The sequence below is a fragment of the Myodes glareolus genome, chromosome 23 (genome assembly GCF_982192425.1).
Source record: "Myodes glareolus chromosome 23, mMyoGla1.1, whole genome shotgun sequence".
NCBI lineage: Eukaryota > Metazoa > Chordata > Mammalia > Rodentia > Cricetidae > Myodes > Myodes glareolus.
Window position 1 is genome coordinate 49,985,362 of NC_142048.1, and position 72,089 is coordinate 50,057,450.

Below are 72,089 nucleotides of genomic sequence, written 5' to 3' on the forward strand. Positions count from 1 at the left end.
CTTTTTTATTGATCTGTGGCTTAAAATCAGTAAGTCAAGGTTAAAATTTCCTTCTATTGTTCTCTTAAAGTGCCTGGTGCTTTTCACATCTGTAGATCACTGCCTTTAAATGGCACCTCCAAATGTCAATCACTGTATTTCCAAATGTTTCTTTTTTCCCATCCCCGACTGCTGCATATTTGCTTGAGACTGTCCCATACCATCTTCTTAGTCCTTGCTTCTACTTGATGACATCACCCTTCATATTTTTATTCTTATTTTCAACCTTGCTTCTCTGTGCTACAATCTGAGTGGCTTCTCCAGCCATTCAGCTGTGCTGAGTTTACCTTTAGCTGATAAGCTGAACTCCTGATCCGTAATTGTGACTGTGAGTAACATCTGCTCAAACGTCTTTGGACAGTTTCGTCATGACTTGTGGAGTTTTCATTTTGAAGGCTTGCATTATACAATTGTAAACAGTTGTTGTTAGAAAATTGAGCACCATCTTCTGTGGTGCCCTTCTACAGTGTTGTTGTCTCATGAGGGTTTAAATTAAAATTAGTTGCTCCTATCGCTCCTGGTTTTGTGATTTTCTTTCTCTCGCAATTTTGGGATGGTAAATCATATTTAATTTAATTGGTTTTAATCTGCTCAAATCTGTGTCCTGAAATCGAGAATGTTTTTAAGGGTTATTAACAGTAGGTGACCACCTTGGGTTTTTCCAGATTCACACAGTTTACCCTTACTGATCTTGTTTGGAGCCTTTCCCACATCTCGACAGGCTTAGGACAATAAGGACAGGCACTTCACTTTTCTGTAATGCTAATCATGGATCCCGACTCCCCATAATATCCCGTATCTGGATGTGCACTCTTGACCCCTTTCTCCTGCCTTTGGGACTTTTCCATAGTCCCTTTGGCAGGGTGCTTTGGTGGTGACAGAGTAATTTTTACAGTCAGAGGACCTCTTTGGGTGACCCATTTTAACAGCCCTTCAGTGCTGAAAGCCTTTGTATAAAAGCAAGGTAGAAAATGGAGGATTTCATCCAGTTTATAGATGGATGGCAAAGCCTCAAGAAATATATGGGAGTAAAATTTTATAAGGAAAAGCTACAGTTTTCTATAGAAAATAATCTTTATTTATGCTTAGCACTGAATTTATTCAACATGATCACAGTAGGACTGATTATTTTCACAAAATCTTTATATTTGAACTGCTGATTTATGTAAGTATAAAAATAATAGTATCTAGGCACATTTTAAGTACCATTTTAGTCAAAGTTTTGATATTACCCACATGTATAATATATGCACACATATATATGTGCATTACATATATTATAAATACATATATAATATGCATGCCACAACACTATAAACATATATGATATGCATGTCACATGTACTATATATACATATATAACATACATGCCACATATACTATATACATATATAATATGCACATTGTATATATCATATATACACATATAGTATATATATTACACACACACACACACACACACACACACACACACTTGGTACTACAGAATCTAACACTAGAATCTTAGCAAGATTTCTGTGCCAAGAAACCAAGTCCAGGACTTCCCTGATCATACCTTGCCATTTGGAGACTACCATAAGATATTTGCAAATATCTTATGGCTGTGGCAAGAATTGTTAACAGGACTTTCCAAATTCTAGAACAATCATAAAAGTCCTAAAGATCTCTTCCTTTATGGTTCATTCATTTATTTAACAATACAGTTCTGGTATGCTTGACACCGGGCAAGCAGTTTCATGAACCCAAGATTTTCCATTAGAGGTCTGAAAATTCATATCTAGTCTGGTAATGCGGTCAATAGAACTGTGTCTATGCCAGTGTTTTTCCATGAATTTCTTTCTACTTGCATTTTAGATGCACTTGATGCTCTCAGGAAGGCAACAGGATAAACATATAGGTCTGGAGGAGAGAAGGTATCACAGTCATGGAGAAGGACCCTGTAGGAGTTAAGGAGACACCATCTGCATTTGAAAGGCAATCCAGCATATTAGAGAAGCCTAGTTAATTTCATATTTCTTCTTAAAGAAGATCAAACAATTCTGGATATCCTAGGCAGACTACAGAAAAGGCAAAGCCCCTTCTGTATGATGTCTTAGACAAACAATGCAGGAGAACTATTGTGGAATGTGATTTTAAGATGTGTTACATTCATTTATGCTGTGGAACATTTGTTTACTGATGCAAAGATGTGTTGCATTCTTTTAGGTTGCATTTGTTTAACTCTGTGAGACTGTGTTACTTTGCCTGTCTAAAACACCTGATTGGTCTAATAAAGGGCTGAGTTGTCAGTAACAAGGCAGGAGACAGGATAGGCGGGGCTGGCAGGTAGAGAGAATAAATAGGAAAAATCTGGGAAGAGAAGATGGTGGAGTACGAGAAAGAGGAGGACTCCAGGAGCCAGCTACCCAGCTACACAGCAAGCCACAGGTAAGAAGTAGAGACAGGTACATATGATAAAGATAAAAGACCAGAGGCAAAAGGTAGACTAGATAAGTTAAGAAAAGTTGGCAAGAAATGAGGCAAGCTAAGTAAGTATTGATGTGGGATTCCCCTCTGTATGCTGTGATTGCCATTAATGAATAAAGAACCTGCTTTGGACATACAACAGGGCAGAACTTAGCTAGGCAGGGAAAACTAAACTGAATGTTGGGAGGAAGAAGGCGGAGTCACAGAGAAGCCATGTAGCGATACAGATGGAGACCCACATTGGAGCACCGGACTGAGCCCCCCAAGGTCCAAATGAGGAGCAGAAGGAGGAAGAAAATGAAAAAGGAAATCAGGACTGCGAGAGATGCAATCACCCACTGATACAAGGGGACGGATCTAATCAGCATTCACCAAGGCCAGTTGGACTGGGACTGAACGAAAATGTGATCCAACCAGATTCTCTGAATGTGGCCAGATTCTCTGAAGTGGGTGGCCTGTAGTCTTTCTGAAAAGCCATTGACAATGACACTGGGACTTGTTTCCTCTGCATATACTGGATTTTGGGGATCCAGTCTGTTTGGATACTCACCTTCCTGGACCTGGAGGGAGGGGGGAGGAACTTGAACTTCCCACAGGGCAGGAAACCCTGACTGCTCTTAGGGATGGAGAGGGAGGAGGAGAGGGAGTGGGGAGAGTGGGAGGGTGTTGGGAGGAGGGGCTGAAATGGAAACTTTTATAATTTAATAAAATTACTTTCTCATAAAAAAAAAAAGAGAAGCCATGTAGCCCCCACCGGAGACATATGCTGGATGGAACTTTACCCAGTAAGCCACAGTCACGTGGCAATACACAGATTAATAGAGATGGGTTAGTTTAGGATATGAGTTAGCCAGAAATACGCTTAAGGTATTGGCCAAACCAATACGCTTAAGGTATTGCAAATAATATGATTTCCGTGTGATTATTTCAGGACTGAGAAGCTGGGGACAAACAAGCAGGTTCTTACAACAAAGTATAATCCTCCATGTGGCTTATTTGGGAGCTGTGTGGTGGGGACTCTAAAAAGTCGAAGAGGGAAAACAACTAACTATTCAGGAAATTAAAAGAAAATGAAATTCTCATACCCATCTGTTCAGCATGAGCCTTGCCTACTGAGCAGATCCATCTCATGGTCACAATTTACCCCTCCAAGAAGCTTCTTCACACTGCAGCTTCTATCTCTATTTAGTCTGGATCTCACTTTTCTCTTATTCTTGAATTATTTGCACTTTTATTTATTTTTAAAAAATATTTTTGTTCTCCTTAAAAATGAAAACATATATGATGCCTGATGTGTTTTTCCTTTAAAATATACATACTATTTTATTTATTTTTCATATATAATTGCTTCCTTTCATCTTTTTATTTCCAATGGTTACCATCATGCCTAATATTTAGAGTTTTTAACTTTAGGAACCTTAATTTATAGCGAAAACTAGGAAGTAGATGATTTTGCAACCTTTTAATTTTTGAAAAAGATTTCATAATCTTTAAAAAGCCTATTTTCTCATAATATAATTTATATGTTATACAGGACATTCTTACCAGCAGACTCTAGTTCCTTTTTTTCGTAAGAAACCCAAAATGAACACTGAATTATCCAAAAAGTGTCCTTCACTGTGGGACTCTGGGAAAGGTATGACATCACTGTGTTATAGATTGTCTTATTGTCTTATTGTCAGTATGTTCACCATGATACTATTAATGATTGACAGAACATTTTTGTTTGTTTAGAAGTTGGTGACTATTATTCTAGAACTCATGCACACACACTCACACACACACACACACACACACACACAGGCACAGCACATGCACACACAACATCAGCAAAGGACACATTTTAGGTTTTCATAGGATTCAGGTTCGTTTGTTGTGTAAACACTTCGGGACAATTGCGCCAATTAGGATTGAGCTGTAGAGAGACAACGTCATAGGGAAATGCCAAGAAGAGAATCTACATTCAGTGAGAAAACACACTGGGCAGCAAAAGCTTCAGGAGTCTTTTTGATGTGTTGCCATAAAGGGTATCAGTGTTCCCCAGAAACACCATGGGTGTGGCAGGATTGCCAGATATGATTACTCATTTAGGAGACAGAATTACAGGCCAGCCTGGGCTACAGAAATAGACCTGTCTCAAAATAAATTTTAAAAGCAAAATTTAAACTAGACCATTTTCCTGCAAAACATCAGAAGAAGACAGATTAATCCTTAATTGCCACGTGAAGTTTTTGGATTTGTCAAGCTCTTTCTAGCCCAAGTTTTGAAAAATTACCAAAACTTTTCAGAATTTTATAAGAATCAATCTAACTGGTGTTTTCTACCTCCAGACAGACTGAAAGAGGATGTTTACAGATGCAGAACCACAAGGTGGCTCAATAAGGCAAGTTCCTTCGTGTTTATCTTCTGTACTCTCGGATAGTTCCCTTATAAGAAGCCAGAGTGTACATCACATGTATTTACTTATTTGCTTAAAATGTGCAATGCAATGCATTGGAATGTACCTACTGGAAAATAGAAATATAGATGTCTTAGGATGATTTGCTACTACAAGATACCACATGAAACCCACACAAGTAATCATTGTTTAAAAGAAAAGAAATGACCAGGGTCAGTGAGGATGTGGAAAAATTTAGCTCCTTATGCCTTGCTCACGAGAGTGTGGGATGTCACAAGACTATGGAAAGAGTATGAAGATTCATCAAAGTCATGTGTGTGTGTATGTCGTGTGTGTGTGTTTGGACTGTGTATTGTTTGTGTATTATGTGTGTGTGTGTGTGTGACTACCACATGGCCTACAATTCTACTTGGTTTATAACCAAAAGAAATGAAAGTAAAGACTAGAATGGGTAGATCTACAAACACGTACATGACAACTTTATTCACAATAATTGGGATATGTTCTCTGTCTGCTTATCTGTGAATGCTGTTTTTGGTTGTCAACCTGACTACATCTGAAATTAGCTAAATTCAAGCAGCTTGGTACTTAATTCAAAGTGGAAAGACCCACCCCAAACCCAGATCTTTTGAGGTGGAAAGACCCATCTTAAACTTTCTGGAGGCAACCTATCTAGCAAACATGCAAGAAGGAGAGGACAGATGAGTTGCTATTTTTTAATGAGAAGACTTTCAATTTTTTGCAAAATTAAGCAGCGCTGGTGACAAATTGAGGTGACACTTGGTCAGCAACATGAAGGTACTTAAAATGGAAATTTTAATATTACAATGAAAATTAATTTTTAAAAATCAGTAGAAATATGTATTGAAATATATCCTTCCTTCTACTTTGGGGAGCACAAGCACTGTGGATTGTGCTTCCTTCAGTAAGCAATACTTTTGGTTTCCAGTGCCCCACTTCACAGCCTTGAACTTGCAACACACCTTATATTTAAATTGTACCCTGATCCACAGTGAGAATACAAGTGTTGCAACAGCCATTGGAATTCGAGGAAATCCTGGGGCTGTGGCGGCTTGTTTGTTCAAGTGAATCACTGTGGTCAAATTTCTCTATTCCATAGCACCAACCATCATTCATTACATCCTGTAGCCAAGTCCCTGTTGTCCTTAGCAAACACATCTCATCTACTGCCTCCTCCCGTTCTGGGGCTTCCAACACCTCAGTTTCACAGTTCTGTTTTCTCTGTTATTTATTAACATACGATTTTGGTTATGTTTATTAAAATAGCTGTGTAGTTCGGGATTGTTTGCTTCTTTTCATTGCAATCTCAGAATGGATAAAACACCTTCTATTTTGCCTTTTGCCTCAGGATTTTCCTAGTCCTTGACAAACTACTTTACCTTTTTAGGAACTTATCTCCATCTATGAAATTTGAACTTAAATACAGCTACTTAAACTTGCTTTTCAAGTGAATCCTAAATTTCTTACCATTACAAGAATTCTTCAGTTGTCACAAACATAGATCATGTGTGATATTTGAGCACTCCTCTGTTAGTCCAATTTACCATTTCATAAACCTGATTTAAAGGACCAAATTGCCCAGCGGGTGACAACATCCTGCCTCCCACATCTCTTTCTTTCCTATACTATTTGCACAGGATGTCAGGGGCTGGAGGAGACAGCAAATCTCTGTGCACATTGTGGGGGATTTAACTGAGATTCTTGTGGAAATCTCCAAATTCTTTTATTTTAAGGTGACATGATTACTTTATTTCTTCTCATTAAAGTTGGAGCCGAAGGAGTGGTAGCAATGAGGTAAACACTTGCAGGCCTAGATTCCTGCTATTCTGTGCCCAAACACCAGCCTTCCTAACTCTAGAATGAAAGAGAATGACTTTTCTTTGGTACTATTTAAGCTATAGAATGACAAAAATGCACTTTTCTTTGTTACTATTTAAATTGAGTTCCTGTAGAAGGATTTTCTTTTCTGAGGTCTCCATCTTCCTGGCGTATGTGAGGTGGTTCTAATGTATTCCCTGTCCTGAACCAAGAGGGCAGCTCTGAGTGGGATTTGTTGAGTGGGTTGTCTACAAAACTCACTGATACCTAGAAATTCAGACAAGTTCCATTTCTTTTCCCTCCCCCATTTCTCCAAGCTGTTTCCTGGGATCCAACCATTGCCCTCAGAGAAGAGTTGGGAAACCAATCAACAGCAAGATGCTCAGAGGTGGTGGAGTCTCTCTGGCTACAACTTACAGTGCACAGGGTTTCTAGGCAACACTCAAGGCCTCTTGTAGGTACAGTGAAGCTGGTAAGAATGTCAGCTTTGCCTGGTACCACTACCATCATCTATACCCCTGCTGACTGACTCCATGATACAGTCTTCCTGTCTTTCCTGGAACAGAACTGGAGCACCCTTGTTCTGAGAGGTAGGCCCTCATGGCTTTGCACCCTACCTCTGCTGTTCTCCAGGTAGAGAAAGAAACAATGCATGTGCCCTGGTCCATTGAGTCTATTAATTCTGCCAGTCTGTTTAGCGTAACTAACTAAAAGTAATAGATGATCATGAACTCTCAGACAGATCTTTGGTTCTTATCTTCTTGGAGACTTACCTTAAACTTAGCTTAATCTGAGAGTTCACAGCATGGGCTGCTGGGCCTCTACCTGGAGAAAGAAGAAGTCATGGGTGTCTGCCCCAAAGACTTGGGGGCAGTGGAGGGAGCCCTTGTGTCATCTTTGATGTGTTAAAGAATTTCTCACAGTTCTTTCTGTGTGGCTTGTTCCTGCATGTTCCAGGATGGAGGAAAACAGCAACAGGATCTATTTTTAACCTGACTCCCTCAAGGTAGGACATCAATAAACTATTTTAAGCAATTGGTTCTGAGACTAAAAATACATTCAAGTATTACCAGTAGAGACTGCCTTCACAGCAAGCAGGTTTCACAGACTTCTGTTAATAAATAAATTTATTTGAAAACAGTAAAGAATAAGTGAAAAAATGCATGGTGAAATAGTTTGATTTATCAGTTCCACAATGTGGGCCTGTGGAAACATACCATATTATATAATAAATATATGTAACTTTACTTGCTCACTAATATGAACATATGATTTTCAGCAAATAAATGAATCAAATGAAAGGCATGAGTAACAGTTCTAGCTAACAAAGAATGAATGAAAACATCAGGGTCTCAGATCTGCAAAATGTACTGTCTGGGTCTTGATTTTAGAAGATCTGGTGATTCCCAGAAACACCAGCTTCAGATTCAGAAGAACTAAATAGCCAAACTGTAAACTAGATGTCTTCAGGTACTGGAGAACAACCTGTCTCTTATGTGTTATTCAGTGAGGCCCTTCATGGAGACCCAGCTTCAGAACCTTCAACACTTCATCTCTTTCTCTTGATGTCTTTTGAAATCTTGCATTTGTAGATATATAATATACCGAGTGTTGCTTTTTTTTTATTGTTTTTAAGCTCAACGACAGTTTTAACAGAATTTCAAATAGAAATTATGGGGAATGCTAGCTATAATCTCAGCAGCTGATCAAAGGAGGAAGAGATGGAAGAGTAAAGTAAAAGCCCTGCCACCTCGGTTGGCATGGAAGTCAGACAAATGGCAGGCAGGCAGCCACGTGGTAGAGAAGGGAGCAATAGAGAAAGAATGAAAATGCCCAAATTACCAGAGAAGGCAGGCCTAGGCTCTGGCCAAAACCTGAAAGAAAAATCAGACAAAGGAAATGAAAGGAAAAGTTAAGACACAGAAAGGCCAGCAGATCTAGCAGAACCTTGAAGGAGATCTAGAGCAACTATGTAAAGAGGTGGGGATTCTGGAAAGGAAAAACGCATTAGCTCATTAAAGTATTAATTGCCCCTGCTATCTCCTTATCATGGCTTACAGTAGAACCACCTCCATGGTGATCAGTCCTTTGTCCAGATGACTGGTATATCCAATTGGAATGTTAGATCTCCACCAAGTCATGGGTTCAATTCCCTTGACTCCAAGGAATTTCCCCATCATCAGCCTTTATTGCCACTGCAACATTCCCACCTCTGCAGAGAAGGAGACCTTACAATTGTTTAGGAGATGGGCTGAAATTGGAGAATAGGTATAATTGATTTTTTACTGTAAAAATCTAGAGATTTCAAAGCTGCTAGCCAGAAGGGACTAATGTCTACTTTGGCGTTTTAGTTCCTATTCCCTTGTCCAGCCCCTAGGATTTTGTGTATGTTTATGTTGGTGAGAATATGAACATCAGAAAGACAGGTACTCAAAATCCTGCAGTAATCCCTCCTGGCAGACTGTAGAGGGAGTTGACACTAGTGGCTCAACAGTTTTTGCAAACATTTTACAAACATCTTTACAAATACTGACTTGAAGAGCTGCTGCCAGCATGTACTGTATTTACATTAGCTATTTGTTGATAAGGACGAATTATACAGCTGATCTTGCTTATCACAAGATGTGAGACCAGTTGTGACCTCTTGCTTTCCAGGATACTGAGTCTGGTAAGAAAGAAAAAAAAAAACGTTGGTGTAGCTGGCATTTTCTCCCTGCGTGATTTCTCTGCAGTGTTTCCTGCCTCCATCTCCTGTCTATTCCAGCTTTGCATTGTAAATCCCAGATAGGAACAGGTCCATCTAGGCCAAAGTCCCTCACTGATGCTGAACAAGAAGAATGAGGATACCACAGATAAAGTCCAGAAGCGAACAAGATACGTCATCAAGGAAGGTGTAAAACAGTCATGTCTACTCCAAGACTCCAGCCCTGCAGAGAAAGCCTTCTGGTTGTAGTTTGAGTTCTTCTCTTCCCTTGGGCTTCTAACCACATTTCCACACAGAGCAGGCTCTTATAGACTGTGTAGGGACACTGGGGGCATGGTGGCTAGTTTTATGTCAACGTGGTACAAGCTAGCATCGTTTGGGAAGAGTAACCCTCAAGGAAGAAAATAAACCCCATCAGACTGGCCCACGGAAAAGGCCGTGTACCATTTTCTTGATTGATTGATGCGAGAGGGCCCAGCTCGCTGTTGGCAGTGGTACCTCTTGGTTAGTGGTCCTTGATTCTATAAGAAAGAGGCATAGACAAGCCACGAGGAGCAAGCCAGTAAGCAGCATCCCTCATGGTCTCTGCATCAGTTCCTGCCTTCAGGTCCCTTCCTTGAGTTCCCCCCTGTGATACCCCTGGACGATGACTTAGAAACTGTAAAATGAAATAAAGCTTTCACTCCACAAACTGCTTTCTTGTCATGGTGTTTATTATAGCAACTGAAACCTAACTAAGGAGGCTTCCTCCTCAGGCCAAGCACCATGATGCCCCTGGGCGATGGGCCATCCACCATCCACCTCTTCTGTGGAACACTTTAGCCATTGCTGGGGCTGGTCCCAAGCTAACCATAGTTGGCATCCTCCTCAATTAGTGAACTCTTTTGCATCCTGACATCTCCCGTTAAAGGCAGAGTTATCTTTGAAAAATTGAAAGAAGAATCTTTGACTTTGCATTTCAATTTGTTGTCTGTAGTTATTTTTGGCAAGTTATTCAACCGGTTAAATTTTAGTTTCTATAGCTATAAAATGTGGTGGATAAGTCAGAATGTTTTCAAAGATTTTATGCATGAATAAAACTCTTTATAAATGTTCAAATATAATACAAATTAATTCTTGTAGTTTTTCCCCTCTACCTATATCTTCATTGGCATCATTCCTTTCTTTAATCAATATAATCAATTGATTTAATCAATGATAGAGCAATGCATGATTTAGACTTGAAGATCTTGTTATCACTCAGGCAACAAGAGCACACTTAGATCCCTCACTCAGTACCTTTACCCTTTTATGTCAAATTCTAATTTTGCAGCAAACAGTGAAAGCTCTGCAGAGTCCCTGGAAAGGCTCACCGTTTGGTGTTCCCTGCTTCAGGCAGATGCCTCCTCGGAGGTAGCAAGGTCTTTCGGAATTGTACGCACTACTGAAAGCTAAACAGCAAAAGAGAACGCTTGCATGAAGTCTGGAAAAACAATGTCATTGCAATGGTAAAAATTCTTAGAGGTCTCTGTCCAGGGCCTATGGAAAGGGTCTTTGTTATCCTACACACTGACAGCAGCCAAGTGGATTAGTTTGGCTGTCAACTCAGCCCATCTTTTTGGTAAAGAGGCAGCTGAAGATAACTTTCTTAAGAAGAACTGGAGTCTCATGAAGACACAATGAACATACACCGAAGAACCGTTCACAGCTAATTTTCCTCCTTTAGCTCTCTGATTCTTGGTCTTTCCTTCTCTCCCTTCTGGTAGAACCTGGCATAGAGTCCTGTGTCATGCAAGTAACTTTGGGGCTACAGAGGTGATTTCTGAGTCATCCCTTAGTGCTTTATGTTCCAATGACCCTTAGCGCTGGAGAAGGGAAAAGCAAATATAATGAGAAAGGCCATGATAGTTGGTATTTACCGTGCAGTACCCGGAAGATGGCAAAGAGAGCCAGGAGGAAAGTGTGGAGTCTCATTGTTGTGGAGTTGGGTCCTGAAGACCTGGTGGGAACAATCAAGAGGTCAATTTGGATGCTGTTTCTCTACTAGAGGAACTCACGGTGGTCCACAAGCCTTTCCTCAGACCAGCTTTTCTTTACTAAGGCCTGGATTGGCGGTTGTTCACCATGACTCACAGTGGCAGGGTCCCCCTGGCACATTCCTAGGTCCTACCCATCGCTACCTGCTCCTTCCCTCCACACTTCCCATGCTTCATATGAAGAGGAGGCGGAGCTGAGTCTGAGATCTGAATGTCAGAGGACCACCACAGCAAGGAGTCAGGCGATTCCAAAAGGAGATCAAGAATGGTCCCTCACAAGCCAAACTGGAATCTGAAAAGATCGGAGGCCATCTGCTGGGTATTTCAAGTCTCCTTCAATGGAAAAGCCACTGTGGTTTTTATTATATTATTAGTTATAATCTTAGTAGATAGCTATGTTAAGGAAATGAGGACATCACACGTGTCAAGAAATAGTGAAAAGGCTGTATCCATTTACTTCTGAAATTTGAATATCAGCATTTGCTTGCACTTAAGTATACTATTTTATGATTAAAAACATATGACAGAATTCCAAATGACAGAAAAATACTACAAATGAAAGGTTAAATAAAAACCCTCTTTGCTTCCTACTTTGCATATATAACCATTATTTGTGTGACCAAAGGGGTCACATAAAACCATTGGAAAACACATATATTGACATTAAATTCCATAACAGTAGCAAAGTTACAGTTATGACATAGCAATGAAAATAATTTTATAGTTGAAGAACTATATTAAAGAGTCACAGTGTTAGGAAGGCTGAGAACCACTGGTTCAGAATGTTTTCATTATTTTCCTTTGCTAATAAAGTCATGCAAATATTGTTTTAAATTTAGACTATATGATCGAACTTCCTAGCCAGATCACTTATATGTTTTCGTTAAAAGGTTATCTTTAAAAACCTTTAATAATTGTTTAAATGTTTTCATCATACATGTGTGTGTATCTTTAAAAGTTTATGTGACTATGACCTGGCATAAATTCTTGGAAATGGGATATTGTAGCAAAGCTTATTTCAAGATTTATTACATACTGTCAATTACTTTTTGGAAACTGCCATATATGTTATTCTCTTACAAAGATGTATGAAAGCATTTTAACTACTAATATTATTGCTAAGACTGATTTTTAGGAATTATTTTGATCTTTGCCAATGAGATGAGTAATAACATTTCTGTTTATATTAGCATACATTTCAAATCTTTTTTCTGAAATTGAATTGTTCTTCATATTCATTGATTATTTTTGTTGCTTCAGACTCATTTTTCTGCTATGCTGCTCATCTTTCTTAGTGATTTAAGAACTCCATGTATATTTAAGGTCACTAATGTTTGCCATATGTATCAAGAAATGGTTTCTGTTTATCATCCAGTAGCTGATATTCATGACTGTGTTCAATCCTCTCCTGATGCTCATGTTCACTTTCTCTTACGGATGTTCATTTTATTTGTGTTTTTATCTAACCGTGTCTGGATTTCTGGTCAGGGCCATCCTTAGTTCTCTCAGCCCTGGATTGGAGGCAGTTCTGAAAGTCTATGGCAGACTTACATTCACGATATGAAGAGTGGTTTTTACTCCATCCAGAGATACAGACTTTCCAAGCCCACAGACATCCTGTTACTGAGCCTGGAACCTCAGATAAAAAGCACAAGTAGGGCTTAATGCTAGTTTTCTAAGAAACTGAGTCTGACAGACTTGGTCAAATAAGCACAGTGTTGTGAGGCATGAAGATTTGGGGGTGCTAACAGGTGGGGTGCAGCGGGGCGCAGTAGGAGGGTTCCTCTCACTCCTTGGCTACAAAATATCAGAGCTTTTCAAGCCGACCCTGCCAGGTGTGTGGTGCTCAGCTGTCAGTGGTGGCTTGGGGGCTCCAGTGCCCTTTTCCTTCAGGTCGTCTCGCCCGTGCCAGCCCTGCTTGGTTTAACTCAGACAGGGTATAACGGGGACTATTGGAATCCATGATCACTGTCCATGATTCACCCTTGTAAAAGAGCTTCTGAATTACCCTACCAAGGTGGGACCCACGTCATTGCTTTGTTGACATGCTAAGTTGATAAGGGTAGGTTTTGTTGAGGAAAAACAAACTAGGGAATAACTTGGTTGGCCTTTAAAACATTTGTCTTATTTATGTACGCCTCTTTGGCTCCATGTGATAAGAATTTCCTACAGATTCAGAAGTTTTCACAACACGGTTCACAGTTACTGTGAACAATTCTTTGGTTTAGGTTCTCTGCATGTGATTGGCAAATGAATTCTTGCTTTGTCTTTATTTTGTTTGGCTTTCCATAGAGAAGGCTGTTGATTTTGCTTTTCTGATTTTCCTCACTGTCTCACAGTTGAACTCCCTTCACGTTCTTTACCTTTGTGTGATTATTTCCCACGTGTTATTTTCAGCATTTGCTTTGAGAATGCCTGACTAAAGCAACTTAGGAAAGTCAGGATTTAATCTGCCTCATTCTTTGATGGATATAGCAGAGAAGACATGGTCTATGCCATTCTTTGGTGGATAGAAGACATTTAGCAGATAGGAGGCTCCATAGCAGCAGGTGCCTGGGACTACTCACCTTCTAACACTTCCGTGCAACGAGAAGCCAAGGATTCACCAGAAGCAGGTCCGCCTTCCAAACATGCCTTCCACTGGGGCATTCGAGCTTTGGGGCCTAGAGGAACATTGCCATTGTAATGCTGCTCAGTAGTTTTTCAATCAGAAACACAGAACTACGTAAAGAATTGTCATTTTGCTTCCTCATCTAATAGCACAGCCTAAGAATTCCCAGAACCTTCAGAGATCATCCTCTTAACCTTACCCATCTTACCCATGGGAAACTCCAGTCAGATGAGAAAAAAACAAAAAATCAAACAACAACAGAAACTTCACCTTACCAAGCAACTTGTGATAGACACTCCGTAGCTCTGAGGAACTTTTCCTCAGTTAGCAGAACATGGTAAATGGCCTTATTTTTTTTCCCCGTTTTCTTTCTTGTCCTTTCTTTCTTGACCCTTGATACTTCACAGGAGAGGTAGCAACTTACTTAATATCTAAAAGCCAAAGGGAGATCAGATCTTTAAAAATAGATGTTTTGGGTTTTTTTTTTGACATGTGTAATACCTTCCGTGAAAACCTTTGATTTTTCTTCCAGAATGCGATTAAGAATTTCAACTCATGCATTAAGCACAGTTTGCAGTCTTTGTTCAGATGTCCTCAGAGATGAGAAGTGAGTCTGTGTCTAGTAAGGAAACTGAAAGAAGTTCAATGACTACACAAAAACCTAATGTGTCTGTGATCCTTCGCCAGAGTGTGCTCCTGTCAGCGTCCAAACTTTGTATGATTCTGTTCAACTCAAGAATCGAATAAGGTAGAGCCACAGGGTGTTCATCTGGGCAGACTGGGTTTTATTACTGTTTGAAGCCCTGAAAAGAGTCCCTGAGAAGATAGGGAAAGTGAGAAAAAAAAAGTTAAGCATAATTTGAGATTTTTAAAGAAGGCAAAGTGAGGAGGAAGAGAAGAAGATGAAGTCGGTGAAGAGAGAGGGAGTAGCAGAAGAAGGAGGGTGTGAGGAAGGGCTTCATGAGAGTCTTGAAATTCTTCAAAGTCTCCGGGCAGTGCCCTCTGGGCAAGTCAATCTCTGAGTAGACAACCCAAGTGTTAGAACACTGTCTGTTTCATCTCTCAGAAAACAAAACAAAAAACTTTCTCTTCTCACCCCAGTGCTCTGGCCTGTGGAGCCCCAAGCTTCCTGAATCATTTCTTTTGGGTCCACTGAACCAACTTCCCCTTTCACTTGGAAAAAGAACTGTTTCCCTCTCATTCAGAGCCATCCCATTCTAAATAGCTTCCATGCTAAGCCATCATTTCGAGGCTAGCTCTTACTACTCTTTGTCTTCTTGGCTTTGAACGACTGGGTATGAAGCACGCGGAGAATGCTGCCTTTCTGTAACAATGAGACCGCTTTCATAAAGATGCAGAACCCTTCAGCTCACTCCTCTCTTTATGCTGACTCACAGATCTGGACATTGATAATGAGCCCCTGAACTCCCCCTTCAGCTAACAGCATCTTTATCTACATCGGGGTGGCTCTCACTTGCCAATGCCATCCTGAGATAATGAAATAGGAAGGTGTATTGTACTTTGTTCCTAAAAGTAAAGTATGCTTCTTCTCTGTTTGTATAAAGAGCGTTCTGTCTTTGGAATAGCTGTAATTTTGCTGTGCCCAGTGATAAGTTCCCGGCCTTGAGCTCTGAAGTTGTAGTAACCAATGCATGTCATCCTTTCAGTTAATCCATTTAGGGGGCTTCAAGGAGGGTCTGTTCCAGAGAGGAGAAAGTAGGCCCAGACAATGGTCAAGCGGAAGTTCAGCTTAAACTTAAGTCAAACTCATTCTCAGCAGCACCATACAGCTTTTCTTTCTGTGTATTCAATTCTTCTGTGAAAATAGGTCTACGAATTGTAAGAACATTGAGCAGAAAATGTAAATATGAATGCATAAGGGTTTGGAGTTTGTAGGTCCTGATTGTAGCTCTGCTTTGGTTAAGAGCTATTAATAGAGAGAAAGGGAGAGAGAGAGAGAGAGAGAGAGAGAGAGAGAGAGAGAGAGAGGTGAAAGAGAATAAACATGCTCTTTTGGTCTAATTGGATCTTCTGGAAGGATGTAATAACTAAAACTAAGTTATTGGACCATACACCAAATCCTGAGTCCTCCCAGGTCTGACCTGCTCCTGTGGGCAGGAGAATACTATATCAAATCTCTTCCCTCTGGAGTGGTTGTTGCTGTGGGTTACACTGATACTCTGACTGTGTTCTGAGCACACTGGTGCTAATCAACTGAGGGAATCTCTGAGTTAATGATTTTCAGGCCATTAGCATAGGCTCTAAGAGTTTTTATTTTTTTATTTTTTTTCCCGTTAGACTTGTTTATTCAAGTATCCAAAAACACTCTTTCCACTTCCTCCTCTCCTCCCAATACCCTCCCACTCCCCCCACTCTCCCCACTCCCTCTCCTCCTCCCTTACCATTCCCCAGAGCAGTCAGGGTTTCCTGCCCTGTGGATAATCCAAGTTCCTCCCCCCATCCTCCAGGTCCAGGAAGGTGAGCATCCAGACAGGCCAGGATCCCAAAAAGCCAGTCCATGCAGACGAAACAAGACCAAGTGCCATTGTCAATGACTTCTCAGTCTTCATTTGGACCTTGGGGGCTCAGTCAGCCCCCATGTCAACCACATTCAGAGAGTCCGGTTTGATCTCATGCTCGTTCAGTCCCAGTCCAGCTGGCCTTGGTGCCCTCCTATACACAAAGGATAAAGAAGCAGAGAGGGAAATCAGAGAAACATCACCTTTCACGATAGCCACAAATAGCATAAAATATCTTGGGGTTACTCTAACCAAGGAAGTGAAAGACATATTTGACAAGAACTTTAAGTCTTTGAAGAAAGAAATTGAGGAGGATACCAGAAAATGGAAAGACCTCCCCTGCTCTTGGATTGGGAGAATCAACATAGTAAAAATGGCAATTCTACCAAAAGCAATCTATAGATTCAATGCAATCCCCATCAAAATCTCATCAAACTTCTTCACAGACCTTGAGAGAACAATAATCAAGTTTATATGGCAAAATAAAAAAACCCAGGATAGCCAAAACAATCTTATACAATAAAGGAACTTCTGGAGGCATTATCATCCCTGACTTCAAACTCTATTACAGAGCTACAGTATTGAAAACATCTTGGTATTGGCATAAGAACAGAGAAGTTGACCTATGGAATCAAATAGAAGACCCGGATATTAATCCACAAACCTCTGAACACCTAATTTTCCACAAGGGAGCTAAAGGTATACAATGGAAGAAGGAAAGCATCTTTAACAAATGGTGCTGGCATAACTGGATGTCAACCTGTAGAAGAATGAAAGTAGATCCATATCTATCACCATGCACAAAACTCAAGTCCAAATGGATTAAAGACATCAACATCAATCTGTCCACTTTGAACCTGATAGAAGAGAAAGTGGGAAGTAGTCTATAAGATATAGGCACAGGAGGCCACTTCCTAAGTAGAACCCCAGTAGCACAGACAAAAAGAGAAACAATGAATAAATGGGATCTAAGAGTTTTTAAAGATGTATTCCTTCCTGAAGCAGGATTGGCTACTGAGATGGTGAATCTTCACTGTCAATTTGGCAGGATTCAAGAATGACCCAGAAGATACATTTTCGGGTATACCGTGAGGTGTTCCACAAAGGTTGAACTAAGTAGGAACAACTCACCCTGAATGTGGGCTGCAATATCCCATCTACTGGAGTCTTAGACCAAATACAGAGAAAAGGGAGACAGTAGAATGAACATCACTATTTAGGACTCCATTTCCTGACTGCTGACCTAGCCTGGCGAGTCTAAAAGCTCCACAACCATGGACATGGAGGGATCCCCTTGCCTGCTTTCTCCCCAGCTTGAAGTCTGTGCAGTGCCATCATCTTCACTGTTTCTCTTATTTCATTTTTCTCCACTGTACCTAACAGCTCTTAAACCATTTGTGTTGTTTAATTAAGGCTCCCATCTCAAAACAATGCCTACCATTTGGGTAGTTGAAACAGTTTTTTTTGTTTTTTTTTTTTGTTTTGTTTTTTGCACACAGTTATGGAGGTTGGAAACCCAAGACCAAGGAAGTGACTAGGGTGTTTCATACTCAGGCTGCCTCCTCAACGCCCAAGATGGCTAATGCTTGCTATTTTACCAGACAACTTTTCTTCTGTGAGCACAACCCTCTGCTGTCACTCCTTACAGGAGGACTAGCTCTCTTGGTTAAGATGTTCATCAAGTCCAAAGGCAACTCCATTTTCCCAAATTCTGGTGCTTAGATTGAAGCCACTATTCCTTAAGAACTTGTGAAGCCAGTTCCCCTTCTAATCAGGAAGCCATTTCCCTTTTCACTGGCAGAATGGACAAATGGCTGCCTGTGGTACCTAGTTACATACCAAAGTGCCTGCTGGCCTCCAGGCTCCCTCTGTGTCACAAGTACCTGTCACTATGTCAGAGTCAATGCTGGCATCCCTTCTCACCTCCTCCGCTACCCTAAACTTCTCCTGCTCATGAGCTTCCCTCCCCAAGGCTACTTTTTTTTTTATTACCCTGCTATTTTGGCTATGATTCTGCTTTTGCTCTCTGTTTTGCCTGCACTTTCTTGGTCTCGCATCTCACTCCCCCACACCACCTCCTGCTCCTCTAACTCCCTGCTCTGCTCCTGTTTGTCTCATGGCAAAGTCTAGTAGGTTGGTCATGTTCAATCTCTCTCTCTCTCTCTCTCTCTCTCTCTCTCTCTCTCTCTCTCTCTCTCCCTCCCTCTCTCCCTTCCCCTCCCCCTCTGTATTCTTTTAGATGCCTCTGAATGTCCTCTCTCTCCCTCCCTCTCTCTCTCTCTCTCTCTCTCTCTCTCTCTCTCTCTCTCTCACACACACACACACACACACACACATCTACAATAAAATCCTTCTACTTAATTGTACCATGGAGCAGTCTTGCCATCAGCTGATACACAAACAGCCTTATTTTGCTTTGATCATCTCTTTGAAAACCTTGCCTCTAAGTACAGTTGCAGGAACCACATTTTTCCTAACTCCAGGTTTTCCTGGGCCCTCTGCAGGTTAGTGCAGATAGCAAGTCCTCACTATTTTCTGTGCCCAAATGTCTGGCTTTTTCAAGATCTTCTCCTGCCATGGATATCCTGAACATCCATAGTCTGATGACAGCGTTGGTTGCCCATCCACAGCAGGATCCACTAATGTTACCAGAAGGCACAGTATACTCTGGTCCATGTAGAGTTTTCTTGAGCCGCCCAGACACACCCAAAGCATGCTGTCATTCTGTGGTTCATTCTTCCCATTCAAGAGAAACACTGTTGCCATCTAGTTCCGGAATTTGTTCATGTGTGCTCACCAAGAGTGTTCAGAGAACACTGATTTTTGTACCTTTTCGCTTTGCCCCACTTTGTTCTTTTGGGGAGACTTAGCCACAGCTCTTTACAGGTATAGTGGAGAATCCCACTCTTCAGGCACTCTGATGCTGACCCTTGGCCTTCTTGGAGAAAGTAGATCTCTTTCTTTGCCAATACCAACGAGGACACTTCTAGATTTCTTTGCCAATACCAACGAGGGCACTTCTAGCTCTTTCTTCGTCAATACCACCGAGGGCACTTCTTGCTCCTTCTGGGGACTTCAAACCTTTTTTTTTTTTTAAAGAGTCCTTTATGGAAGGTCAAATAACACTGGGGCATGAATTTGTAACTAAGCAAATAACAAATTAATATTGACATAAGGGCAAAGTAGAGAGATGAAGGTAGAGCAGGTAGAAGGATTGATCCTCTTAGACTCCAAAAAGTATGGCGCCCACTCTGTAGAAGGAGCGGTGGGCTGCTTCCCGCTGCCCGCCTCCCAGCTAGCTTTACCCCTGAAATAATTACATGGAAACTGTATTCTTTTAAACACTGTTTGGCCCATTATCAGTAGCCTCTTATTAGCTAACTCTTACATATTGATCTAACCCATTTCTAATAATCTGTGTAGCATCACGAGGTAGTGGCTTACCAGGAGGATTCTAACCTGCAGCTGTCTCAGAAAGGAGAGTCATGGCGACTGCCTGCCTCTGCTTTCTTTCTCCCACAATTCTGTTCTGTCTACTCCGCCTATCTAAGCTGTTGTCCTATCAAGGGCCAAGGCAGTCTCTTTATTAACCAAGGAAAATAACGCACAGACAGATGACCTTCCTCCATCAGTGGGGCAGATGCAGAGATGGAGGGAGAGGTAAGGGAGGGAGGCATATTTGAAGAAATAATGGTAGAAACTAATGAACTGATTAAAATTGCAGAGACAAAATAAAACTGAATTTATATCCAAAAGGAGCCATGCCATTCTGGGAAGAAACAGCCTTCCCTTTGCTGGACTTTGATAAGGAATGTAAACAAAGCATTGCCAAACTCAGTTCCCACTCAAAGTTCCCAGGAAAGAGATTTGGTCATACTTCCTCTTTCCTTTTCCTGTTAACCATATTTTTAAAAAAAGAAAAGAAAGAAAATAAAAACTTAGCGTGTTAACAGGTACAAAGAAAGTTGATGTTCCAAGAAAAAAAAAACATACTCATTACTCTGCAAATCCCTCATGAAATGTGTAGAAAGACGAAGAACATCCTCAATTCCAAAAACACCCAGGAGGCTTTCCCCTTTAAAAATATGGGGAATGGTTTTATAAAACACTGATAGTTTCTGCCCTACTTTATGTCAGATAATCTCTGCCTCCCAGTTTGTTTCTGAAGAAGGGGCAGATAGGACTTCCCAGTCTGAGTAACAAAAGAATAGCCCAGGAAGATGTCCTTGTTGTCCCCAAAGTCACTTTGTAATCTCTGACTCATCGGTGCCACCTCCTGTCCTGATTCCTGTGCTCTTGCTGGGCAAATACACATGCTGTTTGTGTCAGAATAGCAAAGTTCATGACCCGCTGCTCGGAGAGAATGACCTTGACTCAGGACGTGGTGTGGAAGGCCTGTGTTACATGCCAGAAGATCAGTAATACAGAGCGTCCTAGGTTTACAAAGTTAGTGGGAATTAATGCCCGAGACAATTAGAGGGTTTCAAAAATTTTGCAAAACCGAGGAACAAGTCCTAATTTGTTAAAGTTATGAAGAGCTATTAACACTACATATTAATCAAAATGCAAAATGAACAATAACAAGAATATAACGGGAGCTGCAAATTATACTTTCCATGAAAATTGAGCACTAATTCATACAAAAATGCAAATTGCCCTTCAATGGAAGGCTAATTTTTGTCTATTGATTCAGAAAATTTATGTTTAAAAATATCTAGCCAGGTGGAGGTGGCACATAGCTTTAATCTCAGCAATTGCGAGGCAGAGGCAGGTGGATCTCTGTTGAGTATGAGGCCAGCCTGGTCTACAAAGTGACCAGGACAACAGGGCTATACAGAGAAACCATGTCTCAATAAATAAATAAATAAATAAATAAATAAATAACCTAAAATGAAACAAACTGTGTGTGTGTGTGTGCATAAAACACATTGACTGCTTAAGCTCCAAGGGATGGAGGAATCTAATGTACAAAACAGGGTGTAGGTGAAGTGTCTGATACTGTGGTCTTGAGGACACAGAAATTCTACCACAACCTGGTCCTTCAAGGACCAGACTGCATATCAAGCAAATGGTTCTCCATGGTAAAGACAGATAGTACAGGGCTCCTGAACCTGGAATACAGGAAGGAATAGAAAAGACAATATAAAGTAATAGCAAAATGAAGATATGGCAAGTCAAATGTTATCCTCATTGTTACCCTCATGAGGGATTTTGTTTTCCTGGCTAGAATTCTGCTAATTGTAGATTCTAAGCAGGAGGTATCAGTTATCAGGGGAGGCCAGAAGTGCACTAAACACAGGCTGGAGGAAAAGACAGTGGACAGGGCTAATCCCAAGGCTTCCGGAGGACATTTCATTGGGCACAGCATCTATTAGATATGTGCAATTTGATGAGGTCTTTATCGGAAGCCATGTGGGATATAATAGTTTAAATTTCAGTTTCATTTTAAACATTTTCCTAAGTACCAGGTCTATGAACAACACTGCATCTACTCCACTTCTCCTCTGGCCCTCTTTCACCCTTCCAACTCCCTCCATGTCCCCAATCCAAATTTACTATCACTTTTGCTATAATTATCACTGACATATGCATATGCCAAACTTTTAAGTGAATCCATATATACCCAAGTATGTATAACAGAGTCCATTTAATGTTGTTTATATATCCATGTGTTCAGGGTTGAGCACTTAGGCCAACAGCTGACAACAGGACCTTATGAAACTAAAAACCTTCCATATAACTAATAATAATAATAATAATTAATACTAATAATCAGTAAAGAGGAAGATCATGGTGTGGTAAAAAAACCCTTTGCAAGCTATACATCTGATAAAGATTATCATCCAGGATATACAAAGAGCTAAAAAATAAACTAAAACAGTTGATAAAATAACCCAGTTGAAAAATGACCTATGGATCTGAGCAGAGAGTTTGGCAAAAAGAAAATAAAAATGTAAAAATGCCCCCAAATGAGATCAGGAACCCTCAAGGTGGTATGATTGTACTGTGCAAGCCCAAGTCTGACCAAATTTCAGCAGGGAAATGGGAGCTGGGTCCAAAAACCTGACCCCTAGCAGGGCTTGTATTTCCATGTATTAGCTACTTAGAGATGGGGAGGGATCTTTCTGAGTGCATCCCCTGGTAAACTGGCCATGTGAGAAACCTCACATCTAAAACATATGGGCAGGTCAAATTCATTCAAATGGATTTAAAAAAAGAACTTGGGTAGGTAGGGAAGGGAGTGGATCTGGAAAGAGTTTGAGGACAGGTGAGTGTTCTCCCAATAAATTAATGGGTTATTGGAAACATTCAAAGAACTAATAAAAAATAGCTAAAAAGCATGCATAAAGGTGTTCAGTGTTCTTACAGTTAGAGTACTTAGCGGTTTCCTCTAACCCCAGGAAGAATGGCTAAGATCAAGAAAATAACTGATAATAAATGTGGGTGAGGGTGTAGGGAAAGGGGAGCCCTCATTCACTGTGATGGGATTGCAAATTTGTGCAGGAACCTGGAAACCAGTGCAGAGACTTCTCAGAGACCATGAGGAAATCTCCATATGGCACAGCTGCACCACTCCTTGGGAAATGCCCAATGACCCAGTATCCTGCTCCACAGATACTTGTCAGTCATGTGCCTTGCTGCTGTGCTCACAATAGCTGGAAAATACAAACAGCTAAATGTCCTTCAATAGAAGAAGGGATCGTGGGAATGTGGGACATGGTTTTGAGGGTGAGTCCCATGTAAAGGACAGTAGAGTTGATAGACAGGAGAAGGAGCTAGAGCAGAGTCACCGAGATGTGACTTTGTACCTACCCTCTGCTCACCCTTGATGTGAGTACTAACCTCTAACCAAGACTTATTTAAAAGGGATTAATTGAAGATTCTGTTACGAATATTGGCAGAGTCCTGACTAAGTCACATAGAAAACATCAAAGAAACAGATTCGTTTTCTGCAAGGAAATTTATTGGAGGACAACCATTGAGGCTAAGTATGAGGGTAATGACAGATGATGCGGTCTCAGAGCACTTGGTGATCTCTCTCTGGTCTCAGCGGCAGCAGTATATGTAGTACAGTGGACCTTTTTGGCAAGACCCACAGTTTTGTTCCCAAAACCAGCAGAAAAATCTTCTACAGGTGCATTTCGCACTTCTTGAGGCTGAGGAGACAGAGAACACCAGGCATTAAGTATGGTAGCCAGCAGTGTGCAATAGTGTACAACACTATGAAGATGCATGATACATGGTACAGAGCAGGTTTGTTTGCATTGGTGACATCACACCCAGCACCGTGACCAACTCCAAACACTGGGAAGAATTTAACGAGTGTTGATCACATGCACAACCTGACACCCTTTTCACAGTCCTTCAACTTTTAGTGTCTTCCTGACTCAACACATTCATACACTGGCATTTGGCTCCTAAATCTATTCTTTTAAACAAAGCAGATTTTTCTTTCAATAGCAAAATAATCAATTGGATAGACAAAGGGCTAATCAATATGTTCTATATTTCAAACAGTCCCACAGGTAAATTTTTAGATGAAGAAAAACATGAAGAAAATCAATTATACTTTTTTGACTGTCAGTGTGACTTCTATGAATACAACAGTGAAGATCCTAGAGGACCAGCAGAGAACCTGACCTGAATCACACAGCTCTCAGCGGGATTCCAGAGCACAGCTTCCACCCTCTCATGAGAATCCAACCCCCTATGAAAATGGGCACCACCACTCACCTGCAATCTGAGAAGCAGAGTCGCTAAAGGAGATGGACACATCCTGGTCCTCTACCTCTGACTGTTCCTCATTTTTAGCCTCCTCAGTTGCTTCTGGGAGAGGATCAGCCTGGGCCAGGAAGGCCAGCAGGGCAAGGAGAGAGAGGAGGGCAAGTGTCTTCATGGCTGAGAATCACCTGGAGGATGGGTGAGCAGGATACCAGTATGTGGGGAGTGAGGAGCCCGCCTGCATTTATAGGGCTGTCATGAATAGATGCCGAGACAGACCCTTAGAGAGGGCACGCACTGATGGGAACTGGGAGAGACTGCTGCCCTCCAGATGTTGTCCTTTGATGTTCCTCTGTTCTCACAGCTGCCATCATGGTGTTGGTTTGTGTGTTCAGTGACAGCCCTCCCGTCCAGCTGCTGCTGATGAAAGGGTCTTCTTATCTTCCCCTGTTTCCAATCTGCTTGAGTATTTACCTTTCTGTGGTCAAGAAAGAAAAGAGGCAGGCATTTTTCCAAGTTTGCAACCTCACAGAATAAGGGGTTTTGTGTCCTGAGCCTGCAAGTTTCCAAAAGAACAGACCCTGGACCAGACCTGAATACCTGTGGACTGGACATTCAGTTCTTTGAATGATTCTGGGGTATTATTACTTTCATGAAGGAAGATTTGGTGAATCCTTTCCTTTGAGACCATTATGGAGAAAGTAAGATGGCCCTGGTGAATCGAGCTCAAGAGGAGACGAGGGACAGAGTTGGTCAGAGTGAAGCTAGAGCAGGTTGTTCTGATTGAGCCAGTGTGACCTGAGCACATCTAAAGAGTAGATTCCAGATGCCTCTTCACAATCTGGGCTCATGTCTTAGAGTCTGCATTTTCTAACTTTTAGAAAATGTGAACTTACATACAAGAAATAGCACTCAAAATGTAGGGAGGTTGATGTGCTTCTTTCCTTGTTTTGTTTTGTTTTGTTTTGTTTTGTTTTTCATTCTTCTGAGAAAGGGTTTCTCTGTAGCTTTGGAGCCTGTCCTGGATCTAGCTCTTGTAGACCAGGCTGGCCTCGAACTCACAGAGATCCTTCTGCCTCTGTTTCCCAGTGCTGAGATTAAAGGTGTGCACCACGATCACCCAGCCAATATGCTTCTTTCCAATCCCGAGATTCTTCTACGCTAAGAAGCCACTGCTGTTCATATATGAACACTGTTCTGTACATGTTTTTACCCATTTTTTCCTCACTATATATATGCGAAAAGATACATAACATTCTACTAATTTCAGTCAGCATATGGCGTCCCAGTGTTATTAGTGCTAGCTCCTATTTACATGATGATAAATACTGTTCAATTATTAAGATGTCTTTATTATAGCTGTGTGCAATAACTAGCAAAGAGGAAAGAATACTATTTTACATGCACATACATGCACGCACACACACACACACACACACAGAGTCATATTGCTTAATGGTACAATACTTCTTCAATACCTTTGTAGACTTAGATGTATTAGTCAAAAAGCGTATCTTATATTTCAGACACATCCCTCACTGTGTTGGCCTCAGAAGCACTCAGTAAACTTTCATTGCCAATCGACCACCATGCTCATTTTAATGATTAATGCTATTGTGTTTTGACTTTCCATCCTTCCCACCAGTGTTCAGCACAGAACTGGTCATTCAAGACCCAGGGTTACTTACTCAAGCCACTGAAAGGCAACCTTTAGGAAGAAGGCCCTTTCTAAGTATGCAATCAAGATTTCAATTGCTTTGTAGTTATTATTTCATGTCTTATTATTTCACGTTCCCTCCTCTGTTACTCCCCAAATCCTGGTAGCAGCAAGCATCTCTCTCACTTGAAGAAAGACATCTGCTCATGTGGACACCAGAGAAGGCAGAAACCAGAGTCTTCCATCTGTGACATCAATGTGACCACTTGCCTTTTGGGTTTGTTGAGGGGGATAGCAGATCTTTATGAGTCTGCAGTCTACTGGGCTTTTTATGGTCTTTGTGCAGGTTCATACATGCACTACGATGCTTTTTTCATATTTCCTTGTCCTAACCTAATAGGTAAAAAAAATTTGATATTTCAGTTTACATGAATTGATAGCAGAAGTGCACATGCCTAAGAAGTGTGTGCATGTGTATGTGGTCAAACGCTCATTGAGGCAGGGGTTGGCACATTCATTTTAGTTTTTAAAAGAAAAATATTTGTTTACTTTTATAAGTAATTTAGTTGCATGTACATGTGTGTGTATGTGTGCATGTGTATTTCTGTTGTCTATGGAGACTGGAATAGACAGTCCAATCCCCTTGAACTGGAGTTACCGAAAGCTATGACTTGTCATGTGGGTTCTGGAACTGAACCTGGGTCCTATGCCAGAGCACCAAGTGCTCCTAACCACTGAGTCGCCCATCCAGACCCAAATTTTCTCTAACCTTTGGCTGTTGTTCATAAATTCTGGAAATTTTCTCCTTGGAACATGTCACAGATCTTAAAGATTATCATTTTTCTTTGTCCTGTTGTGTTTGCTATACCAAACAACCTAGTTTTTAATTTTATTTAATACTATTTCTGAGTTTTATTTCTTTCAACTTAAATTTATAAAACTCAAAATTGGGTGTTTTAGTGATTTAGTGTCATTAGCAAAATTGCACTCATATCCTGTGATTGAGACAGAATTATTATTATTATTATTATTATTATTATTATTATTATTATTATTATTATTTACCCAGTGCCAGAGCTGAGGAAGTGCCACCTTCCCAGGGAGGGTTTTCAGGATCACTAATGTTCTGTCATCTAGTATCGCATGTGGATGCCCAACAAGCAGTTAGAAAGCAGATATATGGATGGGGTTGGTGGTCAGAGACCTTGAGGTGATGGTGGAGAAAGGAAGGAAGTCTACATAGTTCCCTGCTGCTTCTCCTATGCTCCACTGTATAGATCTTGTCCAAGCACCAACACGTATTCCAAGATTGCCTCTAGAGAATGGAGGTCACCTCCCATGACCTCTGAGACCTCAGATTGCAGCCCATCCACCTGTGCGCATGGGAGGGCGACTCCTCCTCCCCCTCACAGGCACTCACACTCTACTGACCCCAGGAGGTGCTGGGTAAGGTGGGTCACAGCCCTGAGGACTTGTTTCTTCTTAAGATCTCCTGGACTCTAAGATAGGAGGGGATGTGACCACTCCCGCACTTGCTTTGTGTCAGAAACCAGTGTGCAAATTGTCAACAGAACTCACAGTTACCCTTACTAATCAACTCTATTTCCCTAGCAGGGATCATACTTGGAATTTTTTTGATTTGTGATGACTGGCAAAAAATAAAAAATAAAATAAAAAACCTTTTCTTTGAGTATTTCTCAGGAGTATAGGTTATTCACTGGTGGGTTCACATCAAATCCCAGAGGAGGGAATTTGCAGAGGTAGAGACCAAGAAGCTCTGGAGAGACCATCTTCCAACCTTCCAAACTAGAACCACTGTCTGGTTCTAAACAAGGAAAACAATAATCCCAATAAATGATGGAAGTTAGCACTCTAAAATGCAGAAGTTAAGGTGGAACATAGGGTAGTGATGAAGTACAGGGGATTTGACCACAGCCTGTTGCCTAAACTTTAGTGTCCCTGAGTAAGGCAATTAACCTCTTCCAAGTTACTTTACAAAGCCACAAGGTATTGGTCAATAAAAGCAGAAACTTTATTGGGTTGTTGTAAAAAACTCTTATCGCAATAGACCAAAAGCTCTTTGCAATCAACAAATATAAGCTAATATAAATATACTGCATATATTATATACTGTAAGAATGCTAGTTGGCATCATGAGTATCAAATTATCATGATTTCTGTGAAGTCAACCAAAGTTGTCCTGACTCTACAATAAATGAAAATTTAATGTTCTCACCTGACTTAATAAGTTGTTAAGTTCAAGAGCACTTTAAGGTTTTATGCAATAGTTAATAATTTATATTTGTTAAACAAGCAAGGATCATATTTTATAGTTTCAAATACCTCAATAATTTTATGGCAACAGTAATGTCATTGTTAAAGAAAAATCACACAAAATAAACAGTTTTATAAGTTAAAGTAAAAAGGTTACGTGTCGCTACAGAGAAAGGAGTGAGTCATCACGTCTCACCTCAGGGTGGACGAGACAAGGACAAGCTGAGAAGTGAAGTGTAGTAGAAATATGGATAGTGGGAAGAAGGAAAATAGTTCTCACTACATGAAATCATTGATAATCCTTCTTGAGGTGTCTTGTATTTATTCTCTCGAATGAGATTGTTTCAGAGGAATATATGAGCCTATTGCATGAGAGATGCCTTTAGGATTGAGTCCAGTGTAAATTAAGACAAAAGTAAGAGAGAAGAGGTCTATAACTGGGCTAGCAGAACCATTTGAGCTTTTTTCTTCTTCTCATTTTGTGTCTGGAATCTGTGCTCCTCTTTTCAATTGCCGCTAACTGGAGTCAGGGTTTTGTTTAAAACAGTTTCATTTAAAAGTTAGACACTTACATTCCAAGAACTTTTGACTAAGCCTCACATCATCATGGGTAAGTACCATGTAATTTTCAGGTCTGAAAATGAGCACTACTTCAGATTTTCGTCATACTTGATCCATGAATGAGCAGCACGTGTCACCCCTTATTTGTATCCAAAAGACTCGGAATCAGTTCAGTAAACTGTAGACTACTCACATAATGGCAGGACAAGTCTTGGTTAGACCTGCGGTTTCAGAGATTGTATAAGGCATTGAGGGATGAAATTATCAACGAGTGACACACAATCTTGGAAGGACGCTTGGGGTATCCATAATGTTTGTCACATTAGCTTCATGATGGTCAGCAGCATGATCAACTCTCACAAGTGTACTGTGGATGAGAACACTGGACCATACATGATTTTTATGTACCACTGGGGTCATGTAGTAATAAAGTCAGCATTTCTGCTTCTAGATATGGAGCCTAAACAATTGTTGTTTTATGCTATAAGGCATATTTATATGTAGTTTTATTATACACATTTATCCATATAATGGTATATATTGATGTTTTCCTACTTGTTAGAAAAACACAGAAATAAATACAAATTGGAAAGTAATCTCAAGTTTATAAATGAATTCAGAGACAATATATACCACAAATAACTTGAAGGCAAGAGAACAATTTGATATGCTTCTCTTTTCATGCAAAACATGAATCAAAAGAATCTTACTGGAAGAGTTCAGTACAGAAAAGTGTCCTAGTGAGCACGGGTGGTTTCGTGGAGAAGCAGGAATGGAGCATTTCCTAGCATGGCTGAGGCTGAGAAACATCTGGTAACACGCTTTCCTGTGTAGTTTTGTTTAGTGTGCCTTAATGCCCATCTCCTAAAAGTACAGGCCCGAGATCCGAGACACGAGGCACAGCACATCATCTGGTGGCTCCCCAAGTGCAAAGAGGCACCTGGGATGCTCTCATAGATGTGCTCAGGTCACGGGGGCTTCCGGAACCACCTGCTCTAGCTTCACTCTGACCAACTCTGTCCCTCGTCTCCTCTTGAGCGCAATTCACCAGGGCCATCATCTTACTTTCTCCATAATGACTGAAAGAAGCGATTCACAAACCCTTCCTTCATGAAGGTGATTGTGGCCCAGAATCACTCAAAGAACTGACTGTCCAATCCACAGGTACTCAAGTCTGGCCCAGGGTCCATATCTTCTGATAACAGCAGGCGCCAGCTTCAGAACATAAAACCCGCTTGTTCCACGAGCATACTAAGTTGGTACATGCCTGCCTCGTTTCTTTCCTGAACACAGGAAGGCAAATACTCAAGCAGATGGGAAACAGGAGAAGATAATAAGGCCCTGGACTCATCAGCTGGAAGGGAGAAGAGTTTCTGAGCACACAGATCGACATCATGATGGCAGTTGTGAGAGCAGAGGAACATCAAAGGGATCTTGAGGGCCACAGTCTCTCCCTGTTCCCATCAGTGTGTGTCCTATCTACAGGGCCTGTCTCGGAACTTTCTATGACAGCCCTATAAATGCAGGTGGGCTCCTCACTCCCCACACACTGGTATCCTGCTCCCCCTTCCTCCAGGTGACTCTCAGTCATGAAGACACTTGCCCTCCTCTCTCTCCTTGCCCTGCTAGCCTTCCTGACCCAGGCTGATCCTCTCCCAGAAGCAGCTGAGGAGACTAAAAATGAGGTGCAGTCAGGGGTAGAGGACCAGGATATGTCCATCTCCTTTGGAGGCCCATAAGGCTCTGCTCTTCAAGATGCAGGTGAGTGGTGATGCCCAGTATAGTAGTGGGTTGGAGTCTCCTGAGAGAGGTGGAAAAATGGGCCCTGGAATCAAGTCAAGATCAATCTGACTTCCTTGGTAACTCTGTCTTACTTCCATCTACTTCTTATTCATAGCAGTAATAGTGAGAGTGAAGTAAGTCAATTGATTTTCTTTCTCTGAATAATAATGCATTTGCTCTGAAAATACACGTAGGAATTTAACCAGAAGGTAGAGTGATATATTGAGATCCTCATAGACAAAAGCAGTCTTAGGTAATTCTATATTTTCCTTGTCTATGGGAACTAAAATCATTGTAAAAGTGCACTCAAGTATATGGATGGTGAGAAATTAACCCTTGAGAATGGACCTCAAGTTCTGCACGTTACCAAAACTCCTTTTAAGTATGTTATTTCGGTTTGCATTGTGTTGATCGTCTGTTGGCTGTCATGAGTCCAACGAAACACACCCGTGCTGTATCACACACCTTCAGAGGACTCTATGCAATCCAATCCTGCCAACCTGAAAACTCAATTATTGACTCTTTCTCTGAGTCTCCAGCCTCAAGAAAGATCTCGACATGCTACTGTAGAAGACGACACGGCAGATTACCAGAACGCTTCAGGGGACTGTGCACCATAGGCCGCAAAGTCTACTTGTTCTGTTGCCGCTAAATATGGAGACCAGAAACAAGAAGAGGACCATGCTCTCTGAGGCCCAAGACAAGTCTCTGATTTCCACGCCTTTGTGTTTCTCTTTTATCTCCAATAAAGTGCTTGTGATAAGCTCCCTGTGTGTTTGCATTCTTTCAGAATTTGCTATAAGGCTCAGTCTGGATTCTGAATTCATTCTGAATATGAAGTACTAGAATCTTCAAGGAAACCTTTGCCAATGAATAAATAATTTAGTTTATTTATTTATTTATTTATTTATTTATTTATTTATTTATTTTACAAAATAGGAGCTCCAAATACCAACAATATTTAGGATGGTCGCAGGATTCATACACGATCATTATTGTGTTGACCAAACTCCCCACTAAAGTTCTTCCAACCTCTCTCCCTATTGCAAATTCTAGACCCTGGATGCACTAATCTCATGCATTCTTCCTTCACACTTCTGAAGTTTGGGGTAAAATTTTCTTGTAAAATAAAAGAGCTCATTGTTTTTAAACTGACCTGTTGTAAATATGGGAAATTTAAGGTACATAATGGGAAGGGCTGACACATACATATGCAGACTGTGAAATGAATAAATTGGGGAATTAGCATATCTGTCACCTCACACACTTATAATTTCTTTATTGTGAAACACAAAATTCTACTGTCCTAGCTATTTTGAAATTAACAGTCCGTTACTACTTTATGATCATGTTATTGTGTAATAGTTGGCCAGAACTCATTGTTCCTACCTAAAATGCAATTCTATACCCATGGATCAACCTCTCCTCAGCATCTCCTGACCTTACCAATCACCAATAGCAAGTATTCTAGTCTCACTTTGCATGATGTTGGTTTTTATCCTGTATGTGAGAACGTGTTGCCTTCTCTTTGTGCATCTGGAGTTCACACATTGAGTGTCCTCCAGGATCGTCTCAGTTATTGAAAATTCCACCTTTTTATGATTGAAGAGTGTTCCATGTGTACATATGCAAACAGAAACAATACACACATGCAATGTTTATGCAAACCACATTCTCTTTATCAATTCATTCGCTATGGAACATGAAGGTCGATGCCATCTCTTGGCAATAGTGTACAATAATGTACAAGATACAGAGCAATAACACTCAAAGATATCTACATCTCCAACTTATGCTCACTTTCATTTGAGAGTTTTGTTTTCTAAACTCTTTCTACAGCCAGAAACAGAATATAAGGGATTGAGAAAATATATTTTTCTGTGCTTTTGGAACTTTCCTTTGTCACTCAAAGGTTCACAGGTCATTTTAGAAATTTACAGGTTAGAGGAAAATGTTCTCCAGTCTAATGTGGCCCGGATGTTCACCTTCCCAGTCCCTCTTAGTGCTTTGCCACCCCAGATGACAGAGTTCCTCTCACTCTCTTCAACCCTCTAACCACACACTTTCCTTTGCCTACATCTACCCTCATTTGGGAGTTCACCTAAGACTCCTGGTTTACACCCTGCCCCATTGCCTTCCAGTCTTCTGATGTGGGTGACCATGGATCTTTGGTAATTAGCCTCAGGAAAGTTGTGCTTTAAAATGACCTGAGAACTCTGATACCCAGGCTATACCTAGAACAGTTGTAATCAACCCTTTTGTATTGAATGCTCTGCATTGGGATTGATCGTGTTTCCCATGTGTATTAACTGGAGTCTTGGATACAGAATTCAGGAACCACCTCAGGTTGAGGCAGCATTCTCACTCAAGTCCTTGAGAACTGTAAGGAGGAATCCTGACTAGATTAAGTGGTTGGTTCAGGGTCCTGGCCTTTCTTTCCTTTTCTCTTTCTTTCTTTTTATTTTCAAAACAATCTGAATTTGAATACCAATCCCCCAAAACTTCTACCAGGGAACTCCTACATCTGATAAACACCTTCAATAGTGTGGCAGAATGCAAGATTAACTCAAAAAAAAAAAAAAAAACTAGTAACCCTCCTATATACAGATGATAAATGGTGTAAGAAAGAAATCAGAGACGCATTACTCTTTATAATAGCCACAAACAACATAAAATATCTTGAGGTAACTCTGACCAAACAAGTGAAAGACTTGTATAACAAGAACTTTAAGTCTTTAAAGAAAGAAATTGAAGAAGATATCAGAAAATGGAAAAGTTTCCCATGTTCTTGGTAGGATCAACATAGTAAACAAAAATGGCAATCTTACTAAAATCAATCCACAGTTTCAATGCAATCACCATCAAAATCCCAGCACAATTCTTCACAGACCTTGAAAGAACAATAATCAACTTCATATGAAAAAAACAAAAAACCCAGGACAGTCAAAACAATCCTGTACAAAATAAAAACTTCCGGAGGCATCACCATCCCTGACTTCAAGCTCTACTATAGAGCTATCATAATGAAAACAGCTTGATACTGGCACAAAACAGACAGGTGGACAAACAGAATTGAATCAAAGAGTCTGTTATTAATTCACAGTCTATGAACACCTGATTTTTGACAAAGAAACTAAAATTATACAATGGAAATAGAAGGCATCTTCAACAAAACTTCCCTGGTAGAAGTTTTTGGGGATTGGTATTCAAATTAATGGGTCTGGCATAACTTGAAGTTAACCTGTAGATAAATGCAAATAGAGTCATATCTATCCCCATTCACAAAGCTTCAGTTCAAATGGATCAGAGACCTCAACACAAATCCAGCCACACTGAACCTCATAATGGAGAGAGTGGGAAGTAGCTTTGAACGCATTGGCACAGGAGATCACTTCCTGAATATAACCCCAGTAACACAGACACTGAGATCTCTTTCTTTTTCAGGTGGCTCTGATATAATGGCAGAGTGAATGAAGGGCAGATATATGGAATTTTATTAGCTTAAATTCATAGCAAAAAAAAATCACTTTCTGGTTTCCCTCATGTTCTAGCAATTGGCAAGGTCATACACCTCTCACTAAATCTCTCCCCAAGGACAGAGACCTGAACCACACTTGGGTTACACACTAATCCTGCATCCCCACTGCAGATATTCAGATGAAAAATAAATGAGAAACTGTTCACCACAGCATCCCAATGAGTACAGGGCTTTATGCCACTTACTCGTTATATGTTCCCAGCTATTCCTGAGAAATTAAGTGAAATGATGTAGTCCCACTTCATAAACAATACATTGACCAAGCAAAAACTGACATCTAAAATAATCCATAGGCCACAGGTTCCCTCGCTATATACATGCCAATGCTCTGTTCTTCTACTGCTGTGTCAGAAAGCATTACAGTAAGAAACGGATTCCGTACAGCACATGCATGTATTCTAACTCAAATCTACCACTAGGACATTGGTCAATGCCATGGGCAAAAGGAGAAGCGGTTCTCTCGGGTTTGGAGAGCTCACTGCAGAAGAACTCTCCAGCTTGGTAAGCAAGCATTACTGGTGTCAGGAGGAAGCTCAGCAGGACCATGAGCTGAGACAAAGACGTGCAGAGTATTACTTTCCATCCTGGCTCAGGAGGAGGAAACCATCAGACAGATGCCCCTGTCTGAAGCTGAGTGGGTTTTAATCATGGATATTTGTAAACATTATAAATCAAACCAGTTTGTCACGAGCAAGCTGGCTCTAAGTATTTCTGTTCTACCACCATAAGAGGCCTTGGTTCCTCCCCTGTGGTCTTCTCCACAAGATTCAGAGTTCCTCAAACTATGGCAAATGGGTTCCAGTATGAACATCTGTCTTAGTCCACTTAGTCTGGCATAACACAACACCACGTATCACGCCATTGATAATAATGTTATGCACAGCAGATGGTATAAATTTCCTGCAGTTATGTGAGCTATGAAGTCCAAGACGAAAGTGTCCAAAGGTTCACTCTGTGGTGATGTCCCATTTCCTGATTGATAAGCGGCAGTTTCAGGAAATTTCCTCACCTGGTAAAAGGAACAAAGCAGTTCCTTCAGCCTCTTTTATGAAAGAATTACCCCATCCATGGGGGTTCTTCCCTTTTAACCCAATCCCCTGACAGAAGATCCCACTTGTGAATTTCATTAACTTTAGGAGTAAGATTTCCACACGCTAATTTTAGTGAGACTTAAGCATTCAGATAACAACATCACCCAATAAGAGGAAAATTAAAATATTAATATTTAAATCTTGGGAACAAAAATACAGCATGGTGACATAAGTGAGATTTTGTTACTGGTCAAGAAATTGCCAAATATATGCTCAAGAGGAGCTGGGACAAGCCTGCATTCTGAGAGCAAGTGTCTCAGGACTTGAGGTCACCTTAAAACATTGGTTTTCCGCCTAGGAACTGTCTGGTGAAAAGCTGGTGCATCTCCAGCACGCAGTGTCCATTCTGATCATGCTGGTTCTAACACAACCTTATAGAGGACTAGTATTAGTTTACATATAATGCCTCTGAACACATGTCACTTGGCTAGACTGTCGACTGCCAATCTCTCTGCTATCAGTCCAGTCTGTGGGACATCCAGAAGGCATTGTGTCTCCAGGAACCGTCTCACGAGTGTTTTGCCCATGTCGCTCTAGATAACTGTTTATCCTTGTCTATTGACCAAGAAAGGTTGCATCTGGGTCCTCCAGAGAACGGCATGATGTAGACATATCAATCACACTGGAGACTCCATCAGTAACTACAGTCACACTGCAAATCTAATGTACAATCTTCTCATAGTGCAGCATCCCTGCTCCACTGAATGGCTTAATTAGCTCTAATAGGGAGGCCTAACTATCTCTAATAGTTATGACCTAGGTCCCGGAGAGGCTCACTGAGAACTGGCTTTCAAATTCTTCTCTACAAATTCTTTGAATATTTACTCCAGTCATTTTCACCAAGTATAAAGCATGATTCATAAGCCACGCATGTCCTTCGAGCTCTTCCATATTGTCTGACATCAGTGATCTCACACGCCCGTGCAGCACCAGCTCAACTGTGTAAGCAGTGATGGGCAAGCAAGTGCTGTCTAGCTCTGAAAAAGACAGATAGGGGGAGCCTCTGGGAAGTCCTGCCTTGGCCCAGCTTTTCCAAATTGTGTAACCGTCCTTGCACCACAGATGCTGGAAGCACCCAACAGAAATTAACCACAAAAAAAGTGGGACATCCCAACTGGCTATTAAATAGGGCAAGTCTGCTCCATAAGGGCACAGCTGCTGTTGTCCCCAAGATCTGAACAAAGGAGTGCCATCTCTGCTGCTCTGCTCTCTGCACAGCCCAAGGATCTGTGAGTAACAAAATTCCCTTAATTTTCAAAGCATGGGTATTGTCATTGAGGCCCAGCTGCAACGGATTTCCTAAAGGCAAGCTTGCCCTGGGATGCCCACATTTGCAGAGACTCTTCTCAGGCTCTGCTATGTGGGCCTCTGGTGACATCTAAGGACAGTGGTTACTGGTTAAGGGGAAATCCACAAAGCTTTCTTCAAAACACAGATGTCTTCCTTGTCATTCAGGTAGGGAGAATAATATAATCTGAAAAACGTCTTTCTGTTTTAAGAAATATCTCTTTGGGTCACTTGCCGTTTATCACTTGACTTGGTTTTGGCTTCTGAGTTGCACACATTGCCTACATATGGATAATAGTTTCATATCAGGTGTATGCTTTGCCAACCTTTCCCACCATGCTCGAGTTGGCCATTTCACTCCCATGCTCATTCCCTCTCCTATGTAGAAGCTGTACAGTCTGGCACAATCCCATTTGCCCGCCTTTGCTTTGTTCCCATACAAGAAATGTCTGTTCAATTCTTGCTCTGAACTTTCTTCTCATAGTTTTATACTTTCAAGTCTTGTGTCTGGATCTTTAGTTCATTTTATTGGAGATCAACATCCAATTGTGCATCAAATCATTGGGTTGTGTGCTTTAACACCGACTGTCTCAATTGCCACTCATAGATGCGGAGAGGTGGAAAGAATAAACATTCCTCCTTTGGGGATCTATGTTTTACCTAGCATCACAGGAGTTCATTTCATAGTTTGATAAGGTCAATGTGCTATCAGAACCAACCCTAAAAAGCCTTGATTAACACATGTCATCAGGATCCATGTCCGACCCCAGAGTCGACAACTTCAGAAGGCCTCAGAGTCCATCTTCAGAGAGGTAGAGTCTTTGTGCCCTTGAACTTAAAGCATGAGAGTGCCGCTCCTTTTCATCTCTTTTAGCATTAAAAAGTAAACACTCATTTCAGTACCAAGTATAAAATCCAAAACAGTAGCGGAGTCCTCCTCATCCTCACCAGCTTAAACTAAAGGCAGTCACCAGATACACAGGTGGAGGCATATGTGATGGAAGCTGTGAGAACAAGAGCATCAGGAGAGCCTTAAGGACAGATCTGTTTCCTTATCACTGTCGACCTTGTCCAACTGCAGGGCCTGTCTCAGACCCTTCTCTTCACATACCCGCCCCTCCCCACATGGTTACTGATTATTTCATTTCTTAGGAAACCCATGGCCATGAGGACACTCATTCTACTCATTGCCCTTCTCCTGCTGGCCATGCAGACCCAGGCAGAACCACTCCTCGGAAGAGCTGAGGAGGCTCTAGACCAGGAGCAGCTGGGAGACGATGACCAGAACATAGCCATTTCCCTAGGAGGGGAGGAGAGCACTGCTTTCCTAGACGCAGGTGAGTGACATCAGCATGTTAGAGACATGGAGCAAAGAGAAGGGGTGGAGATAAACTCTGAAGTCAGGTCACCCAGGGGACTTAATTGCTTCTTTATTTTTCACATTCAATAGCAAGAGCCCAATAAATCAATTTCTTTCTGTGAAGATTATTGTTCCAAGATAATTTTATGACTATCACTGGGGTTAATACATAAAACGATTAATAACATTGTTTTTCTATATATAACTTGGTAGACTTGGTCAGATGGAGAATATTTTATTGTGTCTATTATAGTTTCGTATCTGGAGGTTTGTGTTTAGATTTTTATATAATGGTCAGATGCACAAAATATGTGTAATGGTAGGAGAACAAAAATGAAAAGAAACAGAATTAAGACAAATTGTTATTGGTCTTTAGTTTTGTGCAGGTCCGATGTTTAGCATGCATATCTATTCATATTGATTGTGATTGCTCAGGCTGTTGTCCGTAATGATGAACGTGGAGGACCCACTTCACCTAGCACATGTCTTACCCAGGGTCTCTTCCGTCCTGCTGACTTGGGCACTGAGTGTTTCCTGTGGTTTTTGTATCCCCAGATGTGAGGTCAGAGGTGACCTGCTATTGCAGAAGAGGAGGCTGTCGTTTTCCAGAACGACTTGTTGGCGCCTGCAGGTACCGTAACATCGTCTACCGACTCTGCTGCCGCCGATGATTAAGAACAAGGCGATTAGGTTTCTCACAGTAGTTGAAAACCTGAAGGATCCTGTTTGTCCCACGCTGTGTCCTTGAGTTCCTTCCTATTTTTTTTTATCTAAATAAAGTCTTTGCAGCAAGCTCTTTGTCTCTGTGCTGTGCTTGTCTGTTGTCTCCAAGCAAGACTCTGGGAATCAAGTACCAAAACACTGTAAAGAAATGCTGGACTGCAGATCATAAGAGTATGAAAGCTACCACACAGGCTTCTGGTGATTAAGAGAAGTTGATTCTATTGTAATAATTTCCATCTCTTATCATGCCACTCTACCTCATTTAGATGAGAACCACATTCAAAGCCATTGGCAATGGGGGGGGGGCAGAAAACATCATAACTATCTTCAAGTCTCCATAGTCCCAATGATCTGACTTCTCAAAGACGCCAACATCCTCATTCTGAATGTTAGGATTTAGCTGAATATGCCGAGATCATATATGTGCCCATAAAGCCCTACATTTGCACCACCTTCACAGACACAACTTTAAGTAGCAATCAGAAAGGTTAGCACATGCTACATTCCACAGTCCCAGAGAGGTGAAGTAACAAGGAGAAATCAAAGAGGGACTCAAGGATTTCCCTGGGAAGAGGAAGTAGAAGAGATTTCCTGGATAAACTGGGGACAGGTGACGATGGGAACATAAGGGATCAGGGGCAGTATAGAAGGAGAGAGTAATCAAAGAGATATCTTGATGGGACAGGGGACAATTTGGGGGCCGTGTAGAAACCTGGTGCAAGGGAAATGGCCACAAATCGACAAGAATGACCCTAGCTAAGACTCCTAGCAATAGTGGAGAGATGGTCTGAATTGGCCGTCTTCTGTAATCAGATTGGTGACAACCCTAATTGTCATCAGAGAGCCTTTGTTCAGTAGCTGATGGAAGCAGATCCAGAGATCCACAGACAAGCACTGGGCTGAACTCCATAAATCCTGTTGAAGAGAAGGAGAAAGGATTGTAAGAGCCAGGGTGTCAAGGTTATCACAGAGACAACTAACCTGGGCTCATAGGAGCTCAAAGACACTGGACCGACAGTTAAGAAGTCCACATGGAACTGATCTAGGCCTTTTACATATGTGTAACAAAAGTACAGCTTGTTATACTTGTGGAACTCCTGGCAGTGGGAGCCTGGCCTTCTCTGATGCTTTGACAGGCTTCTGGGAACCTATTTCAAGTACTGGGTTGCCTTACCAAGCCTTAATAGAATAGAGCTCAGTTTTACCTCAACTTGATGTGCCTTGCTTTGTTGGCACCTATAGGAGGTCTGCCCCTTTCAGAACAGTAATGGAGGAGGAGTAGATTGAGGTGAGGCAGAAGGGAGGAACAGGGAAGGAATGGGAGGAGAGGAGGGAGAAGAAACTGCAGTCAGGATGCAAAATAAATGAATAATTTCAATTAATAAAATACTTCTGGACAAGAAAGGTTAACAGCAAAGACACTAAGTAGGAATCAAAGCAGGCAATCCCACCCAGCTATGCTCATCGCCAGAACTATCTCTGCCCACATCCTGTGAGGATGGAATTGATCTAAGTAGCCCAGGCTTTTAGAAACACGAAATCCATGTGCTCATGTCCTTATCTATACCCTAAGAAAACTAGGTGTAGGTGTCTTAAGATACCTTATCTATACTTCTCAATTAGTGCTAAGCAGTTGGAAAATGTGACTGACATCAATCACATAACAAGACAAGCCAGGACACAGGAAGGTACAGCAGGAGGGGTCAGGTGCCAGAGAACAGGGTCCTCAGTCGCCACCCCAGCTCATGCCTCTTGTCCAGGTGCCTGGGTACTGAGCTGAGCATGGTGGACTACAGAGGGAACCGGAGGCCTTGGGCTTCCAAACTTTAACAACCATCCACAAATTCATCAGTCATATTTAAATATGGACGTGTGAGAATGCCTGGAAGTTACTAGTTTAACTCTAGCAAAATAGATTTCCAGGCCTTCCAAAATCAGAAGGGATAAGAAGGAGTCATGCTTGTTTTTGTGCACTCTACCCTCACTGATGTTCAGAAGACCTCTTAATTCCCAGATTCCAGCCTCTTCTATGGAATCTCTTTTGTTCTTCTTGGAGTGCTGGCTTTGGATCTAACGTGGCCACTGTGAAGAGTTCAGAAGACCGGTACTTGATACCTACTGCTCTGAGAGGCCTCTGAAGACTCTGGGGAAAGAAGAGCCGTTAGGACAGCTGTGCCACCTGCCATGCCATCTTGGTGCGGGAGAATTGTCTGTATTCTGTCAATCATGTATTTTAATAAAACGCTGATTGGCCAGGTAGGAAGTATAGGCGGGTCAACCAGACAGGAAGTAGAGGCAGCGATGAGAACAGGAGTATTTCTTCTGGGAAGAAGGAAGCTCTTCCTCCATTCCTGGGCAGACCACTGAAGAGGCAACAACATGTGAGCTGACAGCTGAAAGAGGTACCAAGACATATGGCTAACATAGATAATGATAATGGATTAATATAAGTTACAAGGACTAATAAGTAGCCTGACCTAATGGGCCAATCAGCTTTATAACTTATAGAGTTCTCTGTGTGATTGATTTTCTCTGGGACTTGCCGGCTGTGGGGTACTAGGCGGGAACAGATACCCCAACAAGCCGGCCCTCATGTTACACCATCTGTCCTCTGCTGATGGAGCTGGTCTTTCTTCACTGCCAATTCTTCTGGTCAGCATCTCATGCAGAAAAACATTTCAGTATGGAAGCTCCCTGGAGCAGCTGAACATAGGCAAACGGACCTGGGTTGCAACAGACTCTGTTTCAACGCGGACTCCTAGATGACTGGCGGTTAAACTGGCTTAACTGTGGGAGTAAGAGTGGAGTGAAGAGTCAAACAGAGCCGAGCTAAGACCTGCATGACTGCATCCTAGAGGCTCCTCTTCAGTCTAGTGACATCTGATGGGCGGGGTGGGGGACGCTTATCTTGTTTGTATTTGGTCACTAAAAGGTGGATCACAGAAAACTGGATCCTTCAGAATAGGGTTAGAGTTTAGTGTTTGCGTATGTGTAAGGGAAGGCACGGGAATGTGGACGGGAACCACACAAGGCTCCCTTATTCTCCTTCAACCCTTTGGTGATCCGGGATTTCTGCTTACACCACATGTTGCATCTATCTGATGGCTGACGATGATTACTGGATGGGCAATGAAAAAATAATGATAAGCTCCTTTGATCCCCAGCTGCTTAAATATTTATCAACTGCCATGTTATTGCTCTCTCCTGGAATCTACTGCTTTTAGAACAGGTCAGGAACATTCATTAATCCTCAAAATCACATCCTGCACTTCCATTAATATATATCCCTGCAATTTAATGGCACTCATCCAAGAAGGGCTAGAGAGTGTCTAAATGTGCTAAATGTGACTCTGCAGTAATGTCAGGGATGGCCTTTGAGGAACAGTTTCTATACCCAATGGAGACGCTTCAGTCCTGACTCCTCGTGACCGAGGTATCTAGTGTTTTCTAAAACCAAGTTTCCTTCAAAGACAATTGAGGTTGGGCCTCATGGCACAGGCTTATGACTCCAGCACAGGGTGAAGCAGGCAGGAAGACAGCAATGCCCATGCCAGAGCGGGCTGTCTAGTAAGACCCTGGCTCACATAAGCAAGCACGCCCACCGCAGTGGCTGTGATCACTCTACTGACTTTCCTGAATGTGTCCTTCAAAGCTAAAGACACTAATTCTGATGATGTTTCCTTTGTTCACAGCTAATTGTAAGAAATGAGCACTCACCTGTCTTCTCGGTCTTTAAAATTCAGGTGTCAGCTCACTGACTCTGGTTCCCTCTTTGTTGAGTTCTATACTTGGTATGTGGTAGAACTCCATTGCATTTTACTCTTACATGTGACTATCTAATTGCTCTGACAACTTTTGACTGAAGTGACTTCCGTAGTTCCTACTTAAAGAACCATGGTGTCCTCGAGGAATGTCAGTTACTGGTGTGTGTATAAAAGTGTCATTTTTGTATGCTTACTAAAAATAAAACAGAGTGCCATAAGCCCATTAAATATCTGGATTTATCTTAAGCAACACTGTCCACTGTATCCACCAGTGCCTTACTTAGACAGGCTCTGAAAACAGGCTCCTGTGTTCAGGTCAAGTCTATTTTTTTCTATTCTGGGTTTCTCACAACTGTACATAACTTTGAGAATGTCTCAGGAGCTCCATTATGAAAGTCCCAGGGAGCAATGGTTTCCCTTACCAAAGTCTAAAAGATGTCTAAAAAAGAATTAATAACATTTTTCTAAACTGTTCAAAAATATTGAAGAGAAGGGATACTTCAGCATTTTGTTTTTCTTTTTCAAATATTAGTGAGAAAATGTTGACTCAGGCAATAGGAAATGATAACGATATCCTTCCCATCACGCTGTTCCGCAAGCAGACACTAAACACAGAACCATTGCTGGAAGCTATGAGAGCAGAGAAACATCAATGGGGTTTGAAGGGAAAGCTCCCCCTTCTCTCATCAATGCCACCTTTCTCTACCAGCAAACCCTGTCCCTGCGCTTTCTCCTAGTAGAACTATAAATCCAGGACAAATCCTCATGCCACACACACTTGGTTCCGGTTCATCCATCCTCCAGGTGACTCTCAGCCATGAAGACGCTTGTCCTTATCACCACCCTTCTGCTGGTCCTCCAAGCCCAAGCTGAGCCTCTCCTGGGAGCAGCTGAGGAAGCCCCTGAACAGATGCAGTCATTAGAAGAGGACCAGGCCATGTGCACTCCTTTGGAGGGCTTGAAAGCTCTGGTCTTCAATAAGCAGGTGAACACATCCACACAATAGAGGACTAGAGTTAAAAGAGAAGATTGCCCAAAGGCTGTGGTCTGGAAAGGTCCACCTTGCTTGAAAACTCCTTTAATTAACTTTTCTGAGCTTTAACTTTCACAGTGAAAGTTAACAGAATTGAAAGTTAGTTGAATTAAATGTTATTTGAAGATTAAAAAGTCTTCCTCTGAAGACTTGGTTCTATGATCTGTCTCTAACTCAACAAGCTTAAGATGTGGACAGATCTAAATCCTTTCTGAATCAAAACAGGTCAAGTTAGGTAAAAAGAGAAGATTACACTTATAGAGAATAAGTTTGAATCTGGGCCACTAATAAGTTGAGTGTCTGTGTGGAGGACCAGGAGTACACAGAAGTGAAGACTATTGAGCAATGTCTCAAGACCCACGTGATGAACCCTTGTTGTGGGTATTGACTTTTGTTGACAGAGTTGTTAATACAGCTAGGTCTAAGGAAGTCACGTGTCACAGCCATTTGATTCAGCACAAAACATCTCAATACTCTTTGCCATCCATGTCTGACCCAGCACTCAGTGCCTCAAGTTCTCTGTTCACTAGGTCTATCAAGTGACCAGGGTGCTCCTGCCGCGCCTGCTGTGTTCATCCTCAACATGTGAGAGGCACCTGTTTAATATCACCCGGAATGCTCCTACGATGCTGCCCATGAGCGTGAAGAACTGAGACCAAGCAAGGACGCCAACAAGAACCAGGAACCAACTACCAATGCCCTTGTACTTGTTCTTGATTTTCTTTATTTGAAATAAATTCACTGCAGCCAGTTTTCCATGTTAGTCTTCTTGGGTATCTGCTACTAGACTCAATGAGAGTTCCTTTGGAAATCAACACTAGAATATTTAATGACAACCCTTTAAATAAAATCCTGCCACCCAATCCTAGAAATATCAAGAATTAACACAGGCTTGAGAAGTAGAGTTTTAGGAAAGTTTAAGAGCACTTCTGATCGTTGTGTGTGTGTGTATGTGTGTGTGTGTGTGTGTACATGCATGTGTGTTTGTATGTATGTGTGCGTTTCTTGTCTCCAAACTCTGCCTTCCCTTACATTCTTATCATCCTCAAAGACAGTTCTCAGCCCACCACATTTAAACACTCACAGTATCTCACTTCTCAGGAAAGCCACCAAATTCTTCGTTAAAGTGTTTTAATTTTATTGAAAAGACTCCAAGAAAATATCTGTATTTTAGGACTTGAGATTATATTGGTTTCATTTAAGACAGCCTTAGCAATCATATTAGAAAGATTCTCAAAAAGCAAACAAAAGACTGCAACACATATAAGTATCTCTATAAATATACACATATAGATTTGATGAACTTTTATCATCTGGGCTGATAAATCTCCCTTCTAGAACCAAAAACTATCTAACAAAAGCTCCCATAGGAAGTCTGCTTTTGAGTTGGTGATTAGGGTTGTCCAAGAGACTACTAAAATAACAGTCTGTTACTATTGTCCTTGCTTGCCCTCTAGTGGCGAAAGATAAGTTCTTTATTACTGACGATATCATGTCCTTCAGATATGCCTCAGAAATACCTGACCTAGAACTGACCAGAAAGTCTCCTCCCTGAGGACTAGCATTCATGGTGCCTTCTGGTACCATGTAAGCGTCCAGAGGAGGGAAGCAACCAACCGTCCTATCCATCTATGAAGTCTATGAACCACAAAAACAACCCTCATGGTGCAATAGTGGCATGTATATCTTGCCAATAACAAAAATATTCTAACGAGTTGGCCTTGAGGACTGCTCAGCAAGACACAATGCCCGGTTCTGGAAACCTAGCCAACTACCCATGGATCTCAAAGGAAAACCTACAGCCACCATTTTACGAAGCCAGCACAGTGCCTAACTCCACTCTAAATATCTGTTCTTATATTCACAGATAAATGTAGTCCTTTCCTCTCATCAAGGAAACATTTCTTTGCAACCAAGGGAGATCATTACAGAAAACTATAACCAAGCAATATGTAGAGTTTGGTACCAATGGATACATTTACAAAGCAACTGCCTCACCCAAGGCTCAAGGGCAGAAAGACTGGAAGAGACAGATGATCTGGAAGTTTGCTATATATATTGTGTCTTCAAAAAATATCAGAAGTTACACCCTTAAAGTCTCTCCAAAATGAGTTACTAAGCATGAGTTGAAGAGGGACAATAGCAATAGATATGCTGAAGTGGATGGAGGAAAACCCAGGAGGCAACAGCCCTGTACAAAACTGCAGACAACTAGAGAATGCACAATGGTAGAAATAGTCTTCATTGGTGGAGAGCACATCCATTATTTATCCAATAATGAATGATCATCACTGAAAACATCATGCAAGTAACATATTCATAGAGGCAAGGTGTATTTATGTAATTAGGAACACATATGTACAAACACATGTGTATGTGACAACAAGTAATGAAAGCAGAGGCCATAAATTTGAAAGAGAGAAGGGAGGGGTACTGTGGGAGGGCTTGTAGAAAAGAGAGGGAGGAGAAAATGATGTAATTATATTTTATTCTCAAAAAATAAGAGACATTTAAAGGGCTTATTTCAGAGATGATAGTTATGCAAATTATGTTGATTGCTGTGACCATCTCACAGTGTATGCATGTACCAAATCATCACATTGTAAAAGAGATGAAGTAAATCCCAGTTCTTGCCTTTTGCTGTCTTTCATTCATAGAGATGTGAACATCTACCCCTCCTACAACTTTGGGGGTGGATAAACGCTATAATGAGAACACTGTAAAGGGTTCTGCATGTGTTAGCCCCAAACTCCCGCACAACAGCTGTAGGACCTGGAAGAGCTGTGGATGTTAGCACACCACCATGCTAACAGCTGGCAGGGCTATCCACATGTGATCAACAGTTTTTCTCAAGTTCTCTTAATTCTGAAGGATATCAAGGGTCGTCATTTGTTTTTGGAAACACACAGTTTCATTGGTACTCAATATCTTGTACATTAACTCATACTTTCCTTTGGTCACACCTTCTTGGGGCTACCAATCGTACTCTCCAGAGAATCACCCTTCCTATCTACAGACTCGATGGAAGCTCAGCTAAGGCTTTCTGGACAGCAATGCCACTATCTGGCCATGAAGTGCCATTGCAGTGTGAGCACCAGGTCTGTGCTTAAAGTAAGGGAGCTTCTGAGGAGAAGGCAATGCTAGTGCTTGGTCTTTTCCTGGTTGTTGACCAGTCTTAGGTTTGGAGATAAATACGAGGCAAGTGAAAAAGAGAAGAATAGAAAGTCCTAATTGTTGGAACACAGTCCAGGAATGGTGTTGTGTGAAGAGAATTTGAGGGTTATGTGAAAACTCCAAGACAGCAAACCAAGAGTCTTGTGACCTCGGTTTCTTCAAAACACGAATTGTTCTTGGAATGCGTTTTGGTGCCCATCCCAGGTGTGGTGGGTAGGAATGAGTTTACATCAGATTATTCCTTAACAGCTTCCTGCTGGTACTCATTTAAATGTTTAAACTATCCTTTATAAGCCCCTATGGAAAGACACATTTTTGTCAAATGTGGCTTGTCCTTGTGGTTGTATAGAGTTTGAAATCATGTGAACGTTACTCATGTGGCCTTTCTTAACCCTCAGAATATAAATTGTCTGGGACTCCGAATAATGTTGGGTGTGGCATGAGACTTTAGTCTGCCTACCTTTGAACTCCATTCTCTCAGGCCCCACTTCAGATGAATGCCCCCCCCCATTGCCTAAAGCTGTTCCTAGCCTTGACCAGCATTCCAACCTTCTTTGCCTCTGACAAGGATAGCCTAATTTCAGCAGAGAATCAGTTACGGAAGAGAACACAGCACTCCTTATGCTCAACAAAAGGTTGAAATCTTAGCTCCAAAGGAAACGAACACTTCTCTGAGCCTACAGTTGAGTGATGGGCTTACTTAAAACTAATTTTTTAACCCCTCCTGACACTCTTGCTACTCACAGAAGGGGCTGAGTAAGACATTCCCTATCTCATTCTACCTATTTAAAAAGATTATACAAATTGGAGATATGTGAGATATGTAAAGCAATGACAGGTCAAAAACAGTTGAATATTAAAATGCTATCTTCATCACTGCTGCTCAGAATTCTGTTTACTGTTGATTCTAAGCAGATCTTTGGCTATCAGGCATCAGTGGTGGCCATTACAGCACTAAACACATGCTGGAGGGAAAGACAGTGGACAGGGCTAATGCCAGGGCTTCTGGAGGACATTCTATTGGGCACAGCATCTATTAGACATGTGGAGTTTGATCAAGTCTCCAACAAAACCCATGTGGGATATGGTGTTTTAAATTTCAGTTTCATTTTAAACATTTTCCTAAGTACCACGTATATGAACAACACAGCATCTGCTCCTCTTTGGCCCTCATTCGCCCTTCCACCTGCTGTCATATCCCCATCACAAATTTACTATCACTTCTTTAATGTAATCATTACATCTATATATTTATACACATGAGAATAAATTTTAAATACATACATATACACACATGTATGTATAACAGGATCCTTTTAAGACTGCTTCTATCTCCTTGTGTATAGAATTAACCTCTTAGATTTAAGGCCAAGTGAAAATAGGACCTTATAAAACTGAAAACCTTCCCTATAGCAAATAAAAATAGTAAAAAATCAGTAAAGAGGAAACTCACAGTGGAGTAAAGACCCTTAGCAAGCTATACATCTGATAAGGATTATTATTCAGCATATACAAAGAACTAAAAAGATAAAACAGTTAAGAAAATAATAAATTGAAAATGAACTATGGATCTGAAAAGAGAGTTCAGAAAAAAAAAGAAACAAAAATGTCTAAAATGAGATTAGGAATATTCAAGGTGGTGTGGCTGTACTGCGCAAGCCCAAGTCTGACCAAATTCCAGCATGGAGATGGGAACTGGGTACAAAACCCCCCGCCCTAGCAGTGCTTGTATTGCCAGTTGTTGGCTAGAGAGGGGATGGCTCTTTCTGAGTGCATCCCCTGGTAAACTGGCCATGTGAAAAACCTCACATCTAAAACATATGGGCAGCACAAATTGGTCCAGATGGATTTAAAAAAGAAAAAGGACCTGAACTTGGGTTGGTAGGGAAAGGGGTAAACCTGGGAAGAGTTTGGGGAGATGCAAGTACTCTGCCAACAGGTTAACAGGTTGTTGGAAACTTTCAAAGAACTAATAAAAATAGCAAAGATATATATTTAAATGTGTTCATCAAGGTCAACAGGGAAATCTAAATTAAAAGTTCTCAAAAGTTTTATCTAACCCCAGGAAGAATGGCTAAGATCAAGAAAACAACTGACAACAAATGTGGGTGAGGGTGTAGGGAAAGGGGGGCCCTCATTCACTGTGGTGGGATGCAAATTTGTGCAGGAACCATGGAAACCAGTACAGAGACTTCTCAGAGACCATGAGGGAATCTCCATACGGCACAGCTGCACTGCTCCTTGGCAAACACCCGATGACCCAGCATCCTGCTCCATAGACACTTGTCAGTCATGTGCCTTGCTGCTGTGCTCACAACAGCTGGAAAATACAAACAGCTAAATGTCCTTCAATAGAAGAAGGGATCGTGGAAATGTGGGACATGGTTCTGAGGGTGAGTCCCATGTAAAGGACAGTAGAGTTGATAGACAGGAGAAGGAGCTAGAGCAGAGTCACTGAGATGTAACTTTTTTTTATCTAACCTCCTGCTCACCCTTGAAATGACTACTAAAATGTAGCCAATACCTTCTTTATAAGGGATTCGTTGAAGATTCTGCTACCAAGCTCACAGAGTCCTGACTAAGCCACATAGAAAGCATCAAAGAAACATAAAAACAGTCTATTTTTCCCGAAAGGAAATTTATTGGAGAAAGAAAAATAATTGAGGCTAAGTACAAGGGTAATGCCAGGTGATGCGGTCTCAGAGCACATGGTGATCTTCTCTCTGGTCTGAACGGCAGCAGAATGTGTAGCGCACTGGACCTTTGTTGCAGAATCCAGAGACTTGTTCAGAACGCCTGCAGGACTTTTTTCTACAGTAGCAGCTCACACTTCTTGAGGGTTAGAAGACAGAGAACACCAGGCATTAAGTATGGTAGCCAGCAGTGTGCAATAATGTACAACACTATGAAGATGCATGATACACGGTACAGAGCAGGTCTGTCTGCATTGGTGACATCACACCCAGCACCATGAGCAACTTCAAACACTGGGAAAAATACATTTATCTTATTTGTGTGTTGACCGCATGCATACTTGATACCCATTTCACAGTCCTTCAATTTTTAGTGTCTTCCTGACCCAACACATTCATACACAGGCATTTGGTTCCTAAATCTATTCTTTTAAACAAAATAGATTTTTGTTTCTATAACAAAGTTGTCAATTGAATAGACAAAGTGCTAATCAATGTTTTCTATATTTTAAAACTACTTCACAGATAAATGTTTAGATTCAAAAACTTTAAGAAAATCAATTTTACATTTTTTTATGTCTCTTACTTACTCCTCCAAATAAAACAGTGAAGATCCTAGAGGACCAACAGAGATTCCTACCTGAATCACACAATTCTTGACAGGATTCCAGGACACATCTTCCACCCTCTCTCAGGAGACTCCAACCCACTATCATCATGGGCACCAGCACTCACTTCCATCTTGAAGAGCAGAGAGTCTTCTGGGTCCCCAAAGGAGATGGACACATCCTGGACCCCTACCCCTGGCTGCTCCTCATTTTTAGTCTCCTCAGTTGCTTCTGGGAGAGAATCAACCTGGGCCAGGAAGGCTGGCAGGACGAGGGCAGAGAGGAGAACAAGTGTCTTCATGGCTGAGAGTCACCTAGAGGAAGCACCAGCAGGAGCCAGCCTTGAGGGATGTGAGGAGTCAACTCGCTTTTCTAGGGCTGCCATGCTAAGGTACAGAGACAGGCCCTGTAGATAGAGAGGACATGCACTGATATGAACTGGGGGAGGCTGTTGTCCTCAAGATTCCATGGATGTTCCTGGGTTCTCACAGCTGCCATCATGGTGTTGGTCTGTGTGTTCGGTGGCAGCCCTCCCTTCCAGCTAATAATGATACTTACTGTCATCTCCTATTTCCCATCTGTTTGAGTATTTACCTTTCTGAGGCCAGGAAAGAAAAGAGGCGGGCTTTTTACAAGTTAGTAAGCTCAAAGAACAAAGGGTTTTCTGTTCTGAACTTGGAGCCTGCTGTTTTCAGAAAGCATGTACCCTGGAGTAAGCTGTAATTAATAAAAACCCAGAGACAGATATTGAGGTTCAACCCAAATGTCAGAAAAGCAAAATAACCAGTCTTTGGTTCTTAACCTCTAACTCAGTTCCAAGTGGCAATCCCTGCCTCCAGGAATCCTCAGAATGAGACTGTCTCTGAGAGCTGTCTTCTCTTGGGCGTATCCTCTCTAGGGCTGGTATTTAAGGGCGTTCACTACTACTGTCCGGTTTCTATGGCAAACTAACGTGGCTTCTGGGATTAAAGGTGTGTGCCACCCCTGCCTGGTCTGTGTGGCTGATCAGTGCAGCTGTTTTACTCTCGGATCTTCAGGCAAGCTTTGTTTATACAAATGAAATAGCACTACAAATAAGGCAATCAAGTTGTGATGTGTACCATAGTTTTCATTCTCTTGTTATTTCACGTCCTCTCCTCTGTCTCTTCCCACGTCCTGGCAGCAGCAGCTCTCCCACTGGAAGGAAGACTTCTGCTCATGTGGACACCAGAGAGGTAGAGAGCAGAATCCTCCGTCTGTGAAGTCAGTGTGGCCACTTAGCTACTTCTGGGTTTGTTGAGCCTTGGGGGAAAAACAGATCTTTACTTTGTGAGTTTATAGACAGCTGGAGTTTTTACAGTCTTTGTTCACACGTGCACTACAATGCTTTCCTCATATTTCCTAGTCCCAATCTAACAGGAAAAAAAAATCGGTATTTCAGTATTATACTAGTTTACATTTTCTCATGGATTGGCGGCGGAAGTGCACACGCCTAAGTAGTGTGTGCACGTGTATGTGGGCAAATGCTCATTGAGGGAGGGGTTGGCACATTCATTTCACTTTCATTAAGAAAAATATTTACTTATTTTTATTTTATAATATAAGTAATTTGCTTGCATGTATGTATGTGTTGCCTGCTGCCTAAGGAGACCAGAATAGTCAGTCAAAATCCCTAGAACTAGAGATACTAAAAGCTATGTACTGTCATGTGGGTTCTGGGACTAAGCCTGCGTCCTCTGCAAGAGCAGCAAATGCTCCTAACCACTGAGCTATCCCTACAGACCCACATTTTTTTCTAATTAATCTTTAGCTGTTGTTTATAAATTCTGGAAACTTTCACCTTGTAACACGTTGCAAACCTTTAAAATTATCATTTTTTATCCTTCTCTGTTTGCTATACCAAACAAACTGTTTAAAAAATTTTAATATTATTTCTGAGTTTTCTTTCTTTCAACTTAAATTTATAAAATTCAAACTTGTGTATTTAAGTGATTATTGGAGCTAGCAAATTTCCTCTCATATCCTGCGGTGAAGAGACAGTTGTCTTTCTTACCCAGTACCAGAGCTGAGGAAGTGCCACCTTCCCAGGGAGGGTTTTCAGGATCACTAATGTTCTGGCATCTAGTATCGCATGTGGATGCCCAACAAGCAGTTAGAAAGCAGAGATATGGATGGGGTTGGTGGTCAGAGACCTTGAGGTGATGGTGGAGAAAGGAAGGAAGTCTACATAGTTCCCTGCTGCTTCTCCTACGCTCCGCTGTATAGATCTTGTCCGAGCACCATCACGTATTCCAAGTTTGCCTCTAGAGAATGGAAGACACCTCCCATGGCCTCTGAGACCTCAGATTACAGCCCATCCACCTGTGCGTATGGGAGGGCGACTCCTCCTCCCCCTCACAGGCACTCACACTCTACTGACCCCAGGAGGTGCTGGGTAAGGTGGGTCACAGCCCTGAGGACTTGTTTCTTCTTAAGATCTCCTGGACTCTAAGATGGGAGGGGGTGTGGCCGCTCCTGCACTTGCTTTGTGTCAGAAACCAGTGTGCAAATTGTCAGCAGTGCTCACAGTTACCTTAATAATCAACTCTATTTCCCTAACAGGGATCATACGTGTGATTTTTTTTTTATTTGTGATAACTGGCAAAAAATAAAACCCTTTTCTTCGGATGTTTCTAGGGAGTGTAGGTTACTCACTGGTGGGTTCATGTCAAATCCCAGAGGAGGGAATTTGCAGAGGGAGAGACCTAGGAGAGGTAGAGACTGAGGAGGTAGCAGCTGCCAACAGATGTCTTCCAACCTTGAGCCACTGTCAGGTTCTAAGCAAGGAAAACAAATAAAGCCAATAATTGATGGAGGTTAGCACTCTAAATGCAGACGTTAGGGTGGAGCACAGGGTAGTGGTGAAGTACAGGGGATCTGGCCACGCCCTGTTGCCTAAACTTTAGTGTCCCTGAGTAAGGCAATTAGCCTCTTCCAAGTTCCTTTACAAAGATACAAAATATTGGTCCATAAAAGCAGTAACTTTATTGGGTTATTGTAAAAACCTCTTATTGGGATAGATAAAACGGTCTTAGCAATCAATAAAGATAATAGAAACATACTGCATGTATTATAGACTTTGAGAATGCTCCCTGACATTTTAAGTTTCAAATTATCGTGTTTTCTATGAAGTCACACAAAGCTGTCTGGACTACACAATGAATGAAAATTTAGTATTCTCACCTTGCTTACCAAGTAGTTAAGTTCAATAGCATTTAAATAGGTTTATCTAATAGTTAATGATTTGTATTCGTTAAACTAGTGAAGATCATATTTTCTAGTTTCAAATACATCGGTAATTTTATGGCATCAGTCATCTCACTGTTAAAGAGAAATCGCAGAATGTAGGCATTTTCCAAGGTCAAGTAAAAAAGTTAAGTGTAGCTACAGAGAGAGGAGTGAGTCATTACGTCTCACCTCAGGGTGGACGAGACGAGGAAAGCTGAGAAGTGGAGTAGAAATATGGATGGTGGGAAGAAGGAAAATAGGGAAAGCCCAGTAGAGTAACGTGCAGATATTTCTGACCAGAAGACGAGGAATGTTAGGATGCTTGATGGAATAGAAGTTGAGTTTCATATTGGCTGAGGAGTTTCCTCAGACCAAGGAGACAAACCTCCCTCTGTTAAAGGTGAGCGTTTAGGAACCAGTGAAGTCTAGAGGAACTTTATTATGAAGTCGGCACAGGGCTTCTGATTCCAGCACAGTTTACACACAGTTCTCTGTGTTCCCATGATCTAATAGGAAACCAGAGTCATAGTAAGAAACCATAACGTGGGCCTGCCACAGAGTTGGCTACTATGAGCCACTGTGTGATGTCCATTTGAAATTTCTGTGATGAATGGGATATTTTTTTAAAAATGGTGTGTTTTCATGATACTGTCAGCTGTTTACTGAAATTTTTTCAGAGATTCATTGTAGTGATAAGCGATGTTATCCGGCCCAGGTGGTGGACATGTTGACCATGCCGTGTTGATGGAGAAGATGTGATTTCAGTATGGACATGTCTTCTGAGCATCACAAACCAGAGTAGTTCTCAGTTGGTATATAAATTGGGAGTTCTTCAATGTTTGTCCAAAGCCAAATGAAGTTAACTGTTTGAGACTCCTTGGGATTAGGCTAAACTAGAGACCCATCTGAGGGATAAAAAGCACGTATTCTATAACTGATCCTGAGGTTGTACCAGGCTTTTTCTTTTGGATCACCAACCAACTCACAAATCATGACACATGTAGAAAGAAAGGCAAAAAGCCCCAAGGCAACGGTAGATAAAGAGGTTAAATCATGTTTATATATAAGTTATATGTATATATGTGTATATATAAGTTATGTATACTTATCGTAGGCTATGCTCATTTCTGGCTGGCTCTTTTCTCTTGATTTAACCTCTTTATCTACCATTGCCTTGGGGCTTTTTGCCTTTCTTTCTACATGTCCTATTCCGTGTGCTGTCTGGCGGCTGTCTGGTTGGCATTGTTTTCTCCTTTATCTTCCTTGTTCTCTCCTCCTGTTCTTCTCTCTTTACACTTTTCCCCCCATCCTTCTTCAGTCTAGTTTTTTTCCTCTTATTTTTTTCTCTCTGCCCACCAGCCGCACCTATCCCTCCTCTCTGCTTAGCTATTGGCCCTTCAACTTTTTATTAGAACAATCAGGTGTCTTAGATAGGTAACGTGAAACAACTGCCACCCGTCTTTCCACAATTAAACACACGTTAAACAAAAGGAGTCTAAAAATGCAATACACTTTTACACAGTTAAAGTAATATCCAACCACGTGGTAGGGTCAGTCTCGTGAAGGCTTATTATTTTCTTAATATTTCTTTGACATTTATTACTTTATTGTATATGTAAGGAGAGCTCATGTGCCACAGTACATGTGTGGATGTCCGAGGACAGCTAATAGCAGTCTATTTGTTCCTCCCACTGTGTAGATCCTGAGTCTTGAACTCAGGTTGTCAGGTGTGGTGGTAGCATCTCTCCCACTAAGCCATCCCCTTGACCCTTGCTTGTTTAATTTCAGCTACCTGGGTTTCTTTGTGCACAATGTGTTTCCTTGACATTTGATCTCTTGAGTAGCCTTCTCTTTGTTTTTCATTCCAGTTCTCACTGCATGAAGTCATCAATATTCCTTCCTGAGGTGTCCTGTATTTATTCTATCAGAATGAGATTGTTTCAGAAGAATATATGAGCCTATTGCATGAGAGATATGTTTGTGATTGAATCCAGTGTAAATGAAGACAAAAGTATAACTGGGCCAGAATCATTTGAGCTTCTTTTTCTCCCTTTGTGTCTGGAATTCGTGTTCTTCTTTTCAATTGCTACTAACTGGAGACAGGGTTTTGTTTAAAACAATTTCATTTAAGGGTCAGACACGTATAATTCAAAGACCTTTGACTAAGCCTCAAGCATCATGGGTAAGTACCATCTAATTTTCATGTCTCAAAGAGAGCAGTGCTTTACTTTTTTTCCATCCTTGGTACACAGAATGAACAGCATGGACCACCCCTTATATGCATCCTAAAGATTCAGAATCAGTCAAGTAAACTGTAGACTACTCCCATAAGGGCAGGACAATCTCGGTTAGGCCTGGAGATTCAGAGAGAATATAAGGAACTAATCAATAAAATTATCAGTAAGTGACATACAATCTTAGGAAGACACTTGGGGTATCCATAATGTTTGTCACATTGGCTTCATGATGGTCGGCAGCAAGATCAACTCTCACAAGTGTATTATGGATGGGAACAGTGGGGCAAATATGATTTTGTATGTGTCACTGGGGTAGTGTGGTAATAAAACCAGCATTTCCACATCTAGATATATAGCCTAAACGATTGTTGCTTTAGGTTATATGATATATTTATATGTATTTTTTAATGTTCATGTATCCATATAATCATATATATTGATGTTTTCCTGATGTGGGGGTCCCCTCTGTAATTGTGCTGTAATTACCATTAATGAATAAAGAAACTATTTTGGACATCCAGCAAGGCAGAACTTGGGTAGGCAGGGAAAGCTAAGCTGAATGCTGGGAGAAAGAAGGGCGGAGTAAGAGAGATGCCATGCAGTTCCACTGGAGACAGACACTGGAACTTTAGCCGGTAAGTCACAGCCACACGGCCATACACAGATTAATAGAATTGGGTTAAATTAATATGTAAGAGTTAGCCAGTAAGAAACTAGAGCTAATGGGCCAAGCAGTGATTTAATTAATATGGTTTCTGTATGATTATTTCGGTTCTAAGCTAGCCGGGTGACTGGGAACCAACAAGTGGCTCACTCCCTCCAACATTTTCCTGCTAATTAGAAAAACATAGAAACAACCAAATTCTACTCATTAGGAAAGGATCTCAATCTTTAAAAATAAATTCAGAGGTAGCATATACTGTGACTATATTTAAGGCAGGAGAAAAAATTTTTTTTGCATGCTCACCATGAGTAAAATAATCTTCCTGGGGAGTGCAGAACAGTGTCCTGGTAAAGACTGGTGGGTGCATGGAGCTCTAGGACCAGAGCATTTCCTAGCAGGGCTAAGGGTGAGAAACAGCTTTCAACACTTTTTACTGTGTGGTATTTATTGTGCCTTAATTCTCATCTCCTAAAAGTACAAGTTCAAGATCTGAGACATGAGTCACAACGCACCATTTGATGGCTCCCAAAGTGTGAGGAGGGACCTGGAATGCACTCATGAGATGTGTTCAGGTCACGGTGGCTTCTTCAGAACAACTTGGCAACTTGGTCTAGCATCACTCTGACCAACTCTGTCCCTCATTTCCTCATCAGCTCGATTCACCCAGGCCATCTTACTTTCTCCATAATGGGCCCAAAGAAAGCGATTCACAAAGTCTTTCTTCATGAGGGTGATGATACCCCAGAATCAGTCAAAGAACTGACTTTCCAATCCACAGGTATTCAGGTCTCAGAACACAAAAATCCTGTGTTCCGTGAGGTTACAAGCCTGTAAAATGCCCACCTCTTTTCCTTCCTGACCACAGGAAAGTAAATACTGAAGCAGATGGGAAACAGGAGAAGACAGCAAGGATATTTTATCATTGTTAGCTGGAAGGGAGGGATGTCACTGAGCACACAGACCAACGCCATGATGGCAGCTGTGGGAACAGAGGAACATCAAAAGACAACATCTCGAGGACAATATTCTCTCCCAGTTAATATCAGTGCATGTCCTCTCTACCCACAGGGCCTGTCTCTGCACCTTCTATGACAGCCCTATAAATGCAGGCGGGCTCCTCAGTCACCACACACTGGGCTCCTGCTCACCCTTCCTCCAGGTGTCTCTCAGTCATGAAGACACTTGTCCTCTTCTCTGCCCTTACCCTTCTGGCCTTTCAGGCCCAGGCTAATCCTCTCCCAGAACCAAATGAAGAGGCTAAAAACAAGGAGAAGTCATGGGTAAAGGATCAGGATGTGTCCATCTCCTTTGGAAGCCCAGAAGGCTCTGCTCTTCAAGATGCAGGTGAGTGGTGATGCCCAGTTGATAGCCAGTTGGGTTGTAGCCTCCTGAATGAGGGTGGAAGATGTACCCTGGAATCCTGCTGAGGGCTGTGTGATTCAGGTAGGTACTTCTGTTGGTCCTCTAGGATCTTCACTGCCATATTTGGAGGAATAACAGTGAGAGTCAAAAAGTATAATTGATCAACACTTGTTAAATGTATGATTCCCCAGTGGTTGGAGTTAATCATAGTGCTGGATGTGATGTCACAAAGACAAAAAAATCTCCCCTGTACCATGTACATCTTCATTGTACTATATGTGATTGTATACTTAATGCCTGATGTTCTCCGTTTTCTCAGCTTTAAAACAGAACTTCGCATGCTCCTGTAAAAAATCCTGTAATTTTTATGAAAACGTCGCTGGATTCTGCAGCAAAGGTTTTATACGTTATCTATTCTGCTGTAGCTGAGAACAGAGACAAAATCACCATGTGCTCTGAGACTTCGTCATCTGTCACTATTTTATACTTAGTCTCAGTGATTTTTCCTTCTCCAATAAATTCCCTTGCAGAAAAAAGAATTTGTTTTTTATGTTTCTTTGGTGCTTTCTATGTGACTTAGTCAGGACTCTGCCAAGCTAAGCAGCAGCATCTTCAGTGAATCCCTTATGAAGGAAGTCTTGATTACAGACTCCACCGATGTGTTCTAGTATTTTGCAGGATCGTTTTCCACAGTGGCATGTCAAGAGCTTCTTTGAGACTTGAGACACACAGAGAGAAACAAGAATTGAGATTGGGGGTCAGCAAGATGGGATAGTAAATAGTCTATGAAGATATATGATATCGAATGGGTATGTTTTGTTGGCAACATTGCAGCTAGTACCATGGTTAACTCAACACAAATTGAAATAATGTACTTGAGGAGTGTTGGTAATAAGCAGGACTTGATAAACATTCTGATGTATCTTTAATTTTTATGTGCCCTTTTTCCACCTTTCATATACTGGGTGCACACTTACACTGATTTGCAATTCCCTTTAGACAAACAGAATTTCCTCCTTATACTTAAGACTACTCATTTTGTTCTATAAGGATCGACTCAATATATGGCTTAAATATCTGCTTAAATTTCTAAGTGTATTTTTAGAGCAAAAGCCTTACTGAGAAAGAAAATCAATAGACCTACTTCACTTTTACTGTTACTGCTATGAGTAAGAAATAGAAGGAAGTAACATAGAATTTCCAAGTTTTCCAGATTGATCTTGACAGGATTCCAGACCATTCTTCAACCCTCTCTCGGGAGACTCCAAATCACTGTCATACCGGGCACCAACACTCACCTCCATCTTGAAGAGCAGAGTCTTCTGGGCCAAAGGAGATGGACACATCCTGGTCCTCTACTCCTGGTTGCTCCTCATTTTAGTCTCCTAATTTGGCTCTGGGAGAGGATCAGGCTGGGCCAGGAGGGCCAGCAGGGCAAGGAGAGAGGAGGACAAGTGTCTTCATGGCTGAGAATTACCCGGAGGAAGGGTGAGCAGGGTACCAGTGTGTGGGGAGTGAGGAGTCCACCTGCATTTATAGGGCTGTCATGAATAGATGCCGAGCAGGCCCTGTAGATAGAGAGGGCACACACTGATGGGAACTGGGGGAGACTGCTGCCCTCAAGATTCCTTTGATATTTCTCCATTTTCACGGTTTGTTCAATGACAGCGTTCCCTTCCAGCTGACAATGATAATTATTCTTGTTTGTTTTAATTGTCTTCTTGTTAGAGAGAGAGAGAGAGAGAGAGAGAGAGAGAGAGAGAGAGAGAGAAGATCAAGTTTGAGTGAGTGATGGAAAGGATCTGAGAGGAGATTTGAAAGGAAAATCCATGATCAGATTATATTGTATGAGAAGAACAATTGCAATAAAAGTCAGAACAAAGAAACGGAAGTTGGTGTTGCGAGTATGATGTGACTGTGAGAAGAAACAAGTACCGAGGGCTGAGGCTCAGCTTGCAGTTCTGCACTACACTGAACACCAGTCTGAATATAAGATAGAAGCAGAGGGGAAAGAACTGGCATCCTGAGCACACAAATCTGATGGAGGAGGGTTATCTGTCTATTGTGTTATTTTCATTGGTCAATAAAGAGACTGCCTTGGGCCCTTGATAGGACAGAAAATTAGGTAGGCGGAGTAAACAGAACAAAATGCTGGGAAGAGGGCTATGAGCCAGACGCCATGGAGCCAGCCACCAGGTCAGACATGCTAAATCCTTTCCGGTAAGCCACCACCTCGTGGTGCTACAGATTATCAGAAATGGGTTAATATCAAGATATGAGAGTTAGTCAGTAACTAACTCTCTAAGAGATAATGGGCCAGGCAGTGCTTAAATGAATATAACTTGTGTGTTATTATTTCTGGGACTAAGCTAGCCGTGCGGGAGCCGGGCAGGATGAAAAGCAGGCCTGCCCTGCAGCCCCTCGCTACAGATGGCGCCAACGTGGATAACTGAATCCACAGAAAGCTTAAGAAAGTTTGGGAAAGAATAGAGTAAAGCATGTTTTCTTGGTGGCAGCAATTTCTCGGGTCTGTTCTGCTTGCTAGAGGCAAGCAATGCTCTCATTTAAGAGAGGCTTCCTGACTCAGCTTTAGCTGCAAAACTTTGTAGCTCATTAAGAGGTCCTGCTGCGAAACACTTAAATGGTATTGATGAAAAGTTGAACGCATGCTTTTCGGTTTTCAGTCGTAGCAGGAAAAACGCTGCGCTGTTTTAAAATGCCGTCTTTCTGGGCCGTCCTGCCAGGGCAAACTCTGACTCTTTCAGGCAGGCAGTCCGACTGAGTGTGGTCTGTGAGCAGAATGCTCCAGCTTGTTTGCTGGCAGGGACCTTGAAACGCCATAGAGTTGTGGCAGTAAAAGGCTCCAATGGTACCTCTAATATGAGTCTGGAAAGCTAAAAAATGGACTGGGTCTAACCGTCAAAGCCACGGTTTTAAACTCATGTGGTCATAAAAAAGAGAGAGAGATACAGTAAAGAGAGGTTCAAAGACAAAGAAAACCTCTAAATGGTTTACTATGTGTTAAAAATATATGCAGGCTAAAGGTTAAAGTTCTTAGGGTAAAAGAGGAAGAAAGAAAGTAGTTGGATTTGGTGGTACACACCTTTAATCCCAACACTTGGGAAGCAGAGGTAGATTGACCTCTGTGACCTCAAGGTGTGGTAGTACACACCTTTAATCCCAATGCCTGGGAGGCAGAGACAGAAGGATCTCTGAGTTCAAGGTGTGGTAGCACATGCCTTTAATCCCAGCACTGGGGAGCAGAGACAGACAGATCTCTGTGAGTTCAAGGACAGCCTGGTCTACAGAGTTATTCCAGGACAAAGATATACAGAGAACCTATGTCAAAAAGTAAAAGTAAAAAAAAAAAATAGAGGTTAAAAATAAAGCTGCATAAAGATGGAAAATACACAGAAAATCTTGATACTGTATGCTATTATGCTCTCTTTAAATTGTTTGAATGCTGAGGAAGGAGCAACAGCTGATAAAAGACTTTTGTTTATAAATGCTGCTGAACTAATCCAAGATAGATATTTTGAAAATACCTTGACTTCAGAATTTGTATCTAAGAATATGATACTTTGGAAAGGAGGTTCTTCTTTTGTTTTCACAGAGGATGAGACCCTGTGGATTGCTTCTATCCCGATATGGTATGATAGACCACGCCCTCCTGAAAGGTTTCTGTGAACACCCTCAAAAAATTTCTTCACTCAACTGCCGACTGAGATGAACCTGGCAGACAGGTTATACCATGAAAGACCTGATTAACTGCGCCCCTATACAGCAGGAAGAAGTTTGGAGAGAAATAACTACGTCCATATTCCCAAATATTGTTTATAAATGTTCTTTTACATTTAAAGGGGGATATGATATAGATATGAATAATTTCATTGGTATGGATTTTAAGGTCAATTTTGTTATATGTATATATATTTCTGATCTTGACTGATGTATTGTGATTGTGTAGTTCATTTTAAAAATGTAATGTATAATTAGAAAATATAGGTTGTTAATGGATAATCATCGATAATAGTCAAGCTTGTAGTAATGTTAGTCTGATTTTCTAGAAGTGCACAGATATATTTCAGATAGACATTCATATCTTTCAAAGACTACAGAACATGGCATTTAATGTTTTAATAACTTAGAACTTTTCATGACTATGAGACACGTCTGCTCCTGGCAGCACCAATCTACTTCAAGAGGAAGATGGGCATCAAAGAGGCTCCTTATGGAGTTGGTTAGCCATTTGGGCAAGAAACTGTTCTTGCCTGGACTGTTGTATAAACTGGACACAGAGAACCCACAGAGAGAGGACTGCTGAACTTGCCTAAAGGTGAGATGATCTTTCGGGGTTCCTGATTCATGAAGGAGTCTGCGAGACATTCTGTAGGACACAGCAGATAGTAACTGAACTGTCTTTAAAAGTTCCTGCTTCATGGAAATGTCTGCTGGATATTATGGGCCTGAAGGCCGAAAATGGATGCCCCAACGATACAGAGGAACTTTGGTCACTGTCCAGGCAGCGAGATGTCTCTGTCATTTCTAGAGTTTTGGAAGTTGCTTACTTCTTGTTTACTTATGTAATATTATATCCTTCTGGAGTCTTTGATGGAGTTGAAGAATGGATAGTCGTAGTTATAGTTTTCCATTATTATGATAAAGATATAGTTATAAATATTGTGACTGTAATTCTTGCTTGATAACTGTTTTGTTATATGTAATTTTACTATGTTAAAATGAAAGCCTTTCTTTTTTGTTTAAACAGAAAAAGGGGAAATGATGGAGGAGGGTTATCTGTCTATTGTGTTATTTTCATTGGTCAATAAAGAGACTGCCTTGGGCCCTTGATAGGACAGAAAATTAGGTAGGCGGAGTAAACAGAACAAAATGCTGGGAAGAGGGCTATGAGCCAGACGCCATGGAGCCAGCCACCAGGTCAGACATGCTAAATCCTTTCCGGTAAGCCACCACCTCGTGGTGCTACAGATTATTAGAAATGGGTTAATATCAAGATATGAGAGTTAGTCAGTAACTAACTCTCTAAGAGATAATGGGCCAGGCAGTGCTTAAATGAATATAACTTGTGTGTTATTATTTCTGGGACTAAGCTAGCCGTGCGGGAGCCGGGCAGGATGAAAAGCAGGCCTGCCCTGCAGCCCCTCGCTACACAAATCAGTCAGGTTCAGATTAGAGGTAAGAAGAGTTCAAGATAAACTTTGGATCTTTGATGAAAAGATTTATGTGCTGGATACGTGTGCAAAGAAGTCTGTACCATAGAATGGCAGAGAAGAAGCAGGAAAAGCCCAAGAAGCTGTCCTTGGCATCAACAAAGCCACTTCTCAATGTCTGACTCATCGGTGCCACCTCCAGTCCTGATTCCTGTGCTCTTGCTGGGCAAATACACACGCTGTTTATGTCAGAATAGCAAAGTTCATGACCTGATGCTCGGAGAGAATGACCTTGACTCAGGACGTGGTGTGGAAGGCCTGTGTTGATGCCAGGAAATCACTAATACAGAGCGTCCTAGGTTTACAAAGTCAGTGGGAATGATAGAGGATTTATGAACTATGGAATCAATGTCAGAGAAATCAGTAAGGTTTCAAAAATTTTGTAAAACCTAGGAAACAGTGATACTTGTTAAATTTATGAAGAGCTATTAATACTACATATTAATCCAAATGCAAGTTGATCAATAATAAGAGCATACAAAAGAACATTAAATAATTCATTCCATGTAAATGAAGCACTAGCTCATACAAAAATGTGAATAACACTTCAATGGCATACAATTTTTTTCCTATCAACTTAGGAAATATTTTTTTAAAAATTATCTAGTCAGGTGGTGGTGGCATATTCCTTTAATCCCAGCACTTGGGAGGCAGAGGCAGGCAGATGTTTCTTAGTTTGATGCCAGCCTGGTCTACAAAGTGAGTTCCAGGAAAGTCAGGACTATAGAGAGAAACTGTGTCTTGAAAAAACAAATACATACCAATATCTATCTGTCTGTCTGTCTGTCTGTCTACATTTAACACTCATTGATTGCTTTCAGCAACAAGGACTGGAGGAATTCGATGAAATCACATCATATATCTACCTGTGGAAGTGGGGGGGATAGGTGAAGAGGTAAAGTGTCTGAAACTGGTCTTGAGGACACAGAACTTCCACTTCCATCTGATCCCAAATCACTCTAAAATATGTTTCAATAGACCAAGATCTACAAGAATGTATTTAACTCTATGTCATAGCCTCCCTTTTCTTTTATAAAAAAATTGACTGTGATCATTAGTAACTTAATTAAATAAAATTTAATTAAGTAATTAAGTAGCAAATTAAACCCCTTTAAATGAAAATAAATATTTGTAAACAATCATTTTGAGAATTTGGGCGTAGTTTTCTGTTTCCTGCTGTTTGTTGGCTGAAGTATTTTAAGGGTTCATGGCAACCTTTCAGTGGCACTCGTTCCATCAAACCACATTACCCAGGAAGAAGTTCACAGGTTCTCATCTTCTCTGGAAACAAAAGCAGAAACTCTTTTCCAAACTAACATATCCTTAGATTCAAATTTTGAAGTCAAGATACCTTTAAAACATATATGTTAGTTTATCTTAACAGTCCCCAGAATTGTAACATGACGGGGGCCAGCTTGTTGGGGCTTCTGTCCCGCCCGGTACCCCAACAGCTGGCAAATCCCAAAGAGAAATTACACACAGGACTCCATTAGGTTATGAACTGATTGGCCCATTGGGTCAGGCTTCTTATTAGTCCTTGTAACTTATATTAATCCATTATCATTATCTATGTTAGCCATAATGGCTCAGTACCTTTTTCAGCGGGGGCAGCTTACATGTTGCTTCTTCAGTGATCCGTGCAGGAGTGACTGAGGAACCTCCTTGCTTTCCAGAATTCTCCTGTTCTCATTGCATCACCTCTACTTTCTGTCTGGTTTTCCCACCTATACTGCCTGCCTGGCCAATCAGCGTTTTATTAAAATATGATTGACAGAATACAGACAATTCTCCCGCATCACAGAATCAAATGTCTCTCTGCAGTTAGCTCATTAACAGTCAAAAAATTCAAAGAAAACACAATAATATACATAATCTGTAACATAAGAAGGCCGGGCCTGCTTGTTTAGATTTTCTATCCTGCCCAGCCCCCCAGCTGTTTAGTCCCAGAGAAAAATCACACTGAGATCTCTGTAAGTTATAATGCTGATTGGCCCATTAGGTCAGACTTCTTACTGGCTAACTCTCACATCTTGATTAGCCCATTTTTCTGATCTATGTTAGTCATGTGGCTCAGTACCTTTTTCAGTGGGGCAGCTCACATCCTGCTGCTTTGGTGGTCTGGGCAGGAGTGGGAGGAATCAACTTCCTCCTCCCTAGAATTCCTCCTGATCTCCTTGCATCATTTCCACTTCCTGACTGGGTTTCGCACCTACACCTCCTGCCTGGCCAATCAGCGTTTATTTAAAACATGATTGACAGAATACAGACAATTCTCCCGTACCACTTCCCCCTCGTTTTTTAAAAAAACAAAGGAAAATATCCATAATCCATTTTTTGGGAATGTGGGCTTAGTATTCCAGGCTACTTCCTGCTGGTTGGGGGGACTGATAATCTTATGGGGACCTAAAAAAAATTTAGAGTTATGATCAAGTCCTGACTAAAGTATCCTGTGAGTCTTGACCATCTCAGGCAGCAGTCTTGAATCTGTTCTGGATGAAGAACTCAGACATCTGGGCCATCTGTTCCTACCGGAGATTGCTCAGATGGTCTCCCTTGGTCAAAGATGATTTTTCTTAACTCTGAATAAATCCAGAGCCTCTAATTTTCTGTGGAAACAAAAACAAAATCTCTTCTCCAAAGTAACATACCTTTTGACTTCAATTTTGAAGCCAAGGTATTTTCAAAATACCTATCTTGGATTAATTCTGCAGCATTTGTAAGCAAATATCTTTTAGCAGCTGTTGCTCCTTCCTCAGCATTTAAACAATTCAAAGAGAGCATAATAGCATACAATATCAAGATTCCCAGTGCATTTTCCATCTTTACATGACTTTATTTTAACCTCTATTTCTTTTATTTTTACTTTTAACTTTTGGCTTTTTGAGACAGGTTCTCTGCATATCTTTGTCCTGTATCTCCCTCTGTAGACCAGGCTATCCTTGAACTCCCAGAGATCCGTCTGTCTCTGCCTCCCCAGTGCTGGGATTAAAGGTGTGTACCACCACACCCAACTATTCTCTTTCTTTCTTTTTTATTTTAAAGCTTTAAACATTTTTTTCAAGCCTGCATATATTTTTAACACACTGTAAATCATTTAGAGGTTTTTTTACTCTTTGAATCTCTCTTTACTGTATATCTCTCTTTTTCTGACCACATGGGTCTTTAACTTGCTAAGGAATATGGAAAAGGCAACATTCAAAAGCTCCTATGGCATTTCAAGGTCCTTGCCAGGAAGCAAGCTGCAACAATGTTTCCATAGTCAGGATGGCCTGCTTGAAAGAGTCAAGAGTTTTCCCTGGCCAGACAGCCCAGAAAGCCAGCATTTTAAAACAGTGCAGCTTTTTTCCTGCTTCAGCTGAAAACTGAAATGCTTTACTCTGGTCTTTCCCAAGCTTTCTCAGGCTTTCTGTGGATGCAGTTATCCACATGGATGCCATCCTGTTACATGAAAAGGCCAGTCCTGCTTGTTTAGATTTTCTATCCTGCCCAGCCCCCCAGCTGTTTAGTCCCAGAGAAAAATCACACTGAGATCTCTGTAAGTTATAATGCTGATTGGCCCATTATGTCAGACTTCTTACTGGCTAACTCTCACATCTTGATTAGCCCATTTTTCTGATCTATGTTAGCCATGTGGCTCAGTACCTTTTTCAGTGGGGCAGCTCACATCCTGCTGCTTCGGTGGTCTGGGCAGGAGTGGAAGGAATCAACTTCCTCCTTCCCAGAATTCTCCTGCTCTCCTTGCATCATTTCCACTTCTTGTCTGGCTTTCCCCCTACACCTCCTGCCTGGCCAATCAGCGTTTTATTTAAAACATGATTGACAGAAAACAGACAATTCTCCTGTACCAATAATCCAGATTCTCTGTGTATATTCCATCATTACACGGTTTATTTTTAACTCTATTACTTTGTAATACTTATTTTACTATCTTTCCTTCTTTAATCTATGATTGTCTGTACTCTTGTCTATTCTCTTTTTCTCATCTCTCCCAAGCCTATGTGCATTTTTAAAAACATACTGTGACCCTTTAAGAGGTTTATTTTTGTCTGAATCTGTTTTCATTGCTTATCTGTAATCATTTTCTGACCAGGAGAGCCTTTTTTTTATGCTAAATGGGCATGCGTAGGATCAACTCCATGGCCCTGTCTGTTGACTCTGACTCATCTAACATGGTTAAAGTATGTTTACCGCCTCTGTGAGACATGCTTACCACCCAGTTCCAGAGATGCTGCAGGTCTATGTAGCCATTAAGCAAACTTGCACCACTCTGCTCACAAATGCTAAGTGTTCTGTAGCAGAACCTCCCAAAAGAACCAGAGCCATTCATGCTGTCAGTACAAACCAGGAAATTGTTTCTTAAAGAAGCCCTCAGTTTTTGCTGATAACACTGAGTCAGGAAGCCTTACATTTGCCTCTTGCACACAGAGCCCACCTGAGAAAATGCTGCTACCAAGAAACCATGCTTATCTCCATTCTTTTGTGTCTAGAATTCCTTCCCAAGATCTGTCAGATTTTATGTGGATATAGGTGGCCCACATGGGGTACCATTTTGTAAGCAGGGACTGCTCGTTTGTTCCCCACTGCACAGATCTAAATAATCACACAGAAACTATTTATTACAACACTGCTCGACCAATGACTCAGACATATTTCTAGCTATCTCTTACATCTTGAATTAGCCCATTTCTATTAATTTATGTAATGCCACGACTTCAGCAGCTACATGACATTTCTTTAATTCTACCTATTCTCTTCTCTCTATATCTCTGCTCAGATTTCCTACCTGGTTTTGCTCTGCTAAGTCATGGGCTGAGACAGATTTATTTATCAACCAATGAAATCAAAACATATACAGAAGGCCATTCCTCATCGATCAGAGGTGGCCAGTACTGCATTAAACACATGCTGGAGGAAAAGACATTGGACAGGGCTAACACCAAGGCTTCTGGAGAACATTCTGTTGAGCACAGCATCTCCTATACATGTGAAATTTGAGAGGTCCCTAACAGAATCCATGTGAGATATGATGTTTTAAATTCAGTTTCATTTTAACATTTCTGAAAACCGCATACATGAATAACACTGCACTGCGCTATTTCTATCTTCCTTTCCCCTTCCAGTGCCTCTCAGATCCCAACACCAACTTTACTACCACTACTTTAATTATAAATATTACATATATATAAACATGTACAAAAATTTTAAAGTAATACAAATATTCACATGTATGTATAACAGAGCCCATTTATCACTGTTTATATGCCCATGTGTCCAGGGCTAATTACTTAAGACTTAGGCCAACAACTGATAATAGGACCTTATAAAATAAAAACTTTCTTACAGCTAATAATAATAATAATAATAATTATAATAAAGAGGAACTTTTTTGCAAAGGTGAAGACCCTTTGCAAGCTATTCACCTGATAATGGTTACTAGCCAGCATATGAAAATAATTAAAAAAGATAAAATAAAACAGTTAAGAAAACAACCCACTTGAAAAATGAGGTATGGATTTGAACAGAGAGTTTGGGGGAAAAAGAAATAAAAATGCCTAAAATGAGATGAGGAACCTTCAAGTTGGTATGTCTGCACTGTACAATCCCAAGTCCGACCAAATTCTAGCATGGACAAGGGAGTTGGATACAGAAATCCTGCCTCTAGCAGCTGTTGAATTGTCAAGTTGTTAGCTACTTAGAGAGGAGGAGGGACTTAGGACTTTCTGAGTGCATCCCCTGGTAAACTGGCCATGTGAAAAACCTCACATCTAAATCATCTAAAAACATATGGGCAGCACAAATTGCTTCAAGTAGGTAGGGAAGGTGGTAAACCTGGGCAGAGTTTGGGGAGATAACTATTCTCCCAACAGGTTAACAGGTTGTTAGAAACTTTCAAAGAACTAGTAAAAATAACTAAGAACTCTATTTAAACATGATTAACATTGTTAACAGTTAAAGAAATGTGAATTAAAAGTACTTGGAGGTTTCATCTAACCCCAGTTATGAGTAATTTCAACAGATATGAGTGGGGGTATAAAGAAGGGGTGCCCTTACACACTGTTGGTGGGATTGCAAACTTGTGCAGGAACCATGGAAACCAGTGCAGAGACTTCTCAGAGACCATGAGGAAATCTCCATATGGCACAGCTGCACCACTCCTTGGCAAACGCCCAATGACCCAGGATCCTGCTCCACAGATACTTGTCAGTCATGTGCCTTGCTGCTGTGCAATGTCCTCAGAAACAGCTAAATGTCCTTCAATAGAAGAAGGGATCGTGGGAATGTGGGACATGGTTCTGAGGGTGAGTCCCATGTAAAGGACAGTAGAGTTGATAGACAGGAGAAGGAGCTAGAGCAGAGTCACTGAGATGTAAATTTGAACCTAACCTCTGTTCACCCTTGATGTGACTACCAAAATGCAGCCAAGATTTCCTTTATATGGGATTCATTGAAGATTCTGCTACCTGGCTCAGAAGAGTCCTGACTTAACCACATAAAAAGCATCAAAGAAACAAAACAAATTCTTGTTCTGCAAGAAAATTTATTGGAGAAGGAAAAATAATTTAGGCTAAGTACAAGGGTAGTGGCAGATCATGAGGTCTCAGAACATGTGGTGATCTTGTCTCTGGTCTCAGCGACAACAGAATAGGTACCTTGTGTTGCAGGATCCATAGACATGTTCAGAACGTTTGCAGCGATTTTTACAAGAGCATGTCAAGTTGCCTCCTCTGGCTGAAGAGTAAAAAACATCAGGCATTAAGTAAGGTAACCAGAAGTGTGCAATAGTTTACAACACTATGAAGATGCAAAATACATGGTACAGAGTAGTTTGTTTGTATTGGTGACATCACACCCAGCACCGTGACCAACTCCAAACACCGTGAAAAAATACATTTAACAAGTGTTGGTCACATGCGCAACTTGACACCCTTTTCACAGTCCTTCAACTTTTAGTGTCTTCCTGACCCAACACATTCATACACAGGCATTTGGTTCCTAAATCTATCCTTATAAACAAAACAGGTTTTCCTTTCTATAACAAAATTATCAGTTGAATAGACTAAAGACTAATCAATGTGTTTTATATTTTAAAACTATTCCACAGATAAATTTTTAGTTCAAAGAAACTTAAAAGAAAGAGAATTAGTTACACTCTTTTGACTCTCACTTTTACTTCTACAAATAAGACAGGGGAGATCGTAGAGGATCAACATTGTTTCCTGCCTGAATCACACAGCTCTTAGTGGGATTCCAGGGCACATCTTCCACCTCTCTCAGAAGACTCCAACCCACTATCATACTCGGTACCACCCACACACCTCCATCTTGAAGAGTAGAGCCTTCTGAGCCTCCAAAAGAGATGGTTATACCCTGGTCCTCTGTCCCTGACTGCTCATCAGTTTTAGTCTCCTCAGCTGCCTCTGGGAGAGAATCAGCCTGGGCCTGGAAGGCCAGCAGGGCAAGGAGAGAGAGGAGAGCTAGTGTCTTCATGGCTGAGAGTCACCTGGAGGATGGGTGAGCAAGAGCCCAGTGTAGTGTGTGGGGAGTGAGGAGCCCACCTGCATTTATATGGCTGTCATAGAAGGTGCAGAGATAGATCCTGTAGATAGGGAGGACATGCACTGATGGGAACTGGGAGAGACTGCCATCCTTTGATGTTCCTGTGTTCTCACAGATGTCATCATGGTGTTGGTCTGTGTATTCAGTGACAGCCCTCCCTTGCAGCTAACAATGATGAAAGGCCCTTGCAGTCTTCTCCTGTTTCCCATCTGTTTTAGTATTTATCTTTCTATGATCAATAAAGAAAAGAGGAGGGCATTTTCCAACTTTGCAAGGTCATGGAATAAGGAGTTTTGGTTTTCTGAAGTTGGAGCCTGCTGTTCTTTGAAAGTGTGGACACTGGACCAGACCCGAATACCTATAGATTTGACAGTCAGTTCTTTGAGTGATTCTCAGATATTACTACCCGTGTGAAGAAATACTTTGTGAATTCTTTTCTTTGGAGTCATTGTGGACAAAGTAAGATGGCCCCGGTGAATCAAGCTAAAGATTTGATTGAATGGACAAATTTGTGGTCAGAGTGAAGCTAGAGCAGGTTGTTCTGAAGAAGCCAGTGTGACCTGAGCACATCTCATAGTGTATTCCAGAAGCCTCCTCACAATCAAATCAATGATGTGAGGTAGCTCATATCCGAGATCTTGGACTTTTTACTTTTAGGAGATTAGGATTAAAGTAAATGAATAAAACCACACAATAAAGTGTGTTACCAGCTGTTTCTCATCCTCAGCCATGCTAGGAAACGCTCCATGAAACCACCAGTATTCAACAGGACAATTTTATGTACTGAACTGTTACCTTTATCCTACTACTCGTGTTGTACAAGAAAAAAAAAGAAGCATATTGTACCGCCCGCCTGTACTATGTGTACTACGGTAGTACTCCTGTATTGCGGCGACTGCACTACAGGACCATTCGCGCCTGTACTATGTGTACTACGGTAGTACTCCTGTATTGCGGTGCCTGCACTACAGGACCATTCGCGCCTGTACCATGTGACAGTACGGTACTACTTCTGTATTGCGGCGCCTGCACTACAGGACCATTCGCGATCCGGGCAAGGGCCTGGAGATTTAAACACACAAAGACACACAGACAAAGACATGGGTCATCCTTGAAACAGGAATGCCCCCTTTATTGTATCCAGGGGCAGCTTATGTAGGGATCCTTAACTGATAGCCACGTCCCAGCCAAATCCACCAGAAATCACTCCCCTGCCATCAGGAACTCCTGAGGGTCTCGAGCTCAGAGCAGCTGCAAGTATAACATGTTGTTTACAAGAAATTCAGGATCTGGGGGTTCCTAGCTCCCAACAGTATATAAAAGTTTTCTCTTGCCTAAATTATTCATGGGATATGCTATATCTGAAACTGAGATCCTTTTCCAATAGGTAGAATTTTGTTATTTCTGTGCTTTTTCCAAAAACGAGGAAAAAAAATCAATGTACTTCATTATATGGACACATGTGTAACAAAAACACATGTAACTATATTATACAGCCCAAAAGTAGCAATAGTTTTGACAGCATATCTAGAAGAAGATACTACATTACACCAGTGATACATGTAAAATCATATGTGCTCTGCTATTCCCATCATTAGCACACTTATGATAGCTGATCATGCTGTTGACCATCATGAAGTCAATATGACATTCTGGATACCTCAAGTGGTTCTTTAAAGACAGTGTGTCACTCACTGGTAATTACTTTGATCATTGTCTTATATTCTTTCTGCATCTTCAGGCCTTGCCAAGATTGTTCTGCCATTATGGGAGCAGTCTACAGTTTACTTAACTGATTCTGAATCTTTGGGGTACATGTAAGGAGTGATTCATGCTTCTCATTCTGTGTACCAAGGATGGAGACAAACTAAAGTACTGCTCACCTTGAGACCTGGAAGTTACATGGTACTTAGCCACGCTGCTGTGGGGCTTAG

At 41.3% G+C, this 72,089-nt stretch overlaps 1 protein-coding gene, 1 long non-coding RNA gene and 2 pseudogenes across 3 annotated transcripts; 3 read left to right on the top strand and 1 right to left on the bottom strand.

The window, feature by feature from the left end:
* The first annotated feature begins 30,171 nt into the window (after positions 1–30,171).
* On the top strand, positions 30,172–31,352 carry LOC146890552 (alpha-defensin 23-like; annotated as a pseudogene). Its single transcript, XR_014998622.2, has 2 exons — positions 30,172–30,566; positions 31,127–31,352. The product of XR_014998622.2 is annotated as an alpha-defensin 23-like (transcript).
* A 4,947-nt stretch (positions 31,353–36,299) lies between these two features.
* Positions 36,300–38,655, top strand: LOC125414506 (neutrophil antibiotic peptide NP-1). The gene is made up of 3 exons (XM_048456574.3): positions 36,300–36,445; positions 37,656–37,840; positions 38,419–38,655. Exons 2-3 carry the CDS (start codon positions 37,663–37,665, stop codon positions 38,532–38,534), a joined length of 294 nt encoding a protein of 97 aa, XP_048312531.3. The 5' UTR covers positions 36,300–36,445; positions 37,656–37,662; the 3' UTR covers positions 38,535–38,655.
* A 2,253-nt stretch (positions 38,656–40,908) lies between these two features.
* LOC146890551 (uncharacterized) lies at positions 40,909–44,137 on the top strand. The gene is made up of 3 exons (XR_014998621.2): positions 40,909–40,988; positions 43,155–43,335; positions 43,914–44,137. It is a non-coding gene; the product is annotated as an uncharacterized LOC146890551 (long non-coding RNA).
* Positions 44,138–58,487: 14,350 nt separating this feature from the next.
* On the bottom strand, positions 58,488–59,012 carry LOC148118359 (alpha-defensin 25-like; annotated as a pseudogene).
* Positions 59,013–72,089: the final 13,077 nt, after the last annotated feature.

Coding starts and splice junctions, on each gene's coding strand:
- LOC125414506 (XM_048456574.3), top strand. CDS start 37,663: ATGGCCATGAGGACACTCATTCTACTCATTGCCCTTCTCCTGCTGGCC. Junction 37,841..38,418: donor CACTGCTTTCCTAGACGCAG/GTGAGTGACATC, acceptor TTGTATCCCCAG/ATGTGAGGTCAGAGGTGACC.